Source organism: Diceros bicornis (genome assembly GCF_020826845.1).
Source record: "Diceros bicornis minor isolate mBicDic1 chromosome 12 unlocalized genomic scaffold, mDicBic1.mat.cur SUPER_12_unloc_1, whole genome shotgun sequence".
Taxonomy (NCBI): Eukaryota; Metazoa; Chordata; class Mammalia; order Perissodactyla; family Rhinocerotidae; genus Diceros; species Diceros bicornis.
In genome coordinates, this window is record NW_026690864.1 from 75,623 (window position 1) to 147,711 (window position 72,089).

Here is a 72,089-nt window from a genome sequence, read left to right on the forward strand (position 1 = left end):
CACCCAAAATAAAACTGATTCTCTGTTCTGAATATTAAGGGAGAAGGTGAACAGTGGAAACTACCCGTGCTCTCGCCCTACACTAACCTTCAAGTTGAAGGGGAGGAGATGAGCTTTTCAGATAAATCAATCATGTATTTACCTACCACAGGCTCTCTTTTCTTGTTGTTTATTCATCCACAGAGAACAAGTAGTCTTGCTTCCAAACCAGAATGTATGAGACGTCCACTGCCCTCTGTTCCCAGCAGAGTAACCAGAACCAATTTGTTGGCTTTTATTTGCCTGGCCCTTGTAAGTAGATCTGAGAACATTCTTTCTATGTCCTTCATAGAGTGGGTCTGGGAGGGTCTGAGGTTGTAGAGAATTGTAGGCAAGTAGCAGGCTCCTGAAAAACTGAGTCAAATTTGAATCTCTGTAATTCGAAGAAGGAGAGTGACATCAGCATCATGGTGGAATAAGACACCTTCTGTTTTTCTACTCCTGCACTAACAATGCTTTGGCATCCATCCATAGACAAAAGTGCCTTTGTGGGAGAAGTGGGATCCAGCACCATATGCCAAGGGACCCAGAAGGAGTCTCACCCACCCATGCATCTGGTAATAGGCAGACAGACCTCGGTCCCAGCTCTGGACCCTGCAGTGGCCTGTAAACCAGCTCAAGCTCCTTTCAGCTGCTGCATGGAAACCCCTGAAAACACTGTCTTAGATCATGACACACAGAGGAGAGGGCCTTTGTGGAAGTCCAGGTTTCAAGAAGAGAAGTTCCAGCCCTCTGTTGGAGCACAAAAATATGAGTGTGGATGGGTTGAAGAGTTTGGGGGCATTGGCAGCTAGGTACACTTAGAGGGCTTTAAAGGATGTGGATCCTGTAATTGCACTGAGCACTCCATCAAGAAGTCTCCCATGACTTGTGGGGTATGCCTCACCCATGGATCTCCCCAGCTGGCCTTTAGGCACCCCCAGTGCTCTGCGTGCCTCACATACACACACCTCCACCCTAGGGCTTCTTCCCTGTGTATGCTCCCAACAGTGGTGGTTAGAGTGAATTTTGGAGGACAGCTAGTGAGCACGTGCAGAAACTTAGTCCAAATCCGCAGGCCAGAGAGAGACCACAAACTTGAGGTTTCACACAACCTCTGGAATACAAAAGGGAGGCTGTCAGCGCCCAGCCTATTACATCACAGCATCAAGAGAATGCATACAAGCTGGAGAATTCTGCCATTAATGAACAAATTAAAAATGCTGAGATTATACTGGTATAGCACATTAAAATGCAAATGTATTATTGAAACATACATTAAGTTTAAAAATTGACATTTCAAATGTTGGAAAAATTAAGTTTGAGAAACCTTGTAGGTGGTCAGTAAACATCTGTCCCTCCCTCCCTCGCCAGAGCAGCTGTATGTATATGTATAGATACACACACACACACACACATATATATACCCCCTATAAGTTATATATATAGAGAGACGCATATGTGCATGTGTGTCCACAAACACTCATACATATATATAATGCATGTACCTATGTATATCATATACATCTATGTATACATGATAGAATACTCACATGCACATGTGTGTATCTCTACAATTTCACCTTCAATAAGGTAAATTTCCGGTTTGTATTGACTCTAAATATCTCTGCTTTTTAACTTGTTAGGTCTGTTTCGGTTTGTTTTCCCCAAACTTTCTGGTTAGTCCTCTGGGCACTTCTCAATTGGATAACTGTTATGGTTTTCATTCGTTGTTGTGCTTTCATTTTCTCTTTTTAATAAACATATTTGTTGGAATATGACATACAATCAGAATAGAGCACAAATCCAAGTGTAAAGATTGATAAGTTATCAAAAAGTGTACACATGTGTTAACACCACCCAGGCCAACAAACAGAACATGACCAGTTCTATTTACAGTAGATTATACATGATGTATATAATAGATAATAACCACAGTTACCCAGATTATTATTTCTCCTTTTTCAGGAAGTAGCACACTGAATGGCAATGCATAAAGGAAATTTGGTCATGATGTGGCCTCCTTCAAAAATATAGCTGGATTTGGAAGGTTAATTTTTTTTAGGAATACATGAGTTTAGTTCCAGAAAAAAAGAGGCTTGTAAATTTCCTTTCCTGTAATGACCTTGTAAGATTTTTGTAGCAACGTTAAGCTATTCTCATAAAATGAATCAAAAAGTTTTTCCCACTTTTCCTGTTCTGTGGAAGAGCTAGACTCAATGTGTATTATTTCTCTCCTGAATGTTTGGTGGAATTTGCCAGCAGAGGTGTTGGCCACGATGAAATGTGGGAATGTTTTAAACTATGGATTCAGTTTCTTCTTTAGATATGGGACTATTCAGATTTCTCATTTCTTCTTGAGACAGTTTTGGTAACTTTCATTTTCCTGGCAATTTGTGAATTTCATCTAATTTTCAAATGAATTGACATGTTATTTATGATGACACGTGTGTTGTCAGGGAAGGTCTGGGGTGACTCTCCTGGGGGCAGATGTCAAGCTCAGCTCATGTGTCCCCGAAGCTTCAGGCACCTGGATGCTGGAGGGAGAGCTTGTTCTCATTGCAGGACGAGAGGCTGAATGCTTTTCTTCTCGCCTTCTGCTCTCCATTCACACCAGCTCAGGAAACCTTGTTCCTGGGCAAGTTGGCGTGCATGCAACACCCCATGTAAATTCTTCCAGGCCTGGTGGATATTTGGAATTTTTTTCTCAGATGTCCTCTTGAAACCACATGGCCACTTTTGTATAATATTTTCTCTTTATGTTATATTTTAGTCAGTTTTTGTAATCACATTTTCAATTTTTACACCATACAAGGCTGTCTCTTAGACTCCTAAGTGTTTTCAGTTTTAACTCCTTCATACTTCTCCCGGATGTGCCTGCCTTACGGTGATTCCTCCTTCATGGGAGCTCTGAAGCTCATCCTAGCTGCCTGGTTGTTGATGGTGGCAGATACACAGGTTTGATGGGGCCGAAGGTTAGGCAGTTTGATTGCCTGCCTTCTGCTGCACCATTCTCAACCCACAGACGCCATGCTTCTCTGCTTGTCCCAGAGCCTTCAGGTGTAATTACTCTTCCTCCCCAGCGCTACCTCCAATCTCATGTTGATATTATTGCTGTTCTCTGAAGCATTTGATGATGTGTTCAAATGAACAAGCATTTTGGATCCTGAACCAAAGAACCATTTACAAACCGCACTCTGAATGTGATCTGCTTTTCCATTCATTAAACTTTTCTCATAAACTTAGTCACTTTTCTCCATGTGTGTGGAATTCACTAAGGATGTTCCAGAGCCCCGGTGATGTTACTTGATTTAGCTATAAATTCTAAGGCTTCAGGAGAGCTGTTGCCACAGATGGAGTGAGTTGGCTGGGCATTCTTCCTTAATTAAGTGATTGCATTGGATTTGAAGATAGTTGTGGTTTGAGTCTTTTCCCTAAGGAGCCCCATCCCTCTCAGCAGGTTTCAGTACAAGAACTAGCAGTATGTTCTGGCCTTGGTTTTTGCCATTGAGGAAATCAACAGAAACTCCCATCTTTTACCCAACATATCTCTGGGAGTTGATCTCTATAATGTCCTGCACAATGAACAGAAGGCACTGGAGAGTTCCCTCATTTGGGTCTCAGGGCTGCGCAAAGACAACCCAAATTACACCTGTGGGAGAGAGAACAAGTCTCTAGCAGTCCTTACTGAAACAACATGTGCAATTTCTGCCTAGATTGGAACACTGCTGGAACTGTACAAATTTCCACAGGTAAGCCTGTGTGGTATGGGGAGACATAAAATCATGTCTACTTTGATGCCATTCTCAGGTGCCTGAAAAGGAAGAAAGGAGGAGACTGTGTTTATGCATCTCTCACAGGATGTAATCTCCAAGGATGAGGGTATAGAGTCTTAGTGAGGTATGCACATTTCCTTTATTTGGCAGCCCTAAGCACTATGATTTCATCCGTGTCCAATGATAACAAGGTTCCAGGGACCATCTGCTCTTGGCCAGGTTGGGTCCCAATCCTGAGTCAAGTCATTTGCATGAACAACATTTGCAGTGATGCAAATGAACTGCATCAGAGGAGGCAATGTCAGGTGTAAGGTGCAAGTGTCAGAAAGGGCCCATGTCACTAAGGGCTCAGACAAGAACACTCCAGCATCACAGCCTCCAAAGTGCAAGATAGGGAGGGACAGCCTCACACACCCAGGGCCCAGGGCAGCCACAGGACATTCTATGTGTGACCCATGCAGGGCTGCACACCAATCATGAGTGCAGAAACACCACAAGCCCATGAGGCCCTGCCTGGGGAAGCAAAAGTCATGCTGAATTTATAAGATTCCAAATCGGTAACTCAAGATCAATGCAGAAATAAAGTTGCATTTTTGATTTTCTAAAAATTGACCTCCTTTCCTTTTCCTCAGTTCTTTTAACCATGCTCATTCCGGGATCAATATGTTGTGATGATCCACTTCTGCACCCTCAACATTGGTTTCCTCCATTATTAATGCCGTTGTGAGAAATTCCTCCCTTTCCTCACCCTAAAGCAGAGGATACTAGCTGGAAGGAATCTTTGTATTCACCATCACCCCAAACATCTATGACTTTGACAAAGGTCACACACACCTCTATGGCCCTGGAGCAAAGGGGATTTTAGGGCAGTGAAACCATAGTTCTATATGAATCTGTAATGGCGGATACATATTACTATGTATTTGTCAAAACCCATAGAATGTACAACACAAAGAGTGACCCTAATTCATTCCCTTTTAAGCCTTGGTATTCATTTGTTGCAATTTTTCTCTTTTTTTGAACATTATTACTAGGATTTTATTGAGTATATTTGTCATTTATTAGAATCTAATTTAGTTTTATTTATCCTTTCGATGTTTGTCTTTTAGTTTGTGAAGCCTTCCTCTAATATTTATCATTTTGTGTCGTCTATTTTCTTTGTGTTTAATTTTCTGCTCTTTTTCTAGCTTGTGATGAATGCTTAGAACTTAGAAATTCAACTTTTCTATATTATACACAATAATATATAAATATATATAATCTAGGATTATACATTTCTCTCTAAGGATAGTTTTAATTCCACCCCAAAAGATTTGATGAATAGTATTTTTAATTGGAAATACATTCTAATTTCCATCGTAGTTTACTCATTAATCATGGGTTGTTTACAAATGTATTTATTAATCTCCAAGCATGTAGGAATTGACGTTAGCAATAAGAATTAAGAAGTTAAGCTCAGGGCATCCTCTGATAGCAGATGTAGTTCCAATTTTGAATAATAAGTAATAGCAATCCCAATGCGTTACTTCTGCACAGATCTTGAGTTCACAAAGTCCTGTATTCCATTTTAATGTATTTTACAAAAGAATTAGTCCAAAAAAGACTGAGGGGAAAAAGCTGGTTTTTCATCAGAGCTATAGAGTACTGCTTTAGGGTTTAAAAAGACCTCTGCAAGTCTTGGGTGTCATAATCCTGATTATTAATGAGGAAACTGAAACTCACATAAAGTAGATTACTTACCCAACATCACATAGCCAGGAGGTGGCAGCACCAGGCACAGGATGCTCTGGACCTTCAGGCCTGCCTGCCAACCCTGCAATGGTCCAGCCTCTTCCTCGGGGTCCCCATCACCTCCCGGTTCCTCAAGCTATAAATGAGAGGATTGAGCATAGGAGTAAGGTCCGTGTAGAGGATAGAGACCACCTTGTCATGGCAGGGGGCCCGGTAGCGCCTAGGCCACAGGTAGATGAACATGGCTGCCCCATAGAAGAGGGAGACAGCTGTCAGGTGGGAGGTACAGGTGGCCAGAGCCTTTTCACCATCCTGAGCAGAGTGCATCTGGAAAACAGCCCTCAGGATGCGAGCATAGGAGGCCAAGATGATGGAGAAGGGAAGGAACAGCATGAAGACACAGCAAGAAAATATCACATTCTCAAAAAGGGATGTGTCTATACAGGCCAGCTTCAAAAAAGATAGCATCTCACAAAAGAAGTGGTCCACCTCCCTCAAACCACAGTAGGGAAAGGTCATTACTACTACCGTCTGGATCAAACTGTCTATTATCCCAAAGGCCCAGGAGCTCCCAGCAATCCCAAACAGATTCTCTGACTCATGAGGATGGGATAGTGAAGTGGGTGGCTAATGGCCACACAGCGATCATAAGCCACGAGTCCCAGCAAGAGCACCTCCGATCCCACGAGACAGACAAAGAAGCCAATTTGTATACCACAACCCACAAAGGAGATGGACTTCCTGCCAGACAGGAAGTTGACTGCCATCTTTGGCGCATTGGTACAGACCAACATGAGGTCCATGAGGAAGAACTGAGGAAGAAGTACATGGGTGTATGAAGTCAAGCATCTGTGTAGATAAGGAAGATGAGGAGGACATTCCCACAGAGGGCCACTGTGAAGACTATCATGATTGCTGAGAAAAGTACAAGGTCAGTTGGACTGTGGGAAAAGATGCCCAATGGGACAAAGTCATCTGTGGATGATTGGTTCAACCACGTCTCCGTGGCTCAGTTGATGTTTCCGGTAACCTGTGAACATGGACAAAAAATATTGGTTGGACTGACATTTCTTTAACCTCTGCATTCCACATCTTCAGCTAGCTGTTTTGTTTGTAACTCATGAGGCCTCAGCAACAAAAGCTTTGGGACATAGAAGAGGACACTCCTTCATATCTCTATGACACAGCAATAGGAGTTCTCCCAGCTCATGGAATTGGACCACATATCTGGACTGGTGTGTATCCTTATCTAGATGAGTAGAAACTGAGTTATTTTATGTGTCATGGGACCTTTGGAGAATCCCCTTTAGCAGGCAAAGTCTTGGCTTTACTGTATGATACAGAGTCTACTGTCTGAGACCACATGGACTTGGTAAACTATCTCTAAGAGGGCTTAGGCCATTTCACTCCCATGAGATAATTTATGTGTTACAGAAAGGGAAGGGAATCAAGCATAATTTTCTCTTTAGTCTGTATATCTTTCTGTATGTGCTGAGAGTTTATCATGCTGGCCACTCTGTTATGTTTGTAATATCAATTATGGAAGTGCTCTCTAGTGCCCCATATGAGAAGGAAGAGCTGCAGTTGGATGCCATTGTTGTCAATATTGGGTTGACAAAAAGTCACAATCCAATGGGGAGCAACAGTGACTTGGTTCCCAAACCTCTTAAGAACAGTGAGGTCTTTAATTGTGCTGAGACTTTTAAATAACTCCAGGATCAAGGCTTCAGTATAAGTGGGCTGGAATCAAGTACAGTTAATACCTACTTACAAAGTTACTTTTAGTAGAAATCAAAGAGCCTTCTTTATAAAAACCTTCTGACTGAAAACTTGCACCTGGCTTTCTGAACCTTTTACTCACTGCCTTATAAAAGTTTCAATCAATTTATTTGGAGCGTGTCACTGAAAAGGGATTTTCCTTGATCTTTGGTCAAGAATTTTTTCTAAATATGTTACTATGGAATGAAACAGGAGGCATGGCCTGATTTTAGACGGACAAAGCTAAATCGAGGAATAAAAGTCATGCATATTAAAAAAGATAAAACTCCCTTGATGATATGATAGTTGCAGTATCTGAACCCAAGGCAAATAACAGAATAAATAATTATAAACAACTGAGTGGAAAACACTGCCATTATTTAGGCACAACTCTTTTATTGTTGTCCTCACACTCACCCAGTGAACCTTGTTTTCACTGTCTAAGGCCTTTACGGTTTTTATAGGATTCTCTCTCTTCTTTCTCATCAGCCTCCTTCTAATTTCACTTGTCTCATGATCCATCCAGGGCTGAACTATCAGGCATTTTCATGGTTCTGAAGGTAGCACAGCAGTGAATATTTTTTCCTTAAGTTTGTATGAGCTATCTACTGCTGTGGAACAAATAGCTCCAAAATTTAGCAGCTTGGAATAAAACAGGGAACATTTGTTATCTCACAGTTTCTGTGCATCAGGAATGTGGGTGCAGCTTAGTTGTTTGCCTCTGGTGTTATGTCTCTCAGGAGGTTACCGTCAGCTGTTGGCCAGATGATAGTCCTCTCAGGGCTGGACTGGAGGAGGCTCCACTCCAAGATCACTCGTGCGGCTGTTGGCAGACTCAGGCCCTCTTCAAAGGCCCCTCACAGCATGGCAGTTGACTTCTCCCAGGGTGAGTGATGGAAGAGAGAGGGAGAGCAAAAGCACCCCACACAGAAGCTGTGGTCTTATAACCTGGAATTGGAAGTGACACTCTGTGAGCTCTGCTGAGTTCTAGTCTTTAGAAGTGAGTCACTAAATCCAGCCCATGCTCACTGGGAAGGGAGCCCACGAGGGCATGAATACCAGGAAATGAGGACCAATGGGACCATCTTAGAGGCTGTCTGCACAGCCTTTCATGTTCTAGTCTCATACCCTGATTGCTGATATAAATAAATGGGACTCAGATAATTTTAACAAGTGATCTTGTCATGTAAGAAAGGTGGTGCCATGCAAGTTGCCTAGAAAACAAAGAATCAAAGATTTTGAGTTTGTCAGTCTGTTTCTCATCTGCCTGGTCTAGTGACAGGCAATACACAATCAGTAAAAATAATGTTTGACTTTTGCATCGCACAGTGCTCATACCTATTCCTCATTTGACCTCATAGTGATCCTGCAATGAAGGTACAGTGATTATTAAATTAGCCCCTCTTTTACAAATGAGGAAGTTGAGGCTCTGAGGAGCTGGCTGGATTGTCCAAGGTTACATGGTGAGTAAGTATGGGCCCCTTCCCAAAACTTGAGAAGGGGCCTTTGGAATGTAAGTTCCAGATAATTTATACCTGGCTGTTTGAGGGAAAAATATCTTTAGAAGGGCAAGCTACCTTATCTTGGAGAAATTCTCAGATAGGAAATTACAGTTCCCTTTCTGTAATTCTTAGCTCTCTCAGCAGGCTTCTGATCCATAATCTGTACTCTTAAACATTAGAGATCCTTTTACTGAAGGGCAGTACTGGTTTCCTTTCGGATATAACTCTCATCACTGTTAAATTAATTAAACAAGGAGGCCAATAGGCTGAGTGGCTTTAATGCCTTACCATCCTACCAAGCAAACCCAAACCTAAGCCTGTAAATGTCTCAAGACAAAGATATCAAAACCTAAGGACAATCAACCAAAAATAGCCAACTAGGATTTCCAATAAGTCAAATGCTTAAGTATAGCCAATCAGATAACTTCCTTGCTTTTCTTCTGCCTTTTCTCTATAAAAGTCTTTCCCTTGGTTCCTGTCAGTGGAGCACTCCTAAGCACTTCCAGTTTGATGCTGCACAATTGGAATTGCTTTTTGCTCAAATAAACTCTTAAAATTTTTAATGTGCCTCAGTGTATCTTTTAACATCACAGATGAATACATGATCATTTATGGTTAAGTTTCTGTTTTTTGTGTTGGTTAGTAGAAGTGGAATTCGTAATCATAGATGAAAATCACAATTACATTTCTGGCCCTGTGAAACTCAGGGAAAGATCTCAGGGTGATGACCATGAGGCTGAGGTGGAGGAGTCAGAGAATCTTTCTGTCCTCCTGTCTCTCCAAATGAGACCAAAATCCCCATTGGATCCCAGACACCCCTCCCAAGCCTCAGCCCCAACTCCAACTTCCAATTGCCTGCCTGAATATATGCAATCACATTTCTTGCTGACACCTCAAACAGAAAACAATTTAAGCTTTAATTCTTACCTGCATGTCCCAGAAAAACAATATTTCCTATTCCCATCTTATTTCTTTAAAATGATACCTATTGCCCCATTCAAGCTCAATAAGATCCATGCTGGCTACCCCATGTACCCCAAATCAAACACTCTCCTGGTCCTGTTGGTTTGTCTTAACACAGACTCTTGCTTCTTACAACCAGCCCTCTGTTTTCATCCTTGGTGTCACCGCTATGTTCAGAGCATCACCGTTGCCAGCATGCATGTAATGGCCCTGACTGTGCCTCTCCTTGCGTACTGCAGTGTACTGCAGTGTGTACTGAGAGCCACTCTGTGGGTCCCTTCACAGGTCAGACTTTGAGCCCACGTCCACCTCTAACGGATTGAAGTTCCCATGTGGTCCCGCTCTCCCTTTTCAGCTTTTCATCCCCAACTCCCTCTAAACAAGCCCTATATTCCAAATGATCTGACACCTGCAGCTGCCAAATACAGCTTTTGTTTGACCTTTTTGGTTTGCTCATGCTGTTCCATTCACGTGGCATATCCTCCTCCAAAGTCCTCTAGTCCTCTGATCGGGTAAAACTTGATTGCATACAACCAAGAAACAGCTTTACTTTTAGCTAGGACCACTATAGAATCTCCTTCCCTACCTATTTGGTTTTTTTTTTACTTAAAGACACTTTATGTATATTTTAATATCTGATAAGTCTACTCGTCCTTCATAGTTTTTCTTTTTTAGTATTATTTTATTGAGGTCATATTGGTTATAACATTGTGTAAATTTCAAGTGTACATCATCATTATATTTCAGTTTCTGGGTAGACTGCATTGTGCTTACCACCAAGAGTCTAGTTCTTAATTCGTCACCATACATATGTGCCCCTTTACCTCTTTCACCCTCACCCCACCCCCTTCTCCTCTGGTAACCATGAATATGTTCTCCTTATCTATGTGATTGACTATCTTCCACGTATGAGTGAAATTATATGGTATTTGTCTTTCTCTGTCTGACTTATTTTGCCTAGCATAATACCCTCAAGGTCCATCCATGTTGCCACAAAAGGCACGATTTTGTCTTTTTTTATGACTTTTTTTATGACTTTAGTATTCCATTGTGTATATATACCACATCTTCTTTATCCATTCATCGGTAGATGGGCACTTAAGTTGCTTCCAAGTCTTGCTATTGTGAATAATGCTGCAATGAACACAAGGGTGCATGTATCTTTACGTATTGGTGTTTTCAAGTTCTTTGGATAAATACCCAGCAGTGGAATAGCTGGATCATATGGTAGTTCTATCCTTGATTTTTTGAGGAATCTCCATACTGGTTTCCATAGTGGCTGCACCAGTTTGCACTCCCACCAGTATGACAGTTCCCTTCTCTCCACATCCTCTCCAACACATGTTGATTCCTGTCTTGTTAATTATAGCCATTCTGACGGGCATGAGGTGATATCTCATTGTAGTTTTGATTTGCATTTCCCTGATAGTTAATGATTTTGAACATCTTTTCATGTGCCTGTTGGCCATCTGTATATCTTCTTTGGAGAAATGTCTGTTCAGGTCTTTTGCCCATTTTTTAATCGGGTTGTTAGTTTTTTTGTTGTTGAGATGCATCAGTTCTTTGTATATTTTGGAGATTAAGCCCTTATCAGATAAATGGTTTGCAAATATCTTCTCCCAATTGTTAGGTTGTCTTTTCGTTTTGTTGATGGCTTCCTTTGCTGTGCAGAAGCTTTTTAGTTTGATGTAGTCCCATTTGTTTACTTTTTCTATTGTTTCTCTTGCCCGGTCAGACATGGTGCTTGAAAATATGTTGCTAAGACCAATGTCGAAAAGCGTACTGCCTATGTTTTCTTCTAGAAGTTTCATAGTTTCAGGTCTTACATTCAAGTCTTTAATCCATTTTGAGTTAATTTTTGTGTATGGTGTAAGGTAAGGGTCTACTTTCATTTTTTTGCATGTGGCTGTCCAGTTTTTCCAACACCATTTGTTGAAGACACTTTCTTTTCTCCATTGTATGTTCTTGGCTCCTTTGTCCAAGATTAGCTGTCCATAGATGTGTGGGTTTATTTCTGGGCTTTGGATTCTATTCCGTTAATCTGTGTGTCTGTTTTTGTGCCAGTACCATGCTGTTTTGGTTGCTATAGCTTTGTAGTATATTTTGAAATCAGGGAGTGTGATACCTCCAGCTTTGTTCTTTTTTCACAGGATTCCTTTACTTATTTGGGGTCTTTTTTTGTTCCAAATAAATTTTAGGATTCTTTGTTCTATTTCTGTGAAAAATGTTGTTGGAACTTTGATAGGGATTGCATTGAATCTATAGATGGCTTTAGGAAGTATGGACATCTTAACTATGTTAATTCTTCCAATTCAAGAACACGGAATATCTTTCCATTTCTTTGTGTCTTCTTCAATTTCTTTCAGCAATGTTTTATAGTTTTCCGTGTACAGCTCTTTCACCTCTTTGGTTAAGTTTATTCTTAGGTATTTTATTCTTTTTGTTGCAATTGTAAATGGGATGGTATTCTTAATTTCTCTTTCTTCTACTTCGTTACTAGTGTATAGAAATGCAACTGATTTTTGTACATTGATTTTGTATCCTGCAAATTTACCATATTTGTTTATTACTTCTAAAAGTTTTCTGGTGGATTCTTTAGGGTTTTCTATATATAAAATCATGTCATCTGCAAATAGTGACAGTTTCACTTCTTCCTTTCCAATTTGGATCCTTTTTATTTCTTTCTCTTGCCTGATTGCTCTGGCTAGGACTTCCAGTACTATGTTAAATAAGAGTGGTGACAGTGGGCATCCTTGTCTGGTTCCTGTTCTTAGAGGAATAGCTTTCAGTTTTTCACCATTGAGGATGATATTAGCTGTGGGTTTCTCATATATGGTCTTTATTATGTTGAGGTACTTTCCTTCTATACCCATTTTATTCAGAGTTTTTATCATAAATGGGTGCTGTATCTTGTCAAATGCTTTCTCTGCATCTAGTGAGATGATCGTGTGATTTTTACTCTTCATTTTATTGCATAAGCCTCTTTGGATTGTTGATTTCAGGTTCGTTGGATAGATTCCCAGTAATGGGATGGCTGGGTCATAGGGCATCTCTATTTTTAATTCTTTGAGGAATCTCCATACCGTTTTCCATAGAGGCTGCACCAGTTGGCATTCCCACCAGCTGTGTATGAGGGTTCCTGTTTCTCCACATCCTCTACAGCACTTGTTGTTTTTTGTCTTGGTGATTATAGCCATTCTAACAGGCATGAGGTGATATCTTAGTGTTGCTTTGATTTGCATTTCCCTGATGATTAGTGATGTTGAACATCTTTTCATGTGCCTATTGGTCATCTGTATATCTTCTTTGGAGAAGTGTCTGTTCATTTCCTCTGCCCATTTTTTGATTGGGTTGTTTGCTTTTTGTTGTTCAGTTGTGTGCGTTCTTTATATATTGTGGAGATCAACCCCTTGTCAGATGTATGTTTTGCAAATATTCTCTCCCAGCTGCTGGGTTGTCTGTTCATCTTGATTCTGGTTTCGTTTGTCTTGTAGAAGCTCTTTAATCTGATAAAGTCCCACTTGCTTATTTTTTCTTTAGTTTCCCTAGTCTGGGTAGGCATTTCATCAGAAAAGATTCCTTTATGACCAATGTCAAATAGTGTGTTGCCTATATTTTCTTCTATGAGTTTTATTGTTTCAGGTCTCACCTTCAGGTCTTTGATCCATTTTGAGTTAATTTTTGTGAATGATGATAGCAGATGGTCCACTTTCATTCTTTTGCATGTGGCTGTCCAGTTTTCCTAACACCATTTATTGAAGAGATTTTCCTTTCTCCATTGCATTTTCTTAGCACCTTTGTCGAAAATTAGCTGTCCATATATGTGTGGTTTTATTTCTGGGCTTTCAATTCTGTTCCATTGATCTGTGTGTCTGTTTTTGTACCAGTACCATGCTGTTTTGATTACTATTGCTTTGTAGTATGTTTTGAAGTCAGGGATTGTGATGCCTCCTGCTTTGTTCTTTTTTCTTAGGATTTCTTTAGCTATTCGGGGTCTTTTGTTGCCCCATATAAATTTTATTATTTCTTTTTCTATTTCTGTGAAGAATGTCATTGGGATTCTGATTGGGATTGCACTGAATCTGTAGATTGCTTTAGGTAATATAGACATTTTAACTATGTTTATTCTTCCAATCCATGTGCATGGGATATCTTTCCATTTCTTTATGTCATCATAGATTTCTTTCAGTAATGTCTTGTAGTTCTCATTGTATAGGTCCTTCACCTCCTTGGTAAGATTTATTCCTAGGTGTTTTATTCTTTGTGATGCAATTGTAAATGGTATTATCTTTTTGAGCTCTCCTTCTGTTAGTTCATTATTAGCATACAGAAATGTAACTGATTTTTGTAGATTGATTTCATACCCTGTGACTTTGCTGTAGTTGTTGATTATTTCTAGTAGTTTTCCAACGGATTATTTAGGGTTTTCTATATATAAAATCAAGTCATCTGCAAATAGTGAGAGTTTCACTTCTTCGTTGCCTATTTGGATTCCTTTTATTCCTTTTTCTTGCCTAACTGCTCTGGCCAAAACCTCCAGTACTATGTTGAACAGGAGTGGTGAGAGTGGGCAGCCCTGCCTCATTCCTGTTCTCAGAGGAAGGGCTTTCAGTCTTTCCACATTGAGTATGATGTTGGCTGTGGGTTTGTCATAAATATCCTTTATTATGTTGAGGTACTTTCCTTCTATACCCATTTGGTTGAGAGTTTTTATCATAAAAGGATGTTGTATCTTGTCAAATGCCTTCTCTGTGTCTATAGAGATGACCGTGTGGTTTTTATTCTTTTTTCTGTTGATGTGATATATCACGTTGATTGATTTGCAGATGTTGAACCATCCCTGTGTCCCTGGTATAAATCCCACTTGATCGTGGTGTATGATCTTTCTAATGTATTGCTGTATTCGGTTTGCCGATATTTTGTTGAGTATTTTTGCATCTATGTTCAACAGTGATATTGGCCTGTAATTTTCTTTCTTTGTATTGTCTTTGTTTGGCTTTGGTATCAGGGTGATGTTGGCCTCATAGAATGATTTAGGAAGTGTTCCATCTTCCTCTATTTTTTGGAATAGTTTGAGAAGGATGGGTATCAAATCTTCTTTGAATGTTTGACAAAATTCACCAGAGAGGCCATCTGGTCCTGGACTTTTATTTTTTGGGAGGTTTTTGATTACTATTTCAATCTTTTTACTTGTGATTTGTCTATTCAGATTCTCCATTTCTTCTTGGTTCAGTTTTGGGGGGTTGTATGAGTCTAAGAATTTATCCATTTCTTCTAGATTGTCCAATTTGTTGGCATATAATTTCTCATAGTATTCTCTTACAATCCTCTGTATTTCCGTGGTATCCATTGTAATTTCTCCTCTTTCATTTCTAATTTTATTTACTTGAGCCTTTTCTCTTTTTTTCTTAGTAAGCCTGCCTAAGGGTTTGTTGATTTTGTTTATCTTCTCAAAGAACCAACTATTTGTTTCATTAATCCTTTCTACTGTTTTCTTGGTCTCAATTTCATTTATTTCTGCTCTGATTTTTATTATTTCTCTTCTTCTGCTGACTTTGGGCTTTGTTTGTTCTTCTTTTTCTAGTTCTGTTAGGTGTAATTTAAGGTTGCCTATTTGGGATTTTTCTTGTTTGTTAAGGTGGGCTTGTATCACTATGAGTTTCCCTCTCAGGACCGCTTTTGCTGCATCCCATATGGTTTGGTATGGCATATTTTCATTTTTGATTGTTTCCCGATAGTTTTTGATTTCTCCTTTAATTTCATCAATGATCCATTGGTTTTTCAGTAGCGTCTTGTTTAATCTCCACATTTTTGTCACATTCCCAGTTTTTTTTCATGGTTCATTTCCAGTTTCATAGCATTATGGTCTGAAAAGATGCTTGTTATGATTTCAATCTTCTTAAATTCATTGAGGCTTGCTTTGTTTCCCAACATATGTTCTATCCTTGAGAATGTTCCATGCACGCTTGAGAAGAACGTGTAGTCAGCTGTTTTTGGATGGAGTGCTCTGTATATGTCTACTAGGTCCATCTCATCCAGTTTTTCATTTAAGTGTACTATTTCTTTATTGACTTTTTGTCTGGATGATCTATCCATTGATGTAAGTGGGGTATTAAGATCCCCTACTATTATTGTGTTGTTGTTAATGTCTCCTTTTAGGTTTGTTAATAGTTACTTTATGTATATTGGTGCTCCTATGTTGGGTGCATATATATTTATAAGTGATATGTCTTCTTGGTGGAGTGCCCCTTTTATTATTATACATTTCCCTTCTTTGTCTCTCTTAACCTGTTTTATCTTGAAGTCTACTTTGTCTGATATGAGTATGGCAACACCTGCTTTCTTTTGTTTGCCATTAGCTTCAAATATCGTCTTCCGTCCTTTCACTCTGAGCCTGTGCTTGGCTTTAGTTCTGAGATGTGTTTTCTGGAGGCAGCATATTGTTGGGTCTTGCTTTTTAATCCATCCTGCCACTCTGTATCTTTTGATTGGAGAGTTCAATCCATTTACATTTAGGGTAATTATTGATATATGAAGGCTTAATGTTGCTGTTTTGTCACTTATTTTCTGGTTCTTTTGTGTTTCCTTTGTTTCTTGTCCCATTTGTTTTGGACTGCCAATTCAGTTTGGTTGTTCTGTCTTATGACTCTTCTAGTTTTCTCTTTGTTTATCATTTGTGATTTTGTTTTGATTATTTGTTTAGTGGTTACCTTGAGGTTTGTGTAAAAAATCTTGTGTATCAGATATTCCATTATCTGATGGCCTCCTATTTCCTTATACTAAGTCAATTCAATCACTTTCCTCTTCTCCTTCTAAGTCGTTCTTGTTATACCTTATTTTATCTTGTGTTGTGGCTGTGTGTTTACAGTGATGAGGTTAAATTTATTTTTGGTGAATTCCTTCCTTTGACCTTGATTTTAGTATTTAAATAGTTGCTAACCTATTCCGGTAAAGATCTACTATTTTTCTGAGTTTGTTTACCTATTTTTCTCCTTGCTCCAAGCTTTGTATTCCCTTTCTCTTCTTTTGTTAAGGCCTGAGGGCCTTTTTGAGTATTTCTTGTAGTGGGGGTCTCGTGGCCATGAACTCCCTTAGCTTTTGTTTATCTGGGAGAGTTACTATTTCTCCATCATATTTGAAGGATATTTTTTCTGGATAGAGTATTCTTGGCTGAAAGTTTTTGTCTTTCAGTATTTTGAATATATCATTCCAGTCTCTCCTAGCCTGTAAAGTTTTTGTTGAGAAATCCACTGAGAGCCCGATAAGAGTTTCTTTGTACGTTATTTTTTGTTTTTGTCTAGCTGCCCTTAATATTGTTTCTTTGTCATTGACTCTGGCTAGGCTTACCACTAGGTGTTGTGGAGAGGGCCTTTGTCTGTTAATATATTTAGGTGACCTGTTGGCTTCGCTTACTGGTATTTCCTGCTCCTTCCCCAGATTTGGGATATTCTCAGCTATTATTTCCTTGAATAGGCTCTCTGTTCCTCTTTCCCTCTCTTCTCCCTCAGAAATACCTATAATTCTTATGTTACATTTCCTAATAGAGTCAGATATTTCTCGGAGACTTTCTTCATTTCTTTTTAGTCTTAGTTCTCTCTCCTCTTCCATCTGGACCATATCTGTATTCCTATCCTCTAAAATGCTAATTCTTTCCTCCATATTGTCAGCTCTGTTCTTTAAAGATTCCAGATTCTCCTTTATCTACTCCATTGTGTTCTTCATCTCCATCAGCAGTGATTGGTTTTTCTTTATGATTTCAATCTCTTTTGTGAAGAAACTCCTAATCTCACTGAATTGTTTGTCTGTGTTGTCTCATATTTCGTTGAGTGTTTTTATGATAGCTATTTTGAAATCTCTGTCGTTTAGATTATGGATTTCTATGTCTTCAGGGTTGGTTTCTGGGTGTTTGTCATTTTCCTTCTGGTCTGGTGATTTCATATATCTTTGCACTGTGGGTCCTGTGTTGGCTTTGTTTTTCCTCATCCTGGAAATCTCTGGTTGCAATTTCCACCTGCCACCACTGTGTGGTGGTAAAAGGCTGTGTAATCTAAGCCTCCTGCACTCTGCCTTGGTTTTTCTGCTGAGATCCACGGGTCAGATTGCTTGGTCTAGTCTGCCGCTGATCGCTTGGTCTGGTCTGGTCAGCTGAGCTGCAGGTTCCAGTTTGCGGGGAGGGGGTGGCTCTCTCTTTTGCCCTCTGGGTCCCTGGTGTGGGGGGCTTCTCTTTTGCCCCTCATTATCCGCTCTCTGGGGTGCTCAGATGTTGATGGTAGCCCTGTGACTCTTTTGAGTCCTCTCTCCCCACTTCCTCCAGGGGCCCAGCACGTTCCACTCTCAGATGTGCTGTAGTGTGGATCTTTCTGATCTAGCTTTTCACTGTCTTGGATTCCGTTGTTGGTCTGTGACTGTTCCTTTTGTTGTATCTTATTGGGGGAAGAGTTCATGGGAAAACTCACTCCGCCATGATGCTGACGTCACTCTCCTAGCCTCTGTATTTTTTACCATTGATCTATTTGTCTATTTCTTTGCCAATACCATGCTGTCTTGATTACTGTAGCTTTATAGTAAGTCTTGAAGTCAGGAAGTGTCAGTCCTCCAACTTTGTTCTTCTTCAATACTGTGTTGGCTATTCTGATTCTTTTGCCTCTTTTCCAGGTAAACTTAGAATTAGTTTTGTTGATATTCGCAAAAATAACTTGGTGGGATTTTGATTGGGATTGCATTGAATCTATAGATCAAAGTAGGAAGAACTGACATTTTAACAATATTGAGTCTTCCTATCCATGGACATGGAATATCTCTCCATTTATTGAGAATTTCTTTGATTTCTTTCTTCAGATTTCTTCATATAGATCTTGTACCTATTTTGTTAGATTTATTCCTAAGTACTTCATTTTGTGCGGCGCTAATGTAAATGGTACTGTGTTGTTTTTAGTTTCAAATCCCAATTGTTCATTGCTGGTATATAGGAAAGCAATAGGCTTGTGTATGTTCACCTTGTATCCTGTAACCTTACTATAATCACTTCTTAGTTCCAGGAGTTTTTGTCAATTCTTTGGGATTTTCTACACAGATAAACATGTCATCTGTGAACACGAACATTTTTATGTCTTCCTTCTCAATCTGTATGCCTTTTTTTAAATAATTTTATTTATTTTTCCCCCAAAGCCACAGTAGATAGTTGTATGTCACAGCTGCATGTCCTTCTAGTTGCTGTATGTGGGACACGGCCTCAGCATGGCCGGAGAAGCGGTGAGTCATTACACACCCGGGATCCGAACCCGGGCCGCCAGCAGCGGAGCGCGCGAACTTAACCGCTAAGCCATGGGGCCGGCCCTCTGTATGCCTTTTATTTCTTTTTTCTTATCTTGTACTAGATAATTGCACTGGATACAGAATTTTAGGTTGACGATTTTTTTTCTTTCAACACTTTAAATATTTCACTTCATTCAATTCTTGCTTGCACGGAATTCTGATGAAATTCTTATCATTGTTCTTCTATAGGTAAGGTGTTTTTATCCTCTGCCTTCTTTCAAGATTTTTCTTTTTGTCTTTGTTTTCTGCAATTTGAATATGGTATGCCTAGGTGTAGATTTTTAGTTTTTTATCTTGCTTAGTGTTCTCTAAGCTTCCTGGATTTATGGTTTGCTCTCTGTTATTAATGTGGGGAAATTCTTAGTCATTATTACTTTAAATATTTTTTCTGTTCCTTTCTCTCTTTCTCTTCCTTTTGGTATTCTTATTATGTATATATTGTATCTTTTGTAATTGTCCTACAGTTCTTGAATGTTCTATTCTGTTTTGTTTTGTTTTCACTTTTTTCTCTTTGTATTTCAGTTTGGGAAGTTTCTATTGACATATCCTGAAGCTCAGAGATTTTTTCCTCAGCCATATCCAGTCTACTGGTCAGCCTAGCAAAGGCATTCTGCATTTCTGTTAAAGTGTTTTTGATTTCTAGTATTTCTTTTTGTTTCCTAGTATTTCTTTTTGATTCTTTCTTAGAGTTTCAATCTCTCTCTTACATTATCCATTGGTATTGCAATGTTGTCCACTTTTTCCTTTAGAACCCTTAGCCTATTAATCATAGTTATTTTAAATTCCCTGTCTAATCATTCCAAAATCATTGCCATATTTGAATTTGGTTCTGCTGCTTTCTTTTTCCCTTCACACTGTTTTTCCTTGCCTTTTAGCGTGCCTTGTAATTTTGGTTGAAAACTGGACATAACGCATTAGGTATTAGGAACCAAGGTAAACTGGCTGTGATTAAGTGTGATGATTTATGTTGACCTGGCTAGGAGTTACACTGTGTTTGCTGTGGCTGTAGCTCTCTGAGAGCTCAGGTTCCTCTCGTGTCCTTGTTTTTATCTACCCCAGAAAGTCCTTCATAAATAGAGTTTGAGCCTTGCAGTCTTTTCAACTGCAATCTGCTGTTATTGTGCAGGGGTCCTGTTGCTGTGTGGTGAGGTGTTGGGAGGGGGAGTGGCCTATGGTTCTATGATTAGGTCTCAGTCTTCTTATGGGCCAGTGCCCCTGAGATATGACCTTCACAAATGATTCTCAGCTTTTTTCCTGCCTTACCTATGACAGGAAGGCTAGAGGCAGCTGGAGTTGGCTAATCGTTCTTCCTCAGGTCAGAGGAAATAGTTTACCTTGAGTGCTGGTCTTTGTTACAGAGAACTGGAGGAAGAACAGGGTGCTCCAACATATTTCAAAATGGTGGCGTTTCCTCTGTCCCTGCTCATAGCAGGAGGGGATTTTCCTCCAGTCTTCACAGTGAGAACTCAGTGAGGCTCCTGAAGGTAAAACTCAAGAAAGTGTAGGGGTCCCCTGGAGTTTGGAACTCTCCAGCTAGTCCACAATCTGCCTCCAGCAGTTGAAAAACTACAGTTTGTGTTCCTGCTGGTACTGGGTCCACCAGCGGACTTCTCCACTTGGGCTCTGCTCCTGGTAACCTGTGATTCTCTGTATCCACCTCTCTCCAGTGTTCAGGGTAGTTGTCTGCCCTGTGACCTCAATTCTCTGACAGATCTAAGAGGAGATATTGTTTTTTAGTTTATTCGGTTGTTTTCTGTTGTAAGGATGGGAGTGATGCGTCTAAGCTTTTCATGTTGCAGAGCAGAAACCTGAAGTCTAGGTTACCTTTCTACTGTGCCTGAGGTTCTCTCTCATGCTGCCAACAAAGAGACCTAATTCCACTTAAATGACCCATTTCCTTGCATTGACTTGATTTTTTTCATGCTATTGGTCTCTTCTCTTGCTTCTTTGACCTACTGAAAGCAACTTGTCCAGCAAGAAGGTGACAGTTGAAATCGTGGTCAGTACCTGGCCCCACAATGAGGTTGTAAGCTTCCAGGTTACTAGAAGGCAGATGACAGCTGGGCCCCAGCTTGCGTGGGGCTTATCTTGCCAAAACCAGCTCCAGGCTGAGCAAAGACTCCGCCCAGTGCCCCCATCCTGCCCAGGTCACCTGCTGCTTCTCTGTTTCCCAGTCCTAGGGCTCTCGCTGACTGTTCTTCTATAAATCCACCCTCCAAGGGAGGTTTGGAGAGCATCCCAGGGAGGCAGCAGCAGTGAGAGATACACAGAGCCCCAGAAATGACATGGTTTTGGACCTTGGTCTGCAAAGTCTTCTCCAAATTGTTGCTGGGAAAGAGGAAGACTGTAAGAGTTCCTTGGCCTCATGTGGACTGTGGCAGCCAGTACACAGGGGTCCGGTGGCTGGAAGAAGAGTCCCCCAAGTCTTATCAGCGTGGGGGGGGGTTCCAGGACTGAGTTCCAGGCCAGGACTTTGGAAGTAGGCATCACCACCAGACACGACATGGCCTGAAGTCAGTCCAGAGTTGCTAGTGGAAGAGCCCAGGAAGGAAGCAAGTGGAGTGTTGGGAGTAGGGCGAAGGCTGGGCCCAGGGCCACAGATGCCAAACCAGAGATGCCCATGGTGGAGGAATGCTGGGAGAACACCAGCATCATTAAGTTTGCAATAATTCTTTTACATAATTTTTGAAAATACTTTAACCTTTAAGAATCAAAATGGCTACATTTGGAACACTATGTATCAGTCAGTTTTTTGAGGTTAGAAACTGGTAGGCCATGGTCTTCAAGACAAAAAGCAAGCATTGCTGTCCTTTGAAACAGCTGGTGAATCTCGCGCTGCTGTGTGTGCATGAAAGAACCTTTTATACTTGTATTTTTTGTGTTGAATATCTATTTTTAATTTGCATAATTATGTTTTGATTCTTCATGCTTTCTCATTTTATAGAATTAATTTGCATTGACCATAAGCTATAAATAAAAGAAATAAATGTGTGAAATAAGTGGCAAAAGAGGAGCGGATTTCCTTTGATGAATGGGGGCGGGGTGGGAAGAAAACTGTAGATGGGGTGGATGTGAGGGTCTCCCAGCCTTGGGAATGTAATGCTCATGAGAGGCAAGTTCCTGCCCTCCACGGAGAGAAGGGGGGTACTGCCACTCCCTTAAGCCAACCCTAAAAGAACATTAGGTAACTTTGGGGGATACCTGCAAGAAGAGCTTGGCATCTTATTTGATAAGACTGTTGATCTGCCCAAAGGAAAACTGGGGGTTTAGCCCTTGGAGAGAATCTGCCCAGCCCCCCAACAAGGCACACACAACAAGGTGTGAGTTTCCTGTGGGTCAAAGAACATCTGGAAAGCTGGCCATATTGAGCCATTTTGCTGCATCCTTTCTTTTTTTTTTTTTTAAAGATTTTATTTATTCATTTTTTCCCCCCAAAGCCCCAGTAGATAGTTGTATGTCATAGGTTCACATCCTTCTAGTTGTTGTACGTGGGACTCGGCCTCGGGTTGGACGGAGAAGTGGTGCCTTGGGGCGTGCCCGGGATCCGAACCCGGGCCGCCAGCATCAGAGCGCGCGCACTTAACCGCTAAGCCACTGAGCCGGCCCTGCTGCATCCTTTCTAAGCACGCTGTCTGCTCGGTGACAGGTCCAGCATCACAGGAGCATTGGGGTGTCCTGGAATGAAAAGGCAGAGCAGAGGTTAGGGGTTCAGCCAAACCTGCAGGAACTGAGGAATGGGGAGGACCCAGAGGAGGCTGTGGCTGCACGATGTTTCCCTCATCTCTCTCTCTTGCCTCTGGTGCTGAGGGAACAGCAAGAGCCTGTCAGAGGGAGGAAGGAGAGGTTTCTGGAGGCAGAACAATCCCTCCCCATTGCAGGCCCCCAACCTGTCAGGGGTCAGAACTGGATGTGAGTTCAGTGTTTGCAAACTGGACAGATCATTTAACAATTAAATTTATATGAACACTGTGGGCCCTGCCCAAGATGCTACTGAGGGACAAGAAAGAAGGATGCCACAGAGGCAAGCAAAGGTAGTGATGTGAAAACGCTAAAAGACATAAAAACATGTCACGTCACTACTTCGTAGGAAGACTGTTAAATCAGAAGGTTTCAACTGTACATTTTAAAAAGATTTTTTTGTGATTGTTTCCCATCGACATGAGGCAGAAAGAAAAGAAGCACTGACTTACTTTTTTAATTACAAAAGCAATACATGATCCCTGTAAAAATTTATGTACACCACAAAAATTTACAGTGCCACAGTACCCCATACTTTATTTATCTGGTTTCCTAGTAGCATGTAGGTGGTTTCCAACCTTACACTGCTGCAGTGAGCAGCCTCAGTAACTTTAAGTACTGGTGTGAATATTTCTGTAGAACAGATTCCGGGATGTGGAACTGTTGGGTCAGGAATGTTCACATTTATAAATTGGTTGACAGTACCAAAATTGACCTCAATATGGCTGCACCAATTTAGAAGCCTGGCAAAAATGTGTGGGAGTGCCTAATTCATGGGAATGTTTGTCTTCTCATGTAAGATTCCTGTGTGGCCAATGATGACTTGACTTGCACCTGCAGTGGAGGTTGAGGTCCTCTCTCAGCCTTTGTGAGTTAGTGTCCCCAGGCTGCCTCAAGCAGGAGAAGCCTCACAAGCAGACTCCTCACAGGTGTGTTTGTTCACTGGACTGGGATCCACCCATAAGTGCTGGGTTCACTGGTTCCCAGTCTTGAGGGATAACGGCATGGAAAATGTGAACAGTAGGGAGGACTAAATATATCATGCCCTGTTTTTAGAAACTTGCAAAAGGGTCATGGGACATGGGCTGGAAGGAGATGGGTGTCTACTCTGAATGTTCTGGCCACCTGAATGGCCTCCAGCACAGTCTTTGTGGCTCACAAAACATGTAGCTGAATGTCTAAGATCCCTTCCAATTTAAGGCCAGGCTTCCCATCATTTAAAATGTGCTGATGGAGCTACTGGTCATTTAAAAATGATTTAATGTTGCCTTTTGTATCAGCTATATGTTTTCTTTTCTCTTTTTCTTTTCCTTTCTTTCTTCTTCTTTTTTTTTTTGTGAGGAAGATCAGCCCTGAGCTAACATCCATGCCAATCCTCCTCTTTTTGCTGAGGAAGACCGGTTCTGAGCTAACATCTATTGCCAATCCTCCTCCTTCCCCCCACCGCAAAGCTCCAGTAGATAGTTGTATGTCGTAGTTGTACATCCTGCTAGTTGTTGTATGTGGGACGCCACCTCAGCATGGCCGGACAAGCGGTGAGTCGGTGTGCGCCCGGGATCCGAACCGGGGCCACCAGTAGCGGAGCACACGCACTTAACTGCTAAGCCCCGGGGCCAGCCCCTGCTTTTCTTATTTAATGCACAAAAATGATCTCAAAGGAATAGATAATGGTCGCATACAGTCAAGGAACATATCTTTAATGTTATCACAAAAACATTTGTGAGTAGGATCCCAAAATATTTGCAAACTAATGCAAATCATTACAGAAAATGAAACTTCATTTTTCTGAATATCATACACAATATGTTAATAAGGCTATAATTTTATCATAACAGGTGGCCAAGCATACTTTCCTAAGTTCAAAAATGCATTTATTTGATTTGTTAGAGAAACAAATCACAATAGATGGCCCAATGCCCTGTTTGGAATTGTATAAAACGAGTCCTGTGCGGGAGCTGGTGTCTTCCGAGAGCCAACCATGTGCATCTCCTTCCAACTCCACTAGCAATGTCACATTGGCAGCCAGAGGTCAGCCACGGTGGGACTACTTACACCATGGAAATCAGCAAATGCTACAGACTTTTTTCCCCAGACAGCCAGTTATTAAACATTTTCCAGACACCACTGCATTCCTTTATCATTCTCTTTATATATTACTATATTTTGGAATGAACCATTTGAGAATAAGTTACAAACATCAGGTCCCATTACTCCTTAATACTTTTTTTGTGTGTGTGTGAGGAAGATCAGTCCTGAGATAACATCTGTTGCCAATCCTCCTGTTTTTGCTGAGGAAGATTGCCCCGGGCTAACATCTGTGCCCATCCTCCTCCACTTTATATGGGACGCCAACACAGCATGGCTTGACAAGCAGTGCGCCAGTGCGCGCCCAGGATCCTAACCTGCAAACCTCGGGCCACCGAAGCGGAGCGTGCGCACTTAACCATTGCACCACCGGGCCAGCCCATTACTCCTGAAGAGTGTATTTCTTAAAACAAGGGCATTCTCATACATCAAAATCAGGAAGTTAACATTTGTCCAATATTACTATCTGATCCACAGCCATTTTTTAAAATGTCTCTTTTTCTCCAAATAATGTCTTCTATAGGTCTAGGGTCCCACCCAGGGTCACCTGTTGTGTTTACCATCACCTGTTGTGTTTACTCTTTCGTCTCCTTCAATCTGAAATAATTCCTTAACCTTGCCTTTATTTTCTATGACCTTGACATTTTTGAAGAGTATCAGTCAGTTTGTCTGATGTTTCCTCATGATTTATGAATGTTGGGGGCAGGAACACCTCAAAAGTGATGCTGCTGTGTTTTTTTCACCGCATTGTATCAGGAGGCACATAGTGTAAATTTATGTCATATCTGGTAATGTTAACTTTCGTCACTTGGTTAATATGGTGTCTGCCAGACTCCTCCACTATAAAGTTGATTGATAAGTGTTTTGTACTTCTAAATTAATAAGTAAGTAATTAGTATTTTGTGGGGAAATATTTCAGACCTCTATTGTAGGGTAGAGCTTTCTCTTCTCCTTCATTTATTCATTCATTTATTTATGTATATCAGTGTAGATATAGATACTCTTGGATTCCTATTTTCCTTAATCTGTAACCACCATTAATTATTTGATGTTCAAATTTGGCCAGTGGGAGTCCTTTAAAGCTGACTTTTCTGTACAATTGGCATCTCCCCATCATTCCTTGAACATTTCCTTACTTTCTGGTAGAGGATGTTGGAGACTCATTCCGGTATGTTCTTTTCAACACCACCAAGCTATTAACTCAATTCTGACACCATCTACCTAGAGATAGTGTCAGATCTGACAGGTGAAGGGCTCAGTCCTACAAGATTGCCCCCACTTCACACACCAACTGCAAGTCCAGGTTGTTACCTGTGCTTTTGACCAATGCACGATAAATCAGAGGTTTCCACAATCCACTCCTTGGGTTCAATTAATTTGCTAGAGCAGCTCACAGAACTCATAAAAACAGATTACTTACTAGAGTACTGGTTTATTATAAAAGGATATAACTCAGGAACAGCCAGATGGAAGAGATGCATAGGGCCAGGCATGTGGGATGGGGTGCAGAGCTTCCCTACTCTCTCCAAATGCCACTCTCCCTGCATCTCCAAGTGGTCACCAACCTGGAAGCTCCTCTAACCCACTCCTTTTGGGTTTTACGGAGGCCTTATTACATAGGCATGATTGATTAAATCATTGGCTATCAGAGATTGAACTCCATCTCCAGCCCCTCACCCCTCCAGGGGAGGGGAGTGGGGCTAAATTACAACCCTCTAATCACATAGTTGCTTCCCCTGGCAACCAGCCCCATCCTTAGGGACTTTTCAGAAGTTATGGCATAATTTAAACTCGGGTGTGGTTGAAAGGGGCTTGTTATGAATATGAAAAGACACCCTTATCACATAGGAAATTCCAAGGGTTTTGGGAGCTCTGTTCCAGAACTTAGGTTGAAGATTAAATATATATTTCTTATTATAAATGAGAATATCACACCCATCTTTTCTCTGACCCAGCCCTGGAGTCCTTCATTTCTGTAAGGAGCCTTGGTTCCTTTCAGTGGAAAATAATACTAAAAACCAAGTTCTGGGTGCTAGGAGTGCTCATTGGTACAGGAGTATTGTTTCTTAAGCTCTCAAAGCAGCTAGAGCTAGGAATCATCTGTATGCACACATATCCAACTCCCTATCTATCTATTTATCTATCATGCACCATCTATCTACCTATCCATCAATCATCTATCTATCATGCGTGTGTTCCATCTATCTATACAAAGTAAAAACCACAAGGTCACAGAGTTCTTCTTTCATTCTCTCCTTTCCCCTGTCTGTATTTTTTGTAATTTCCTTTCTCTGACAGAGAAACTTGACTCTCAGCACGCTTGGTGAATTTTCTCATTTGCTTGTTGAGCAATTCTTGTCATTCTTTACTTTAATGTTCAGATTGCCCCACAATTGATGAGTTGGAGCCTCTTCAGCCCAGCCTCTCTGTCCTCTTGCTAGACCCCATCAGTTATGAGCACATCTGTACTTTCTGGCACAAGATGCTCCAGATGCACACCGTGCTTTCTCTGCCCCAGCCCCGGGATCAGCTTTCTCCAAGTTCATTTTAGTGGGGACTGACATTTAAGACTAGGATCTGAGCCCTAGATGAACTCACTGCTTAAGAAGTGACATTGCTTCTAGATGTTTGTAGAGCTAGAAAATATATACAAAAAATATACAAATTAACTGATACCTCTAATCCAATCCAATCAGGTTTCTCCCTTTTCCCCCCATTCCAGTTTCCTTCTCCATCTTCCACAGGAACACCCCGGCTCCTGGCAACATCAATCTATTTTCACTCTATTGTTCATTCCTACCATACACACAAACAAGCCTTGGAACTGCCTCTTTTTCTTAAAGAAGGTCACACACACACACACACACACACACACACACACACACACCCCTCTATGTGTGGGTGAGTGGCTATGTGCATGTGTGTAGCCAGGCCCTCCCTGGTTGTCCCAGCCCCTCGCTGGCTCTCTCTCTCCTTTCGTACCAGGAGGTAAATTTCTGATATCTCCTTCCACAGTGTCCTCTGGGCTGACCACTTTGTTTCTAGATAACAACCCCTTGACCCAGCCCACCACGTATCCCTCATGACGGTCCTCTGCCAGTTCTTGGCTTCATATTTCTTACTCCCTTCAGGACACACAGGGAACCAGCCCTCACATGTGCCACTCACCCAGTGCTCTGAGACCCCCTGCTCCCTCCGGCCCCCTGGACTCCGTCCATCTTCTGCAACCCAGTCTGTGTCCTCTCCTTAAGGCTCCTCAGGAGACATGCCTCCTCCCCAGGCACAGTCGGTGGGCCTCGCTGCTGACTCAGGACCTCCAGCGCTGCTCCCCACCACTGTCCTGAGGCGGGAAAGCTCAGAAGACTGCCGCAGAAGGCGAGGTCTCCTGAGCCTCCAGCAGCCGAGGTCTGCGGTGGCTGGACACCGACACCATCCTGGGCTCCAGTAATAGCCCCTGGGGCCTGCTGTCCTTGCCAGGGCTGCTGGTTTTGTTTTATTCATTTTTATTATGAAAAGCATGTGGTGGTTGGGATTTTTGGAGGGAGGTGCACATTAGCACCCATTTTTCTAATCTGACTACCATGTTGCATTGATGTTAACTTTTTCACCTATTCATATGAAGTTTTGACAAAGATTCCTTGACAAAAATCAGGTGCCTTTGAGCCCTCTTCTTCACTACCATCAACCTTGGCCTATAAAGACTGCAGTTTCCCAGCACAAATGATTTCTTTTACCACCCTGCCTAAGAGACTTGAACAAACTCTGGCATCATTTCTAACAACTCAAGGCTGTGTCCCTGGGATGACCCATTCTCCTTTGAAGTTCCTACCTGGGAAAACTCAGAGCTCACAAAGGAATTTACCATCTGTGTCAGCCAACACTTGACGATAGGGTCCCTGTCTCCCAGTCTCTCTAGGAGAGTGGGAGCCAGTGTCCACAAGCAGTTAGCAAACCCAGATAGCCTAGTCATATGGACCAATCCTCCTTCCTGCTTTTTGTAAATTTCCACTTCCCTGCTTTCTCTCCCCACTCCCTCATCCTCCCTTTAAAACATGTAGTTACCTCTGCACTAGTTGAATTTGGGCTGAACTTACACTAGACTCTCTTCTGTCAACTTAAAAAGGAAATTTGCCTGTTATTTTATCTCAAAATGAATTTATTTGGGAATAGCCAAAAGAATTGCAATTTGGAATCTGCATGCTATGGCAAACCGTAGGCAAATCCAGAAAACACAAAAGGCGAGCTCCTTTTATAGAGAAAATGGGGGCAGTAGGGAGGGGCTATTGTAAAGGAAAGTCCATTAGGGGAGAGTAACAGTTCAAGGCAGCAATGGCTTCTCATTGGCTGAGCTGTGGCATTTCTCATTGGCTGGGCTGTTGCCAGGTGGGGAGAGAAATGTTCCTCCAATAGTAAAGTAGTTTTACTTGCTGTCCAATATGCAAACATCTCTTCCTGTTTGGTTTAATTGAGGATGTGTGATAGGGTGTGAGAGCTCCCCCTACAGGCCTTAACACCAATTGTGTTAAGATTTCTACTATTAATTTCCACACTTCCATACTGCAATAGTTATTACTGAATAAAATCTGTCTTGGTTGCTTGGGCTTCTTATGAACCCATGCAGAAGCTCCCTGATGGGCATCTGAAACCATCAATTCATGGCCTAAAATGAAAATACCCACTACCTGAGAACCTAGAACTTGCCCTTTCAAAGCCGCCTTTCCCTCTATCCCCTCAGTCTAGCCACGCTGCCGTCTCTTACCATAAATCCTCCCTCTGGACCCCCAGGACATTCGGCTTACCTCAGAGTGCTCCTTGGACCCTCAGACTAGCTGAATAACCCATACCTTTGCAGGCCTCTTAGAGCCAATGCTCCATGCCACTGTTATCAAAAGGAGAAAACATCACAGTGGAAGGCCCAACTCCTACATTATACAGACAGGAAACTCAGCCACACAGGCACATCCCCAATTCTGTGCACAGAGGATTCAAAAGAGCATAATATCTGTAGTACATCTTTCTGGAGCATCAATTTTACTATAAGATTTGGAAGAAACAAAGCTATTTAGAGTTCTAGGCAGCTCCCACAAATCCATCAGTGTCGGCTACAAGATCAAAACTGTCCTCAGATAGCAGAGTGGAAACTGGCACCAGCAGCTGAAATGGGAAAAATGGCTCTCAAGAAGAATAGATGATCCACCCATGCCCTTGAATTCTCCTGAAACCTCTTTTTTGAGCTGTAGGAAGATTACTGTACCCTATGATAGACTACCAGAAATGCTTGTGACTCCTACTCTTCAGCAACCAAACGCTCTTTTGGACTCTTGAAGCTTGGAGGCTGAACACAGCAGAAACCTGCTCCTGCACATGGAGCTGCTGTGAATGCAGAACCAGAGTCAGCTGTTGAAAGTCCTTGGTGAAGCTAACTCCCTTCCAGCTCTTCCCTAAGGCCGAGGAGTAATGAGTCCTTCCCCTATGGGGTCATTACACTGTGTCCTCTCAGTTGCCTAGCAGGAAACCCTGAACCATCTCCTCTCACCCATAAACACGGAAGAAAAGAGGGACAAGAGTAGAAGGGAGAAGGAAAAACAACTTAGTCTCTGAAGTTTTGCCCAGGTGAGGGTGGAGGGACTGGCCTGCACCTAGGTCCAATGGACCTCTCCTCTTATCTTCCAGGTGGATCCTGGCCATCCTTTAAGCTCAGCAGTTATTTTGGACACAATGCTTTTGAAGGCCATAGAGGTGCCAGATAGCATCTTAGTCTGAAAACCATGGAGAGAATGTCACAGTATTTGTACACCTCCATCCTCCACTGTACAAAGTCCTCTCAGCTGGGCTTGCCATGCACAAACAGCAGCATATATTTCTTGCACTGCTTCTACCCACACTATTTGTGTCCCACACCTGGTCGACTTCCTGCACCATGTTGTTGGGCTCCATGGAGCTTATGATATTCATGCTCCACAAAGTACAGGAAGCATGGCTTGAATTCCCCACACTGTTTCTTGTCTTAGCTGACCACCACTGGATGTTTGATAGCTTCACTCTCTTTGAGCTTCCTGCCTGGTCTTTCCGGCTGACCTGAAACACAGATGTCTTCCTATGAAGGCCACTGATTTTCTGAAAAGTGATGCTGATGAACTTCAGCCCTGACTCCTGGCCCTCCCCAGGCTGTTGATTTTCTGTGTTGCTTCTCTTATAGTAGCCAGCCCTGGTGGGCTAGTGGTTAAGATTTGGTGCACCACCATGGCTCATGTTTGTTTCCCAGTCAGGGAACCCAGCACCCATCTGTCAATTGTCATACTGTGGTGGCTGGGTGTTGCTGCAATCCTGAAAGCTATGCCACCAGTATTTCAAATATCAACAGGGTCACGCATGATGGACAGGCTTCAGCAAAGCTTCTAGATGAAGAGAAACTAGGAAGAAGGGCCTGGCCACCCACCTCTGAAAAAATTGGCCATGAAAACCCTATGAACAGCAGTGGAGCATTGACTGATATAGCTCCAGAAGGCAAGAGTAGGGTGTAAAAAGACCAGGCAGGGTTCTGCTCTGCTGTACACAGGGTTACTAGGAGTCGGAATCCATTCAACATCACTAACAAACTCTTATAGTAGGAATTAAAGGTGGAAATGGCTTAAACTCTCTGCTTTGGATTTGCAGACACCCTATGCTGTGGCTTGCAGGATGGGAAGGACTGCAGCTGTTGGCTGGCCCAGCTGATGGCAGGGGTTTTATGGTGATGGTGTAGCCCTCCAGCTCTAGTCTTTTGTAGCTCAGGAGCAGATAAGTGGCCATCACTTCATCATACTTCTGGCCCATCAATGAGTCCTGGATCTCATCTCATGTGTAGCCCATAGACACCATTGTGGAAATTAATTAATGGAAACCTCATTACAATGGAGTCAGGAGGTCAAAAGGGGGAGCTCTCACACCCTATGTTGATAGCAGAGCCCAATAGGAAGAAAAGAAACTTCCTTTCTTGACTGGCAAGAAGCTCAGCCAGTGAGACTGTCACAACTCAGCCACTACACTTCACACTCCCAGTCTCCTCCAATGGACTCTTTGTTTACAATAGACCTCCCAACTTCTTCTTCCCCTCTATACAAGTTTCTCCTCCCTTTGCTGCTGGAGTCTTGAACATGGCTTGCCATGGTTGCAGACCTCAAATTGTAATTCTTTGCTGATTGCGAATAAACTCATTTTTGCTGGAGACATAACTGGCTGCCTCTTTGGATAAGGTCAATGCCATCAACTCAGCCAGGGGTCCCTATAGTCAGGAGGTGGCTTGATATGAGGCTTCAGTTCCTCTTCATGGTCCCTATTCATCTGCGGGTCCTTCGCAATTTCTGCTAAAGTGCCTCTCTCACTAGGGTTGAGGATCAGGAATTTCTTGAGCAGATTTTCACATTCCATGAATATGAAGAAACAAATATGGTATATTCTGTTCAGTACCCATTAGTGCAGCTCCCTGAAGTTCTGTCCATTGAAAGGTAGGGACCCAGTGAACGTGTAAGAAGATGACTGCGGACTTCACACATCCATCATTCTAGGGCAGCACGAGGGGGACTGCCACAGAAGGAATCCAGTTTGTTCCAAAGGTAAACTCATTGCTTAAGCCAAGGTCTGGCATTTTTATGATCAGGTCAGCATCGAAAAGCAGGTTCTCTGCCATTAGGTCCCTGTGGGCAATGCCGTTCTGGTGGTAGTACTGCACAGAAGACATTATCTGCCAGAATTTGCCTCAGGCCTCTTTCTCTTTCATGTCATCGTGGTCCAATAGATGATGGAACACCTCTCCTTTGCTAATGTACTCCATGACCAGGTATAGCGATTCCACTGAATCAATCACTTCGCATAGTTTTGCCATGTTGAGGTGATTCACAGAACAGTCTCTGGAGGCTGAAAGAGCTCTACTAACTCTAGTTGATAACCTTCATGGCCACCTCTGTCTCAGTCAGGATGTATGTGCTGGGCCAACTTCACTTTAGCAAAGCTGCACTGGCCAATGTCTTGAGGCACCAGTAACTGTCCATATGGGTCTCCTTATCAGCAGAGATGGCCTTGAGGCCTTGCAGCATGGTGACCTACTGCTAGCACTACTCACAATATTAACTAACAATACTAACAAACTATATAAAAAAAGAGAAAAAGAATAAAGAAAAATAAACAAATGAAAAAAAAAGAACAGAGGAAATAAGCCAACTATGATCAAAGTCCCTGAGGTCACCAAAAACCACTGTCCTGGGCTAAAAGAACCAAAAATGTAGGCCTAGCCAGGGACTTACATACGGGCTTGGGATTCCCTCACAATGGGTCTTTATGAGCTCAGAACAAGAAATGGACCTATCATGACTAGGCATTATTAGCAGTGGTTTTCTCACTTTTTGTCTCAAGATCTCTTTTTTAAAAACATAAAGGGACCCCTAAAGAGCTTGTTGTTTATGTGGGTTGTAGAGATTAATATTTACCTTATTAGAAATTATAACCTGTGGGATGCTTCATTAGCCTTTTCATTTCAAGTTTGAAAATCTACAGTAATTTCTGGCTTTAAAAGAGCTCCTAATGCATGCACTTAAAATAATTCAATTCCTTTTTCTTTAAACTCTGAGCAGTGTCAAAATGATACCACAATTTTACTGGCTTCACAATACCATTGACAGAGACTCTCTCCTTGACTAAACTCTAGTCAGGCTCCTCTAAGCCCTCGAGGCCTCAACCTTGGCATCTGTCAGTGTCCGGCCTGAATTGTCCAGTTGTAGCAAGAATCTTGCCAAATCAGTTTAGAGAGAACCCCACACCCTTGATATCTGATCAAACTCCTCATCCCAATCCTTGGTATCTGATCACCCTGGTCTGCCTCCAGCAGGAATCCTGTTGGGTCTCTTTAACCAGAACCCCTTATCCCTGATGTTTCCTCTTAGTAATTTCCTTCCAGTGTCCCGACCCTGCTCCTTGGCTATAAATCCCCATTTGCCTATCTTTTATTTGGAATGGAGCCCAGTGCTAAACTGAGGTCTCTTTTCCTGTATTGCAATAGTTCCTGAATAAAATCTATATTTACCATTTAAAAGACATAATAAATAAAATCTGTCTTTACCATCTTAACTAGTGTCCAGCTTTGTTTATCTTTGACAGTTTCTTGTTCACGACTTTAATCCTCATTTACTTTGAATGGCACAGGATGGCATCCTGCAGTTTAGATAAGCTGAAGTTATTTGTTCTGATGTTTGAAGCTAAAGGGATTTTTTAAATTATTATTTGATGTGGGCTAACACTAGTTGAATCTCTGAAACTGTTTAACATTTCCTTATTTTAGTTGTCATATACAATGAACTGCAACTCAGCTGATCACTGCTTTTTTAAATTAAACTTTTCATTTTGAAATAATTGTAAACTTAAGCTGCTTTTTTAAAAGGTATTTTTTATTTTGAAATAAGTGTTAACTCATAGGAAGTTGCAAAAATAGTACAGACTCTTGAGTGCCCTTCAAGCAGCTTGTCCAGTGGTGACATCACAACTACAGTACAATGAAAAGCCAGAGACTGACACTGGGACAATACTGTTCCTAGATTACAGGCCTGATTCTCTCACCAGTTTCTACATGCAGTCATTTGTGTTGTGTGCGCATGTGCAGCCGCAGGCAACTTATTCCAATTGTAGATGTGCACAAGCACCGCAACAATCAAGACACTGTTCCATCACCTGCCTGTTGCCCCGTTATTGTCATCCCTCCCTCCCCTTCCCCAAGCCTGGCAACCACTTATCTATTCTCCATCTCTATAATTTTGTTATTTTGAGAATGTTATGTAAGGGAAATCATACAGTGTAATTTCATTTTGAAACTGGCTTTTTTTCACTCAATGTAATGTCCTTAAGATCCATCCAAAGTGTTGCGTGTATCAGTAGGTTGTTCCTATTTATTACTTAGTATATCCCAGCTATAGCTGCTTTTAGACACAATGGTACAGCATTGGTGGTGGTGGTGGGGGACTGGATAAGGTTCTGTGGATTTGCACTCCTGGCCACCTTGTAACTCCCTGGGCAAGGCCAGAAAGTTTTGAACAGTGACAGCTGATGGGCTGGGCACCTCCCCCCACATAGGGCCCTCTTGAGATGCTACATTAAGGAGCACATCCCTCTTCCCCTCTTCAAAGTGTCCACACTCAGGTACACAGGTGTCCTCAGACTTGACTGTGAAAGAAAATCATTAAGTAAACAGTAGTATATCAAGCACAGAGCTGTGGTAAAAAATGTGAATGTTCATATCATTAAGTGAAATAAGCTAGTCTAGAAAGGCTACATACTGTATGATCACAACTATATGACATTCTGGAAAAGACAAAACTATGGAGACAGTAAAAAGATCAGTTGCCAAGGGTTAGAGGGGAAAGAGGGATGAGTAGGCGGAACAGAAGATTTTTAGGGCAGTGAAACTATTCTCTGTGATACTATAATGATGGACACATGTTATTATACATTTGTCAAAACCCATAGAATGTACAACACTAAGAGTAAACCTACACAGAGAGAGAGAAGTCAAGATGGTGGCATGAGCAGACTCTGAAACCACCTCCTCCCACGGACACAGCCAATTTACAACTACTTGCAGAAAAATTACCCCTGAGAGAGAACTGAAAATTAGATAAGAGGAACTCCTGCAACAAACCACAATCCTGACTGAGGTGGAAGAGGTAGAAATTCCATTCTGGAGAGAAAAAACGCCACCTTCACAAGCTGCAGCACTTCATGGCCGCCGGGGAGCAGCCCCAAAGTTACCGTATATGGACCCCATGGTAATCACAAACCAGAAACCTATAATAAATACACAAAAAACTATGAGAAAGGAACCCAAACATAACACTAAAGAAAGCCATCAAACCACAAAGGAAGAGAGCAAGAGAAGAAGAAAGGAACAGAGAAGGACTACTAAAACAAAGAAAAAAGTTAAAAAATGGCGGTAAGTACATACTTATCAATAGCTACTTTAAACATCAATGGACTAAATGCTCCAATTAAAAGGCATAGGGTGGCTGACTGGATAAAACAACAAGACCCATATATATGCTGCATACAAGAGACACACTTCAGACCTAAAGACACTCACAAACTGAAAGTGAAGGGATGGAAAAAGATACTCCACGCAAATGGCAATGAAAACAAAGCTGGGGTAGCAATAATCATATCAGACAAAATAGACTTTAAAACAAAAACTGTAAAAAGAGACAAAGAAGGGCGTTACATAATGATCAAGGGAACAATCAAACAAGAGGATATAACACTTGTAAATATCTATGCACCAAACGTAGGAGCACCTAAATATATAAAGCAATTATTAACAGACATAAAAAGAGAAATAGACAGTAACACAATAATAATAGGGGACTTTAACACTCCACTTACACCAATGGACAGATCATCCAAATAGAAGATCAATAAGGAAATATTGGCCTTAGGACACACTAGAACAGATGGACCTAGTAGATATATACAGAACATTCCATCCAAAAACCAAAGAATACACATTCTTTTCAAATGCGCATGGAACATTCTCCAGGATTGATCACATATTAGACCACAAAACAAGTCTCCATAAATTTAAGAAGATTGAAATAATACCAAGCATCTTTTGACCACAATGGTATGAAACTAGAAATCAGCTGTAGGAAGAAATTCAGAAAAGCCACAAATAGGTGGAGATTAAACAAAATGCTACTGAACAACGAATGGGTCAACGAAGAAATCAAAGGGGAAATCAAAAAATACCTGGAGACAAATGAAAATGAAAATACGACATGCCAGAATTTATGGGATACAGAAAAAGCGGTTCTAAGAGGGAAGTTTATAGCAATACAGGCCTATCTCAACAAACAAAAAAAATCTCAAACAAACAATCTAAGAGTGCACCTAAAGGAACTGGAAAAAGAAGAACAAAGCCCCAAATCAGTAGAAGAAGGGAAATAACTGACATCACTTCTCACAAGTCTTTCTTAAGCACCTTTATGTTCCTGGGTCTGTGCTAGGAATTAGGAATATGGTGGTGAATGAGGTCTGTGCTAGGAATTAGGAATTAGGGAATTAGGTCCCTACCATCCTGGAGCTTGTGGTCTAATGCCTTCCCTATCAACTGAAGATCTACTCCTTGGCCTGACTTCATGTTCTCCATGGATAAAAGCTTTGGGGCTTTTAAGTCTGTATTTGAAACTGGGCATGAACTTCTGGGACCAGTTATCCCCCGTCACCCAGGATATTGACTGAGGATGCTTGCATTTTTTTTTGTTGGTGAAAGATAGTTTTACTATATTTGTTAGAATTTAAGGATAATTGTACTGCTGCTCCTAAAGTCACACCTGCTCATCTATAGAAGTGTGGGCCTCAGTTCCATGGTGAGGCTTCTTGTCCCATGCAGAGTCCCCTACATCATATGTCTTTTCTCCATGTATAGGAAATCAAGTTGATAAACCTAGTCTGCTTTCCGAATTGGAGCAAGAAGATAAAGCGAGGACAGAGGAAAGAGGAATTCTCCCAGGCACCTGTCCAGGTGAGCACTAGGTATATATGAGTCTTTGTCAGGAACCTCTCTGGCCTGTGGCTTGACAGTTTGGAGTATTACATTAGGAAATGTCCATCAGAGACAGTTGTAAAATGCCCTTTTTTTTCCGACAAGAAGGCCAAAAACGTTTAGTATGAGCCTCCTCGTGGACCTCCTTTTCTTTTTCTCTAACTTTCTGTTCATTATCTCATACTTTACTTTGGCCTCAGAGGGGGGAAAAAGATCTCTCTCTTCCTTCTTAAATTTAAGTCTCATATGAGCTCTTTGTCTAGTTCCTTCTCACTTTACATTCCTGACAATTCCTTCTTTCCATCAGCATCAATCTCAATCTTTCTAGAGTCTTTAATACAAACCTAAAATTTTCACACTCGTGTCCCTTTCATTGTAAACCTCCTGAAAATCTCTAACTCCTTCGGGTCTACCTTCACTAATGTGTGCATTTTACCTTTTCTTTACTTCATCAACTTAAATTTCTTTTCAATTTGTTTCGGATTTGGAGACTCTACTTAAAGTCCAAGGGTTAACTTCTAAGCAGCATGTTTTTAGAGAAGAACAATCTAAAGGTTTAAAAATGGTAAGATTTCTGATTTTCCACAGTAGGAAAATACCATAAATTAGAAAAGCCACAAAGTTACCAAGGGATTCATTTTCCCAAGAAAAAGTTGGTCCCTCTGGAGAGATACCCTGAAACTCTTGTGAATTTGGAGAGAAGCATAAGTTATCTCCAAAATTTTTTCTTCCCTGAGTGTTCACACAAGTAAATGTTTCCATAAATGTGACTCAGATATTGAGTGTTTCAAACATAAATTTGTCTTAAACTTATCAGAAGATGCTCTGTGAATCTGATAAGGACTTATGGCAAAGCATCCATCTTTTTTAACTTCTGAGAACTCAAACCAGCAGAAATCATATACAGGCACTCAAAGTGGCAAAAACACCAATTATAATGATGTTATACATAGCAGAATTCCTGGAAGAAAAATTCCTATGATAGCATTGAATATTAAAAATATTATAAATTATAGTTAGCATTCATTTCTTAATCAACAGGAGAGAAGTCATCTTGGAGTGAAACTCAACAAGTGTAATCAGTGTTTTAAAGTCTTCAGCACAAAATCTAATCTTACTCAGCACAAGAGAATTCATACTGGAGAAAAACCCTATGATTGCAATCAATGTGGCAAATCCTTCAGCAGCAGTTCTTACCTCACTGTTCATAAGATAATACATAATGGGGAGAAACCCTATGAATGCAGTGACTGTGCGAAAGCCTTCAGTAATCCCTCATCCCTTAGACTTCATGTGAGAATTCACACTGGAGAAAAGCCCTATGAATGAAACCAGTGTTTTCACATCTTCCGCACTAGATGTATCCTCAAAAGGCACAGGAGAGTTCATACTGGGGAGAATCGTTACAAATGTAATCACTGTGGAAAGGCTTCAGCACGAGCTCCTCCCTTACTGTCCACAATAGAATGCATACAGGGAGAAACCTTATGAATGTCATGATTGTTGTAGAGCCTTTAGGAAGAGCTCACATCTGACACAGCATGTGAGAACTCATACTGGAGAAAAACCCTATGAGTGTAATGAGCGTGGGATATCCTGCAGCAGTAGCTTTTCTCTTACTGTGCACAAGAGAATACATAACGGAGAGAAAGCCTACGAGGGCAGTGACTGTGGGAAAGCTTTTAATAATCTCTCATCTGTTAAGAAACTTGTGAGAACTCACACTGGAGAAAAACCATAGGAATGCAATCACTGTGGGAAATCTTTCACCACTAACTCTTACCTTTCTGTGCATAAGAGAATTCATAATAGGTAGATATGAATATAATAACTGTGGGAAAGCATTCATTGATCTTCCATCCCTCGGGCATCTTCGGGACTCACATTGCATGTATAAATTATTTGTCGTGTAATAAATTATCCCTAAAATTTAGTGGTTCAAAACAACAAGCATTTATTATCTCTCAATTTCTGTAGGTCAAGAGTTCAGGAATGGATTAACTATGTAGTTCTAGCTCAGGATCTCTCATGAGAAACAAGATGTCAACCAGAACTGCAGTCATCTAAAGTCTTTGGGACTGAAGGGTCCACTTCCAAGGTAGCTTACTCATATCCCTTGCAAATTAGTGCCAGTTGTTGGCAGGAGTCCTTCAGTTTCTCCTTATGTAGGTCTCTCCATGGTGCTGAGTATCATCACAATATGGAAGCAGGTTCCCTCCAAAGGAGGTGATCCAAAAGAGCCCATGCAGAAGCCATAAGTCTTTTATGACCTAGCCTCAGAAGGCCATATTCTCTCTTCATCTGGATTGTGTTGGTCACCCAGACTGATCCTGCCACACAGTGGGAGGGAACTACACAGGATATGAATACCAGGAGACAGAGATCACTGGGAATCCTCTTGGAGTCTGGCCTTCAGTGAAGAAAAGCCTTCAGCACACCCTCATCCTTCTAATCTGACAATATGGAGTAGCATTCAATAACCCACACGTTAACTCACTCTGGAGAGAAGCCTTCTAAGTGTACTCTATGTGGTAAAACCTTCAACACAAACTCTGACTCTACTGTGTGCCAGAAGATGACCTACTGGGGAGAAACCTAAAGAATGCAATAGCTGTAGGAAAGCCTTCAGTGATAGCCTTCGGGAGTCACGTCACAATTTACACTAAGGGAAAACTCTATGAATATCATCAAAATGGAAAACCCTTCAGAGGACCCTCATCCCTAAAGACACACATGAGAAATACACTGCAGAGGAACACTCTGTATATAAGGAATGGCAAACACTGGCACTCTCCCCTCTAGTCTACGCTGCTCTGTGCTTGGGGAGGTTGATGGACTATATCAAAGAGCTCATTTGCTTTAGGCTTCTGTTTGGGTTGGTCAGCGGGGAGCCCAGATAGGAGATCAGAGGAATGGAGGAGAGTGAGTCCATGCCGTGACTATATCCCTGCAGGAGAACTGGGGTCCAGATGTTACCCTTGAGCTCTTCTCAGCCCCTGTGGTGCAGCTGTCTCCCCTCTGCCCACGATGACCCCAGACTCACCCCCCTCCCCTCACCTTTTCTTCCTTGCTCTTCCAGTGACTGAATATGCAGTATCCCTCTTTGGTTTCCCTACACCCTAGTCCTGTTAACATGAATCATTCTGGCCTAGTGACACATCAGTGCATGGAGAGCATAATGGAAAGTCTGTACCATTTCCTACAGGGCCCCCAAATAATCAGGATTCATCACATCACTGACCTCACCTTCCACCACTCCCCTATTTGCTCCACCCACTGTAGCCATACTGGTCTTGCTGTAGCTCCCTCACCCCAGCACAATTCAATGTCAGGGTCTCTGTACTGCCTAGACTGATATCCCCCAATGTAGCCACATGGCTCACTCTCAGTTCACTTAGGTCTCTGCTCAAGTGTCCCCTGAACAGAGAGGCTTTCATTCTCACTCCAGATAAATGAGCAAGTCTCCAATTCCCACATTTCTTATCATTATTGGGAGATATTCGTCTCAATAGCACATATCACCATCCAATTAACTCTATATATACTTATTTATTTGACTAATATTTATTCCATTCCAACCCCCACTAGGTTGTAAGCACCATGATGGCAACGACTGTGTGTGTGATCCATTACTGTAGATCTTGTGCCACAAATCATACCCGGTACTCAGGCAGTGCTCTGTAGCATAGAGTTTAAGAGTATGGACTCTGGAGAGAGACCATTTGCGTTCAAGTCTAGACTCTACCACTTAATAACCTGCTCACCTCAGGCAAGTAACATGTTTTGTGCTCCAGTTTCTTCATCTGTAAAATGGGAACATGAGAGTGCCTACTTCGTAGACTTGTATTAAGGATTCAATTGGTTGATATATGTAAAGCACTTATGAAACTTCCTGGTATATAGGAAAGACTGTATATGTATTTCATCTTCTATTGTGAATTAATTAAAATTTTTTGTAGGAATATGCCAAGCAAAAGAAGCCAGACAGAAAGGAGTAAATACTATATGATTCTATTTATATAGGTTTCTAGAACAGGCAGAAAATAATCTCTGTTGGGGGAAAAAATCAGAACAGTGGTTGCATCAAAGTGTGAGGTAAGGGAGGTGAGGCAGTAGCTGGGCTTGACTGGGAAGGGACAAGAAGGAACTTTATGGGGTGAGAAAAATGTTCTATATCTTGATAGAGGAATAGGTTACACAGGTGTATGCATTTATCAAAATGCATTAAACTGTACACTTAAGATCTGTACGTTAAACTGCATGTAAATTATACCTTAATTTGCATCAAACTCATTTTGCTAAGCGAAAGAGACAGAAAGCCATATGTTGCATGCTTCCATCGTATGACATTCTGGAAAAGGCAAAACTGTAGGCAAGGACAACAAATCAGTGGTAGCCAGGAATCATTCTGACAGTACTGCGGCGGAGAATAAATGATTCTATGCATTTGTCAAAGCCCACAAAACCGTGTAGCACAGAGTGTATGTAATACGTGCAAGTTTAAAAAAAATCAACCCATGTGACTGAGTATCCCAGGATGGAATGCAAACTGTGACAAATGAATCTAACATTATTATAAATTTATGATATCATCATACTGAAGGGGGTTGGGGGGCAGAAGCTAACTTGAGTAACTTTGGAAAATGGGTGTTTTGACTAGAAACTGTAAGGCTAAATATAATAGGAACTGCACACTGTACGTAAACACTGTATTCTAGTTGGTAAATTTGTTTCTTCTGTGAGAATAGCCTAGCAATTCTGCACCTGCTTTACCCATATGCTGAGGGTGAAGAGTATGGATGGTAGGTAGAGGATGGTGGGAACCAGGTTTCTCTGTTGGAGATAGAAATTATAAAGGAGCAAGAAAGGAAGGTTAGGATGAATCCTGTAGTTCAGGATTATAGCTGGAGACATCAGTACAAACTCAAGTTTACCTTAATATGTATACAGATGGACAGATACAGAAAGAACTACAGATATGCCGATAGACGTGCTTTACTATATATACATATGTTACTAGCTCTGTCTGCTTTGTCTGCTGAGAGGGCCTAGAAGTAGTGACACCTGAGTAGCAATGAGCATACCCCGCACCCAAATCTGCTTTCTAATACCCTTTTCTCCAATAAAAGGAACCAGAGCTCTTTGGAGAAATGAGTGACTCGAGGGCAAAAGAATGGGAATGTGTAAAAAGGACACAGAAGCCAACTCGAAAGAAAGCTCACAAGGGGCAAAGCTAGAACAATTTGAGCAACAAAATAAATTTATTGGATTATAGCCCAAAGTATAAAATACATATACATAAGTCCATGCTTATATAAATGAATGAGTGACTAAACGGGGGAGAAATGACTTCTCTACAGAAGAATTCCATTATAATATATGTAGATACTCCCTCCCAGCAGGAGATGGAACTTAATTCCCACTCCCTCCACCCCCTTGAGAGTGAGCCAGACACAGTCACTTGCTTCCAAAGAATACAGCATGGAAAGGGAAAAACAAACAGTAACTTTACAGTGGAGAAACCTGGCAAATACTACCTTGGCCAAGTGATGGACGTTATCATCAACAGTAATGTCACGTGGATATTATGCTCCCCATACGATGTGACTGGAAGAACACTTCATCTCTGTGATATTCGTGCTAAAAACTGATAACCCTAGTTGATCCTAACAAAAATATCAGACTAATCCAAACTGGGGGACATTCTACAGGACACCTAGCCAGTACTTCTGATGACTGTTAAGGAAATCAAACAAAGGCTAAGAACCTCTCACAGAACAGAGGACACTGGAGAGAGCTGACAATTAAACATAACATGGTACCCTGGGTTGAATCCTGGAATAGAAAGAGAGCATTAATGGAAAAGTCAATGAAATCCAAGTGAAGTTTGAAATTTATTTTTTTTTTTTGGTGAGAAAGATTAGCCCTGAGCTAACATCTGCTGCCAATCCTCCTCTTTTTGCTGAAGAAGACTGGCCCTGGGCTAACATCTGTGCCCATCTTCCTCCATTTTCTGTGGGACACTTGCCACAGCACGGCTTGATAAGTGGTGCATACGTCTGCGCCCAGGATCCGAACCTGCGAACCCTGGGCCGCGGAAGGAGAGCACGTGAACTTAACCACTACACCACCAGGCTGGCCCCAATAGCTTTTTTTTTTTTTATTTTTTTTAATGGTTATAAATCTGGTTTCTCCTTCTAGAGAATGGGACTCATAATACTGTGAACATCACAGGAGTTTTGTGAGGATGAACTGTGATAAATTCACATAATGCACCATGTACTGTGCACCATGCCTGGCTCAGTCAGAGTTAAGAGCTCAATGATTATTGGTTGCATTATTGTTTCTAGAGCAATGAAATGTACCCAGCCTCTTGATGGCAGGGCCTATGACACCGTTCTTTGGGAGTTCCCAGAAAATAAAAACGATGTATAACAACATCAGTAACAAAAAAAGCGGCAAGGTGCTGAATGAACCGCTTCATATATATGCGTATGAATTTCATATGAATACGAATTACTGGAGAATCTTGTTAAAATGAAGATTCTGATTCAGAAGGTCTGGGGTAGGGGCCAAGGTTTTACATTTTGAACAAGCTCCCAAGTGACGCCAATGCTGCTGGTCCAAGGACTGAAATTTGGGCTGCAACTTTTCTATTTCTGCATGTTTTTAAATTTTCCTTAAAAAAATACAAAAAAGTTTTCTCCATCTATTCTTTATCTCTTCACCACAAAAAATACTCTTATTTTTAAACCCAACTATATCATATGTAACCCATCAGTCGTCAAGATCTTAAATAAGCAACTATTTCAACAGTACAGTCTTCCCCGCTTATACGCAGTTTTGCCTTCCACAGTTTCAGTTACCTGCAGTCAACTGTGGTCTGAAAATATTAAATAGAAAATTCCCAACTTCGTAAGTTTTAAATTTCGTGCTGTTCTGAGTAGCATGATGAAATCTCGCTCCATCCCACCTGGGACGTGAATCATCCCTTTGTCCAGCGTATCCACGCTGCATAAGCTACCTGCCCATTAGTCACTTAGTAGCTATCTCAGTTATCAGATTGACTATCGCAGTATCACAGTGCTTGTGTTCTAACAACCATGGACATCATCTGCTTATGACATCCAACCATCAACATCATCATGGCTCAATGATCCTCCTCATGTATTGTCAGAAGGTCAATATTAACCTAGCGCTACATCACAATGCCTAGATCATTCACCTCACTTCATCTCAACATGTAGGCATTGTATCATCTCACATCCTCACAAGAGGAAGGGTGAGTACAGTACAATAAGGTATCTTGAGAGAGAGAGAGACCACATTCACAGAACTATTTTTACAGTATACGGTTATAACGGTTCTATTTTATTATTGTTGTTGTTAATCTCTTACTGTGCCTAATTTATAAATTAGACTTTATCACAGGTATGAATGCATAGGAAAGAATATAGTATATACAGGGTTCTGTATTATCCGCAGTTTCAGGCATCCACTTGGGGTCTTGTAACACATCCCTCGTGGATAAGGGGAGGCTACTGTACAAAAAAGGGGTAACTACACATTAATGTTTGCCCCCACATGATCTCATACCTATGTAGATAAAAGTAATGTCTTGCAAAGTCAAGTCATATACAATTCTCTTAGCCTTATCAGTTAAAAAAGCCTAAATACTTTACAGTAACCTAGATTAACCACAATCCTAGGAAATTGTGTGACAATTTTAATTTGGTAAATTCTATTTGGAAACAGAGTATCCTATTACTAAGGCTCCTGCTTAACGATTTATTGAGTTTTCAAAGGATAAGAAGCGATCTTAGATGATCTTAGATTTAGTAGCATACACAGGATATTTGAGAGAAAAAACAGGAAACGATGAAGAAAGCACATACTGAACCGAGAAATAGGGAATAACAAAAAATGAGATGTAAAAGAGTCATACTTTCCTGCAATTAATGACATCACAGAAAATTTTAAAAACTAGTTTCCTTAACTCAATGATTTCTAGCTATTCTGGCTTTGTGATTTCACACTTTCCCATCCTCCTTAAAATGTTTCTTAACACAAACTTTGGAAATTTAAAAAATGACATTTTTTTAAAAACTCTGAGATAACTGCAAAATAAGCTCAGCAAACACCATTTTAACTGGTATTGACTTTAAAAATTGTTCAAATTTATTTAGTGAAAGAAACTAACTGATTTTGATGGCAAGAAATCTTTCTGGTATGTGTATACATAAATACAATGTTTCCAAACACAGTATACCATAGTGGAATTCAACAGGACACTAACAGATCCATGGTGCAGACTGTGCCCTGTGTTCAAATTAACTCTGAATCGGTTTTCCTTAAATGTCACAGGTCATTGAGGCTCCAGGGCTTCTCAAAGCCTCTAAAAAGCCTTTTAAACTCTGAATTTCTAAAAAGGAGGTTTTCATTGAGAACATTTCCAGTGATCATAGTCCCTATTCACTGCCTACCCACAACACTTTACAAAATGAGATCCAAAGATTCTTGAACCATAAAATGATAATTAAAATATTTTCTATAAGCCAAGGAAATTGAAGGGTTACAGTCAACAAAGCTCCATTGCCAGCTAGAGACTAATTCTAAATGGTTGAGACCATTACAGCACATCACTAACCACCTGCCTCACCCTGTAAGAATTTTTCAAGAGCATAATAGACAGAGACTAATTAAAGTGATTCAAATAAATTCTCAAATTTACATGGACAAACATTTTATTAAAAATTTAATCTACAGGCAAGCAGAGAAATTCTTCTGAGTATTAAGCATGTATCAATCATCCAAAAATGAGCAAAATATGATAATATATTTCTGGTCTTTACCCATAAATCTAGTCCTGGAGTAAATCATCATTCGAGATAATTTTAAAATAAAAAATATCTACCCAGGATTTGAAAAATTTGGTTGCAAATAACAACACATCCACACAGTGAGGAACTGACGCTCTGAAATCTTCCCATAGTATCTTCAGAAAGCTTAACTTCAGTTACATAATAAACTTTGTGCTGAGCTGAAACTGATGTACAGGTGCATCCTGACCCAGATTTCTTAGTAAATAAGTTTCAAAACTGTCCGTTATAGCACAGCCCAAGAGACATTTTCCTATGTATTCTTCTTCCCTTCAGTCAATGGTTATAGAGAGCTTTCTACACGGAAAGAATCAAAAAACCATTTTTTTAGTAGAAAGCTAATTATACCAACCAAAAATGCTAAATGACTTCTTAAGTCTATTTCATTTCATAAACTTCATTTTCATAAAGGAAAAAAGAAACGCTAAAGCAAAAATACATTTAAAAATTCTAGCCAATAAAAATCAAATTTTACTTTAAAAACTATTTACAGTGTATATTAATTTTAAAAGGAGAGCATATTTCTATTCTCATCACTCTATATTAACATTCATAGTTACTGAAACTTTTGTTGTTTGAAAGAAAATCCCTATGTCTGTAAAGTTCACCTCCTCACTCTTTTAACTAACTAGGCACAATCTCCCTTCTCTGTACTGCCTTGTTATAAAAGCTTTGGGGAGGGGGTCTCAGGGTTAGTAACAATGACAGTAGAGCAAAGGAAAAGGATAGCATAACAGCAGTAAGGAAGAAAATGAAAGCAAAATAGAAGCAGGTCTTCCTCCTCCTGATAAACAAACACCAAGGCAGTTGAAAGAATTAGATAACTCGACAATCATACTTCTCAGAAGCACATACCTTGTATGGTAGAAATGGTGACTCAGAATAATTACAGAATATGCTTTGCAATTATTTTAAATGAGTATGCATTATAAAAGACTCCTGTAAGTAAATCCGCTTTCACAGGGTTTAACTTTTTTCAACTATACCATCTAATTTGACTTACTACTCACCTTTGCTTTAGATACGGCAGTAAAATATATAAAAGATTACTCGAACAGGTAAGCGGTCGGAATATAACAGCACGCGATCTCTCCGCATACTCAACAAGAGGATTTACTCTCAAGAGGCTTACTTCCTGTTTTCCAGGTAGTTTTGTTCCTGTGTCTCCTCTAGGTATTTCTACCTATCAACCATTTCATTGCTCACTAATGAATAAGACAATGCGGGACAATGTGACTCTCCTATTCACTTACTATAGTCAATATACCTGTAGAGATCTGAATCAAAACTGAGATTCAAAAGTCTTCTAATTTACCTCTCAACTCTGGAGATTCATAAAGTTTTAGATAACAGAGTTTGACTAGAATCACCAGAAACTCTGTTATCTAAAATTTTATTACACGTTGTAAAAGTGATAGGATGAAACTTCAAAATCATTTAGTTCAACTCTTAATTACTTTACAGTTGAGAAATCATTCAGAGAACTAGTTAGATGGTGTCAACTCAGGTTTTGTAACTCCAGACCAACACTTGTTCTGCTAAATCATGCTGCTTTCTGTAACTACGCCTTCTTCTCTATGATGTTCTTGTTATCCAAACAGTGCACCTGTGAAAGCTGATAAACTCAAGTATTCCTAGAATGACCAGAAAATCCCAAGTCTCAGGTCAAATACATATACCACTGCTTCATTTTCTACCCCAACATTTTTTCTGAAACCCTCCTAACTGCCAAAACTTTCCTGTTTCTTGTCCATCACATTTCTCTATCACTATAATTAATGTTTTAGTTATCTAGTACCCTATGTTACATAAAACATAATGCTAATCATAATAAGCAAATATTGAGCGCTCATTATATCAGGAACTATATTAAGACCTTTAGATGTAGCATCTCACTTAATCCTCAACTTCAAATAAGATAACTAATACCGTAATCCCCATTTCAAAACTGCAAAAATCAAAGCCTCAGAAGTTAATTTTTTCTTTTTCTCTCTCTCTTTTGCTGAGGAAGATTGGCCCTGAGCTAAGATGTGTTGCCAATCTTCCTCTTTTGGCTTGAGGAAGATTCACCCTGAGCTAACATCTGTGCCAGTCTTCCTCTATTTTGTATGTGGGTCGCCGCCACAGCATGGCCACCAATGAGTGATGTAGGTCGGTGCCCAGGAACTGAACCCGGGCCACTGAAGCAGACCACACCAAACTTAACCACTAGGTCATTGGGCTGGCCCCAGAGGTTAAATAATTTGTCCTAATTCACAGAGCTAACCAGAAGTAGAACGGGGATAAGTAACCAGGCAGTCTCACTCCAATGTCCATATTCCTGATCTCTACATACGATAAGTATATATAACTACATGGACTTTATTATTAATATGCAGATAACTCAAAATTTGGGGGCTACAGAAGAATTTAAAGAGTCTTTGTATTTGAAGAGGCTTCTTTCACATTAAAATAGCTTAATATGGCTTATTCCCATAAACTATATCTTCCTTCAAAAGACATGGCTCAAGTAAGAACTCTTAACTCACTCATATATAATTAAAACTCAAATTAAAGAAAATAGGAGGAAAAAAGAGTTGCAACAATACTTTAACAAATATCCAGATCAGCATTGTCCAAAAGAACTTTTTGTAGTGATAGTAATGTTTTCTATCTGCACCGTCCATCATGGTAGCCACTAGCCACATGTGACTATTCAGCATTTGAAATGTGTCTAGTGTGACTGAGTAACTGAATTTTGAATATTGTGTAATTTTAATTAATTTACATTTAAACAGCCACATGTGGCTAGTGGCTACTATATTGGACAGCACAGGTAGAAGATAAAATGCCAGAAAAAGATGAGGAAAGAAATTCTTATTGCCTTTATTTAGAGAGTGCACTAACAGTCAAATCAATTTAAATCTCTTTTCCTACTTGTTCTAGCTTCAGTTATTAACCCAAACAATATATACCTCCAAGGAGACTTAAGTAACCCAAACTTCTATACTTAAATTCTTTTTTGTGTATCTCAAAGGAAAAAAATAACTAAAACCTGTATTATCAACAAAGCTCCTTATAGTAGAAACTTTTTACTGTTTGGATACCTAAGAGGAAGAATTTGAACCTGAAAACTGCCATCTACTAAGAAAACTAAAAAGAGTCACACAAGTTTTCCATTCTCTTCATAATAAATACTTGATAATAAAGTGCTTACCTTGATTCTCCACTACTGTTTCTAACACTTTCTTCACCACTGTGTCCATTCATTGTAAATATCAAGTTTTAAAATAAAATATAAATCTTCCCAGTTTAAAAGATGAATATAAATACTGACTCCTCCTTGAATACCAAAAATTCACAGACGAATTTTCTTCAACATTCACAGGTTTCCTGGGACCCTTTTTGATTCACCTAAAGAAAACATATTAAGAAAATAAGAAAACTTCCTGTAGAGAAAAAGATAAGTCTATTTAGAACTTATACAAATCTACCTAGGCCAATCAGAAATACCTAGGCTTCCATTAACTACATTCCTGACTACTTACTAGAATTTACAGCACACCAGTGCTTATTTTTGACAGAAGAAATCAGAATATCTGCTGAGTGATAAAACTTTTAGACTAACTGCAGCTGTGTAGCGATACATATATACACATTATGGATAACTAGCTAACTAAAGAAAAATGGTAATATATAACATATATATACCTTCCAAGAATAGAAAACGGAGTCTTATTAGATACTTTGTCAAACCAAGTAAGGGGGGAAAAGGTTACCTTTAATCAAACACTAATTCATATCACCAAGAACTTCATACACTTGAATGAGACAAAGTTTTGAAAATGCTCACATAAGAACAGAAGAATAAAAGAGTATCATACAATCTTCGCAAAAACTGTACAGGTCAAAATAAATGTGTACTTTCAGAGGAAAGCCGACAGTGGAATGATAAAATTTAAATAATATTTATCCAGGTTGGACTTGCCGAGATTCCATTAAAAAAAAAAAAAGGTAATGGAATATACACTATGATTTTTTAAGTAACGGGTTTGGGGCAGAAATCACGGACCAAGACACAGCATTCCCACCTTTTAAGATTTCAGCACAACACTGGAGAGTCACCTACAAGCCATCCACGAATAAACAAAGGAGATCTCTGGCAGGGGAGGGAGAGGAAGAAGCGGGGGAAGGAGACGTCAGATCCTCTGACCTCAGCAAAGAGAATTCAGTCCCAAGATGATCTCCATTCCACAAAAAAAGAGGAGGAAAACAGGCTGTTGCCAACTTAATCACAGCAAACTCTACATCTAGATCGAGATTTTAATTCTCCAGAGACTAAGGTCCAGTAGACTCTTTGCAAGAACTGGTTATCCAAAAAGTAACTGTTCCACACAACATTTATTCATCATGTTAAATATTAATTCCAACCCGTCAAAGAGCTTTACTGTTCAACAAGTCTTAAAAATCTAGGGACTCTAACAAACCGCCTCTTTCCCGAAAGTCTCTCTGCGTTGAGAAAGTTCACTCCTCTGTTCGTTCTTTCCTTTCCACCTTCCTTTCGCTCCTCAAAACGGCTTTCTCTGGACATTCTAACTTCCTTTTCCCCCCTCATCTGCCTTCCCCGAGTCAGTCCTCTTTCTGAGGCCCTGCTCACAGCCCTGAGTTCTGCAGCTCCAGGCGCACGCAGCTCTCTCCAGCCTTTCCCGCGTCTCAACAATGAAGTCAAACCTCCCCAACCCTCCTCCCCTGTGCCCGGTCCTTCAACAGCTGCTCTGCTCCTGCTGAGTTTCCCAAGCGGGGCTCGAAAGGAGGCTGGAAGCCTTCCTCCTCCCTCCTCCGTCCACCGCAGCTTCGCTCCAGTCAGTCTCCCGGCCGGACGTACACTCCCACCCCCGTCCCTCCCAGGGCCTCCCTCCCGGTCCCCGAGTCTCTCTTCCCGCCTCACACTTCCCGCCGCCCCGCTCCGCGCCCTCCCGGGCTCGCCTGGGCCGCCGCCCCTCCCCCTCGCCGCCGCCCCCCACGTGCCGGGAGGCCGGGTCGCGGCGGGGGCGACGCGCCGGCCAAGCGCTCGCCGCTCGTGCTCCGCGGCTCTGCCCTCGCGGCCCCGCCGCGCCCACGCCGAGGAGGCCCGGGCTCCGCCGCCCGCCGGCGCTAGGACGCGCTCCGCGGAGCCGCCTGCGCTCGCCACTCACGCGCCCCCCGCGCGCCGAGCCCGGCCGCCGCCGCCGCCCTCGCAGAGCCGCCCCGGCCTTCGCCCGGAGCCCCCGCCCCCGCCCCCGCCCGGCCGGCTCCCGGCCTCCCCGCCACGTCCTGACCCGCCCGCCGCCCCCTTTCTTACCGGCCGTGCAGGCTTCGCGGGGGCGGAGGGAGCCCACTCAGGTCTCCGCCGCCGGGTGAGTCCTCGGGCTCCGGGCGTCTCGGGGTAAGCAGGAGTCCGGGAGGGGGAGGGGGAGGGGGAAGCCCCGGCCCGCGGCTCCCACGCGCGACCCCCTGCGGAGCGGTTCCAACAATCTATTCATGATGGAAGCACCAACGGCGAGGGCAGCTAAGACGAGAAAGGACGAGCCGTTGTCGTCGCCGCAATCACGTGCGCGCTCCCGCCGCTTATCGGCTCCCAGCAGCCGCCAGAACGCCGAGAGGGCAAGCGCCGCCGCCGCCGCCGCCGCCGCCGCCGCCGCCGCGCGACGTAAGCTCCCTGCTCGCTCCCCTTCCCCACTGGGCGCGAGGAGGGATTTGTTGATGCAATTGGATTCAAGGTCAGGTGGAGGAGGGAAGCTGTGCATACAATGGAATGGGATGGAGCTGATTGATGACATCCATTTGAAAGGTAATATGTTTGGAGATGAGTAGGTGTGGAGATCATTGGTGTAGGACTTACTGAGTTTCTGATGCCTTTGAGTCATCCAAGAGGCTTTTGGATAGAAGTCTAGAGCTGAGAAGTAAGATCTAGACTGAAAACTAACTGTTAAGTATGTAGGGAGAAATTAAAGTCTTGAGTATACATGAAATAGACTTAGCAGACAACCTAGGAGTGTGCAATGAAGAGTTTAAATTAATTTTTGCCTAGGTAGAGGAAGATGAGCTGGCTAAGGAGTTGCAGATATCAGATGGGTGTTGTGCAATGGAAGACAAAGGCATAAATGATTCAAGGAAGGAGTGGTGAGTAGTGTCCAATGCTGTTGAGAAGTCATGTGAAATAAGGCCTGAATAATATCCATTAGATTTAGTAACATAATGGTCATTTACCTTAGCAAGAACTATTTTGTTGGAATAATAGGACCAGAAGCCAGATTGGAGTGGGATGTGATAAATGAAGAAATGGAATCAGTGAGTCTAAATTTCTCTCTCAGACAGTTTGACTTTGACTTGAGAGTGAATATGAATTGTTCTGTTTGTTTTTTGGGGGGGCTTGTGGATTTTTGTTTGTTTAGGTGACAGATTTATGGTGTTTCAAAGACTGGGAAATATCCCTTTGAAAGAGAGGTTGAATATATTAGAGTTAGCTGTAAGAATTAACACGTATACCTTTTTTTTCCAATCGGGAACTGAACACTAGATATCACTGTTTATAATTATGGGCTATAGACACTTAATTGGTGTAGCTTGAGAATTTCTGTGAGTCTTTTACTCCCCAGATACATGCCTCATGCTCTACTAATGTTTGAAAAGTCTTGGTAGAAATCTATTTGAAAGCATATATTCCTGGGAAGAGTAATATGTTAAGAAGGTAGTTCTCAGCTGTGCCGAAGTTTAGAATTACCTAAGGAGCTTTAAAATAAAAATGCTCAAGGGGCCGGCCTGGTGGTGTAATGGTTAAGTTCGCGCAGTCTGCCTTGGCGGCCTGGGGTTCGCAGGTTCAGGTCCTGGCTGCGGACCTATGCACTGCTCATCAAGTCATGCTGTGGTGGCAAACTGTGTACAAAAATAGGGGAAGATGGGCGCAGCTGTTACCTCACGGCTAATCTTCCTTAGCAAAAAGAGGAAGATTGGCAGCAGATGTTAGCTCAGAGCTAATCTTCTTCACCAAAAAAAAGAAAAAGAAAAATGCTCAAGACTTACCTTAAGAGATTTCATTCCATTGTTCTAAGGTGGGGCCTTGGCATATGCGTTCTTTCAAAGCTCCCCTTTTAAAAAGATGATTCTAATGTGCCATTAGTATTGAAAAACTATGGACATCATTGTATTAACACTGCATTCACTCATGACATTTGGTTTAGATGAAGTGTGGAGAGGCCAGAATATTTATTTAGAAAATAGTGGTTATTAACAGGGCAGTGGTGGGTGGAGATTTTGCACCTCAGGGGATATTTGGCAAGAATCTGGAAACATTTGTGGTTGTCACAATGAATTGGGTGGGGGCTGCTACTGACATGTATTGGGCAGAGGCCGGGGATACTGCTAAAGATCCTACAATGCACTGGACAGCCCCCCACAACAGAGAATTATCTGGCCCAAAATGACAATAATGCCATTGTTGAGAAACCTGGCTATAAAGGATGGCAAACTAGGTAGTATCTTTTAGTGAAATCTCAGTGGGTGGGGGTTGTGGTTTGGTAAGGGTGCTAATGAATGAGGAGGATCTATTCTATGTAACAACTTAGCCTAAAACTAAGCCTTGCTTGTAACCAGCAACAAAAGAGCCTCAAATAAAGATGGAGCTTGCTGACAGAAGAAACAGCTTTCATAGCTGAAAAGTGTTTGCCTCTGGAAACAGGGACCAGAGATGGAGAGAAGAGAGATGGAGAGAAGAGAGACAAGGCACAGGACTTTTTAACTGTTAGCCTTTCAAAACTATTTGATTTCTTAATGAACTTTAATTATTTAGACTTTTTCAAAACGAACCTAATGGAGATTAGAATTTTAAATTGAGTCCATTTTAAAAAATTATTTCTTTAATTACTGTTTTAATACAAGCAACTTAAAAATTAAAACATGTGGTGTTCTAGATGTAAAGAATGGTAATAGAGGAGTGGGATACATAGATAGATTTAAAAGGAAAGGCAGGTTCTTAAAGGACAAGACGTTTGAAGTTAAGTTTTTGTTGTTTTAAGTGACTAATGGCTAGTATCTTTAAATGTAGGTACTATGAAAGTATTGAACAACCAAAAAAGTACTGGATGCTTGTTTTTTAAGATAGGTTTCTTAAAATAAAATAGACCTTTTATACATAAGGTTATCATAGCCCATTTCCAAGTGATAAGAATATCAATTTTTTCTTTTTCTTAGATTGATATTGATAGTACGCTTTCTCTGAATAATATTATGGCCCTGTGTTCCACTTGTAAAATATTTCCCTGTTTCAATGTGAAGCAAATTTATTACTCCCGAATAGATTTTCACAGTCCTCTTATGTTCACTCTGCATAAAATTCCAGATAAATGTTTGATACTTTGCTCTTCTTACTACAGATTTCATTTGGCATCTTTTCTCATCCAGATTTCAAATGTCATCTGACATATATTTTAGTAGAGTGCTTCAGTATCTTCCACAACCACTTAATTTTTATACAGGATAAATAGTTGGAGACACATTGAGTACTTTTCTCACTATACAAAAATGCCCATGTGAGGGAAAGTGGTGGCTGAAACCCAGCTTGTGTCCACTCGCTGTGTAGTCTGCTAGGAAGAAAGGGCACATATTGTAATTCACACAAAGTTTCTATATGTATTAGTGGTGACCAAGGTTGGAGAGGAAAATAACAACAACAATAGGGGAAGGTCGTAGAATATGTGATCAATTTCAACTAAGATTTTTGGAGCACCCACTGAGTGTTAGGCACTGAGATCACAGAAATGAGGAAATCAATGGGCCTACAATGAGCACGCTGACCATAGGCCTGTTTACACAGAACTACCCCAGTTTGTATGTGTTTTCCCATTGTCCCATCTGGTTAGTGTCCCCTTTCATTCTCAAATGTGTACCAGTTTGGACAGCAAATTATGTAGTCACCCTAAAAAGAAGGAAAAATTCATTCTAGTCTGAGTGGCAAGGTCATGGGTAAGTGAAAGAGCATGATCTCCTCTGGTTCGGCATGACAGGAGGGTTGGTGGGGGAAATGGCACGAGGTAGATATATGACTGAAAAGATAGGGAGTCTGAGGTGGTGAAGGGCCTTATACACCACTTTTAAGGAGTTTTTATTTGTCTTGAAGGCAGTGGGGACTGATGGTGGTTTGGGAGCAGGGAAATGATAAGATCAGATCTGTTTAACGTTGACAAGAACAAAAGAGCAAAAGTACATTTCTCTACCATCGCCGCCCCCCCGCCCCAGTAGACACATACAAACACACAGGGCTGGGGAGAAGGAGAGGAGAATCTTGTCCTTTCTGAGTGTAAACACTTACAACTGAGCTCCATTTAATCTTAAATCCACTATAACTCCTTAGAATGAATGACCGACCCTCCCCATTCCATCTCTAAAACACACTGCTGTTGTTGGTATGCGGAATCTCTAACAGCTTACAGCTGGCAAGCTACTCTAGTGCAACATACATTTTTGCTCCTGTGAGTTGAATTGTATATTTTAAGAGATTATGTGTTTGTTCTTAAGCCTGTTAATTCTAGTTGTACTTGTTATTGCAATTATGTAATTGAAAAAAATTATGTAAATTGATGAACTAAGAAGGTAAACAGTTTTTTCTGTGAAAATTTTGTGGAATGCTTTTGAAAAACTGAAAGATAACTAGCTAAAAATATTCAGATAAATGAGGTGTGGATGAGACAACTGTAAAAAAAAAAAAAAAAAGAAAGAAAAAAACAAAGAAAGAAAGAAGGAGAGCCAGCCCTGATGGTCTAGTGGTTAAAGTTCAGTGCGCTCCCCTTCGACAGCCTGGGTTCAGTTCCCGGGGGTGGAATCAGACCACTTGTCTGTCAGTAGCCACGCTGTGGTGGTGGCTTACACAGAAAAACTAGAAGGACTTACCACTACAGTATACAACTATGTACTGGGGCTTTGGGAGAGGGGGAAAAAAAAAGAGGATTGGCGACAGATGTTAGCTCAGGATGAATCTTTCCCAGCAAAAAAAAAAAAAGAAAGAAAAGAAAGAAAGAAAATAGCATAAACATCCAGAAGGTTCTGTGCTCAGTTTGCTTTACCCCAAATTGTGAGACTGAAGCCATAGTAATATGCTCTACTAAAGAGACAGGTTGAGTCTGACACCTGCAATCAGGGCTATTACTTGGTTGGGCTTGCAGTAGTCTAGGGTCATTCTCCAGAATTCATCCAGTTTTTGCAGGGGGCAGAGAGGTGAATTAAATGGAGATATGATAGGGACCATGTATTAGGGTTCTCCAGAGAAACAGAACCAATAGGGTATATATAAAAAGAAATTTATTACAAGGAACTGGCTCCTGCAGTTATAGAGACTGAGAAGTCCAAAGATCTATGGTCAGTAAGCTGGAGACCCAGGAGAGCCTATGGTATAGTTTCAGTCCCAGTCTAAAGACTTGAGAACCAGGAGAGCTGATGGTATAAGTTCCGGTCCACGTCAGAGTCCAAAGGCAGAAGACTGATGTCCCCGCTTGAAGACAAGAGGAGAAAGCAAATTCTCCCTTACTCAGCCTTTTTGTTCTATTCAGGCCTTCAACAGAGTGGATGAGGCCCACCCACCTTGGGGAGGACAGTCTGCTCAGTCTACCAATTCAAATATTAATCTCATCCAGAAACTCTCTCACAGACACACCCAAAGTGTTTAACCAAATGTCCAGGCACCCTGTGGCCCAGTCAAGTTGACACAGAAAATTAACCATCACAGACCTCCACCCAGGCATTCTTGTGATCCTTAAGAGTGGCGCTAATCTCTGCCATGCACACCCAAAATATGATACATTGTTTTTGGTTTATTTTGGCTGAAGCAGGCTGGGTATCAATTTCCAAGACTTCTACTTGGCCTTCCCCACTGTAACAGCTCTTACTTCAGGAGCTAAAACCCAAAGTGGGGATTACTCCAACTGCCAAGTATGTTACTCACAGTTGTAACCTTCAGGGACTGAGGAAATGACCACTAGGTGTTTCCATGGACCCAGTGTACCTACTCTGAGCCAGGATTTGGCCATTTATTGCCTGGCTTCTGTATGTTCCTACTCTTAATGAGGAGACCAAGATGATAATCTGGGTCTCTAAGTATCAATGTCAACTCAGATCCTGTGTCTAATTTTTTCCTGAAATGTCTAGATATTCCCCCTTTCTCAGTGTGCAGTCACCTGAGAAAATGGTGTAGGTCCCTTTGAGGAAGGACTAGAAGAATTATTACAGTATATACTTGCCATAGAGTTGTGGGGTCCTTTCCTCCAGGACTTGGCCACCTTTATAGTCTGTAGGTTCTGGGTCTGAAAATTGACTCAGATCTGGAAACTGGACAAGAGATCGTGACACTTTTTATTGTAGTGACCACCCTCATCCACTCTTGCTTTCTTTGATTACGTATATTAGGTAGTACCTTTATTCCCTGCCCATTTATTTTTCCCCTAGGAGAACTGGGTTCTATAAAACATCTCCACAACTCTTTCTAGGTCAAGCTCCCTTGGCTATCACTCTGATTTTGCCAGTCATTCTGATAGTTGTGACTACTCTGACTTCTGGCATTAAGTTCTGCCTCCTGGATCTACTATGCTTCTGGGCCCCATCATTCCCATTGCTATTAATAAGCCAAGCTCTGTGATAGCATCTCCTACTGTGAGCCCTGGCCCTCAGAGGTGAACTGTCACTGAACTTCGTGGTGAGGGTGGTGTCTCTTTTACCAGGATGTCTCTCTTACTGAAGGCCTTGGTGAATGATGTATCCTCTGGCCCCTCCCATAATCTTCCCTAAGGGCTTCTGGCCTCACATAATATATGCACTCCAGCCTGCCCACTCCCCTTGAGGTTTTTAATCCCGCCCTCCACTGACTGCCATGGCAATTTAAGCATTTCAAGATCTCTCAGCACAGGCTATTACTTTCTCCAGACTTCTAGGAACCATCCTAACGGGGAGTTTGCGCCTGGGGCCTGCCATGGTGTTACACCCCATATCTCAAGAGTGCCTCCAAGTCAATAAGCTCACCATTATCCAATCTTATATGCTAGGTCTCTTGACTAGGCACCCTCAAAATCCAGTCCTAAAAACTTCCCTTTTTCCTGCCAATATATGTTGACTCATTCTGGCAGCTTCTTTGGGGTATAGATCAGGCCTAGCACATTCCCATGTAGATTATGCTGTGACTTAACCCTAGTTATTGGCGTGACTGCCATGAGAGGAGGTGGGATAAGTTTCTGAGAGGGCTCTCTGTTGCTTTATTCAGAAGCACTCGCTGCAGTGGCTTTCTGTGTGGGAGGAGTGTTAGCTTTTAGTAAGAAAGGTGGGCAACCTTTGTAGGCTCTCAGTGTTCAGAGGGGTCTCAGGAGCCAGAATCTTTGCGGGCATCCATCCAGCTGTCCCCATCCCATGCGTCGGTGTCCCAAGTTTTCCAACAAGTTACCTATCTTTGGCTTCAATTTTTTTTTTTTTTTTGTGAGGGAGATCGGCCCTGAGCTAACATCCGTGCTAATCCTCGTTTTTGCTGGGGAAGACCAGCTCTGAGCTAACATCTATTGCCAATCCTCCTCCTTTTTTTCCCTTCCTCAAAGCCCCAGTAGATAGTTGTATGTCATAGTTGCACATCCTTCTAGTTGCTGTATGTGGGACGCGGCCTCAGCATGGCCGGAGAAGCGGTGCATCGGTGCGCGCCCTGGATCCGAACCCGGGCCGCCCGTAGCGGAGCGCGCACACTTAACCACTAAGCCACCAGGCCGGCCTGGCTGCAATTGTTTTTGAAGCTTCTTGATAATGAAGTTCTGAGTCTGGTAGTCAAGCTTTTTCAGTTTCCCAGGACAGGAGTTAAGGGCGTCTATGGCAGCTGCTCAGCAAGCCATCTGGCCTGCTTTAGTAGCTTCACAGCTAGTGAAGTAGAGAGTTTCCACTTGTTTGTTAACTGCTCTCAGGTTTAACCGTCTAACCTAATGGCCAGCCAATCATAGCTTGTATCCATTGTTCATACACGTACACACACTTTTGAACTGCCTGTATTTTGCCCCACATAGGGCATTCCTCTGCATCAGAATAATCTCCCAAGTCACAATTGGTGAAAGTTTTAGTAACCGGGCCCCCACATTCTACCAGGGACTATCCATGCCCCAAATGCCACACGTGATGAGGTTCATTGACAGTGGGACAGTTCTGATCTAGTTCTCCAAACCCTATCTCACTTCCTGCTTTCTCAGCATATTCCATTTTCCTCATTGTCTAAATTTGTCTCTGGTCAGGAACCAAGAATTATTCCAACAGTACCTGGTTTTTCTGGCAAAAGTAAGGAATGTTCACGTTATAATTTGAAAACTCTGACTTCTACTACATGAAAATCAAATTGAACAGAAACCTGGCACATAGTAGGCGTTCAATAAATAGTTGTCCCTTGTGACTATGATAAAAAACACTGAATTATATACTTTAAAAGAGTGAAGTTTATGGTAAGTGAGTTATATCTCAATTAAAAAAAAGTTGTTGAATGAATGAAATAGTTGTATTTTGAGTGTAGAAGTATGGGAATTCATGTTGCAATTTTAAAATGCTGTTTTCTGATGCTCAGAATAAAACAACAACAACCACCAAAGATATAGAATAAAAACAAAGGAAATTTAAATCAAATACCTAATAGCACCATTAGTTGTCAAGAGACATTAAAGATATTTGGGATACGTCATTGAACTTTGAGATTTGGGCAAGCATATAATAGAAATTTTCTTGTTGCTTTTTTGGAGGCAAAATAATAACTAGATTAGCTCTGCTGCTTTATGGCATTTAAAAATGTTTTTATTCTTTTAAGCACCACACTTACGTTTAATGACATGAATTGATGATGCCTCATATGTTGCATATTATTTCCTTGGGTCAATTTCTTAATGCAGTGATAGCCATGGGCTTTCTCATAACTGTAAAAATGTGCAATGTTTGATCAAACTCACATGAATGTGTTATTTTAACATATTTCCTCCTTTCTGAGTAAATGGATATTTGTTGGACAGGGTGGTAGGAATCTTATCAGTTAGTTTAAAATAAAAACCCTTTGTATTTGGTTTATTTCTTCTCCTCACCATAAATTAACAGGAGAGGGCAGTCATAGACTACTTTCAGGAATTCTATAGCTTATATATATTTCAGAGGCAAAATCCTGTAATTCTACTTTAAAAACACTTCCTTCAGTAACATGTGCTACATGCTGTTTGAACTCATTGCTGACGAACCATTTATCCCTCTGATATGTCCCTTAGAGCATGAAGGGTCCTTAGTAATTGTCTAACCTCCTCATTTTACAGATAAGAAAATGAAAACCTGAAGAGCTTACATGATGTATCCAAGATTACCTAGCCACTTGATGGCAGAGTCTGTTTAATTTTGTCCTTAGCCCCGCCACTCCACCCCAACCAACCATTTCTTTAATATATCTGTGAAATGGACACGTTATAAACTTCGTAGTGGATTCAGAAGAGAGCTGAAGAAATTTAGGCTTGAATAAGGTCAGGTTTACCCCCTCAGAATTACTTAATACAAAAACAATTCAAAAATCATTAATTTACATTTATTCACAGATAAATATGATACATTCTCCTGATTCCATTACCTAGTTTTAATTAACTATTTTTCTATTAATATGTTAATATTTATATACATCTGAATTCTTTACAAAGAGGACTTGAGACAACCCAGAAATATATAAGCATAAAACTCTTAGGTTTGCCTTGTACGATAGTATTAAGTTTGGATGACCTATAAAAATAATTACTTACGGGGGCCGGCCCCGTGGCATAGCAGTTAAGTGCGTGTGCTCTGCTGCTGGCGGCCCAGGTTCGGATCCCGGGCGCGCACTGACGCACAGCTTGTCAGGCCATGCTGTGGTGGCGTCCCATATAAGGTGGAGGGAGATGGGCACGGATGTTAGCCCAAGGCCAGTCTTCCTCAGCAAAAAAAAAAAGAGGAGGATTGGCATGGATGTTAGCTCAGGGCTGATCTTCCTCACAAAAAAAAAAATATTACTTACAGCACATTATAGAGACATCTATATGTCTGTTAAAATTATTCTTAGCAAGAACTTTGATACGCTTTTAAAATTTCTGGCAAAAATTGTATTTGTTATTATTTAGCTCTAAATAATATGGTGTAGTTCCTGTTCTAGTGCTGCAATATGAGGAAACTGTAAAGATCAGAAGCATAGGAGACACATTTTTATTGACTGTTTCTCTCAGGGAAGAGACGAGCTCCCTCAACCTTGTTTTTCCCACCCAAGTTTATGCTCTCTGCCTCTAGGATATGAGTTGGAAAATTGTTCTTACTAGCAGCTTCAGCAACAACAGCAGGTGCAGTCAGTAAGTTTACCAATATATTTGTTCTATCACCAGAATACCTCTGTCATCAGTAATCATTTTTTTATAATAGGCTACTGAAAAACCAGAGAATCACCAAATACACACACACACACACACACACACATACACACCCCCATATAAAGATATAAATGAGAATCTGTAGGGGATGCTGTGCAGTGACACCCAGATTCCAGCCTCTTAAGGACTGAGACATTTGTGCCCACATCTGCCTAGAGTGTGGGCTGCTGACTGCTCATAGCTACATTCTTCTCTGGAAATTATCTTGACTTAAAGAAGCTACCACCTTCAAATTTACACCCCTTGTGTCCATGTTGGGATACAAAGGTTTGGTACCCTTGCCTTAATTCAGAGCTTCTCTGAAGGGGCTTCAGAGCTCCCATGGGTCACTGAGGCCTCTGTTCCGACTACACCACAGTTCAACTTCTCCCTCTATCCAATCCTACTTCTCTTAACTCTCACACAATTTGTTCCAAAGAGTATCCTCCTGCCCCCTAACAAACCTCCTACATGCGGATCTCAGAATCTCAGAGTGTCTGCTGGATCCCAGCTTATATGTGTATATGGAAATAGGGGAGAGAAAGGAAGAAATTTGAAAGAGCTCATTAATTTTGGCTATCACATGTGGCATAATCATGGAGAAAGGACAAGAAAACAAGGCTTAAATGTCAAATTCATCTTCTTGGAAAATACCACCAATCCTATTTTATCTGTTTTCCTCTCACTTCTTCCATTTACCCCTAAATTTTAGACTACCTCATCATTTACTCTCTTTTCTCTATATGAGTCCATAAGCAATCTTTGCATTCAAGTTAGTCCTATGAAATTAATTAGCACTTATACACAAATGGATTCCTGAATCTTTAGCTCCATCTCTAACCTCTTTTCTGAGATCTAGATGAGAATTTCCAAACGTCTTTTTGACCTCTCAACTTGACTTTTCTGCAGAAACTTCAAATTTATTGTGTCCAAAACTAAACTCATAAAGGTAATGAGTTTATGGGGGAACAACACCACTCCCCATAGAGTCTCTATCTCTTTTTAATACAGTCACTGTATTCCCAGTTCCCCCAAATAAATGACCTTAGTCATTGTTTTTCTTCCTTCATATCATACTAACAGTTGATCACTAAGTCTTGAAAGTTCTAATCAGAAATGTGTCTAAAATCTATTTTTTCCTCTGCTTTATTCAGGCCCTCACTTTTTTCCTTTTTTCGCGCAAAAGCCCACCTACATATCCAGTTTTATTTCTCTAACCATCTTCCCATTTTCTCTTTCAACATGGCACCTCTTCATCATCTAACTCACCCTGTGTCACTTACCTGTTGGCCTATAAAAGAAACCACCCACTGGTGTTTGCAGAAACCGGTCTGGTCCCCACTTCTCTGTTTCTGTCCATTTCTTATACATACCCTGAGTCCTCATTCCATCTCTTCAGATTACTAAAAACTTGACTTTTATATGTAAGTTCTGGCTCTTAAATCTTGAATCTTGGGATTCTGACCTGGCTTTCTCTATTCTGGACCTCTGCTGGTAATGCGGTCACCGTAGCCATTCTAATGCTCAATGGTCTGCAGCCCAGGCAGCCTAACACCCAATCCCTATGTGGGGACAATGGACATTTTGCTGCAACTGTTCATTCTAGGAACATACTTTTCTTAAAGATATATGCAAAAATACACTTCAAACAGCAGTTTTTTCAACAAATATTTTTTGAGTGTACCTTATATGCTAGATGTTGTTCTGGCTACTAATGACATAGCTGTCAACAAAAATCCTTACTTTCTAATGGGATAAGTGCATCTGTTAAAGGCCAGAGATAAGGGAGGGGACTGCTGACCACAATATTTATGCTTACCTACCTGGCAGAACTCGTTTGTTAAAGAGAGAAACTGCTTGTCCTGCAGGTACCAGCATCTCCTGCCACAGCTGTTTCAGGGATCTGCAAGCCATCATTGCTTTATCTCCTCAAACATGTCTTGGGGTCAATAAGAAAAATTGCCTTTGTTCCTTAAGCAACTGCAAATCTATATGGAAGCCCAAGACTTATGATTGACATGTTTAATAGGGTGATATTTACAATATTACACTGATACAACTTAGAGCTTCTTTGCAGCCTTCCTTGCCGTGGTCTTGAGGCTCATTACACAAGGGAGCCAGAGGCTATTACACGAAAGAAGCTACACCAAAAAGGACTTTGATGAGCTTTAGACTCCAAAGCTGACTTTCCTGACCTCTCTAGGAAGGTAATTGTCCTGCAAACATGGAGAGTGAAAAGCTTTTCCTAAACTCCTTTTACTTGCATTTAACATAGCAAAAGTGAGCCCTGATAGCTTCCCGGCTTTCAAAGCACCACTAACCACAGTAGGAAACATTGTGTGGTGACCCACTTCACATGTATGGATAATATTCAGCATATGTATTTTATACCTGAAGCAAACACAAAAAATTTACTCGTATTACTTGCAATGCATTTTGATATGCTCTATCCGCTACAATTGCATTTCTTTTTAATACTCTATTCACAACACACTAAACTGTCATCTAAGTTTTAAAAAAATTACTAGCCTAGGGTTTTCAAAAGGGAGGATTGAATGAGACAGAAAAAGGAGAGAGGTTAAGTCGGCTTCTCAAGGGGGTGGGCGGGGGTCGGGGGCAGTGCTTAGGGAGAGGATCTGAAGGATCAGTCTTCAAATTCTTGGTGTTGAGTAGAATTGATCAGAGGCAAAATATCTTTTATTGGAGAATGGGATTGTATTAATGTAGGTTATAAAAAGCAGACTGTATGAAGTCACTGAATTCAGGGGAAAGTATAAGGTCACCAAGATATTGTGAGAAATACAGATGAGGCAACTGCAGAATGTTTACATTCTTAAGCCGATAAGCATAGGATGAGCTAAAGCCACAGTGGAGTTTGACCAAAGGACAGGCTATCGCTGACATTACACTGTACAGGCCTCACGCCTGATGGCTTGAGCAATGGAATCCCTCCTTATCATAATGCTATTTTAATAAGAAAATGAAGTAACTGTTAAACAGTGGTAGAGCAACCTGTGATCTAGTTAGTGTCACCTTGAGGAAAAACTGGGGAGCAGTTAGGGAGAGGGATCTTGTGCAAGAAAGATGAGAACATAAAAATGATAAACTTGGGTTAGGCATAAAAATGTACAGACTTGCAGACTTCGAAGATACTTGGGTACCTTAGACCTGTTATAGATAACTGACAAGGTTGTGTTCACTATAGGTGATAGAGGTTTGTGTCTCCACACCGCCGTGTCAGTTTGTCCGATCCTACATCTTTGAGGTGACAAGTAGATTAGGCTGAGGTTTTCCTGGGTTGGATGAAATGTAGGTTTTTTTCTTCCTTACTTCCCAAAAGGGTAGGGGCTCACAAGGAAGATCAGATAGGTTGTAGAAAATGAAAAGACCTCATTGTCATTATATATCTGAGAAGAGTGAGTAACCCTATCCATATGATCTTTGCTCAGATGTTACCTTTCAGCAGGCCTATCCTGACCACTCTGCTTATAACTGTACCCCAACCACTCCTTATTCTCCTATTCTGCTTTCATTTTCTATATAGCTTTTCTTACAAATGAATAAGTGCGTATGTGTGTGTGTGTATGAATGGTATAATGAATCCCCATGTTCCCATCACTAAGCTTCAATAATTATCAATATTTTACCAATCTTATTTAATCTATACCCCCATTACTTTTTTTTCTGGTGTATTTTAAAGAAAGTCTCAGACATTATGACATTTCTTCCTTGCTGTGTGTTTTCCTTATTTTGTTTAATGTCTGCCTTACCCTACTAGAATGTGAGATAGATGAGGGCAGTGATTTCTATCTGCTGCACTCACAGTAACATTCCCAGCACCTAAAAAGGTTCCTGGCACGTAATAGGTGCTCAATAAATATTTTTTGAATGCATGAATATGGAATCTAAAAAAGTGACATTTTTAGTTTCTTGCTAACTATGCATAGATAAATGGTGAATTTTATTTAGATAACCTGGCAGTCCCCATTGAGGAATTATGTGGGGGTTTCTGGCCATCTTCTAGGCTATGTCTGAAGTGTCCAACCTACCCTAACAAAATAATTTAGCACTTCTGTTTTGGAGAGTGTAGATGTAGAATTTTGGTTCTTCTAGCAGCAACTGGGCTGAAACTAGCCCACATTTATGGCTTAAACCAAGAGGAGCTCAAGAGAGCACTGACTGGGAAGCTGGCCCAGACTGCGAGTCCACTAGTTGGCCATAATTGGCAATAACTGAGACAATTAGGCAGAAACAACAAGTGGAGATTATGCCTTTTAGTGTCTGGTAGTGAGCCAGGCAGAGCCCCAGTCAGGTCCTAAACTAGACAAAAATACCCTGCCCCATGATTCAAATGAGGAAATACAAACATGAGTCTTCATTGTGCCCTCATACTCATGTTGCTCTTAGAAATTTCACGTACTCCCTCTTCCAACACAATGCCCTACGCTATAGCACCGCCTAGTTACTTACTTCTTTGGGATCAGAAAATCCTGGAAGACTTGCTTCATTCACCCTGACTCCCAGCCCCTCTGAGAAACTATCACCCTAGATTTCATAAGATATTTGCATCTTTCCAAAGATTATATCACAGTCTTGGTAGATGCACTCGCCAAAATGGCAGACTTCGTTCTCTTGACTGAATCTCCAATTCCCTTGGTCATTGTCATATGATTTAATAAGAAAAACTACCTAACACTGATATCCTACCATTGAGCCCTTTTTTCCTCATGCCTTCCAGCAGTCACTGCTCAGAGTTATCCATCTCCATATCCACTTGTCCATCACCCACCATCTTAGACCAATTACTGCACCAACCATGTTCTAGAAGATCATTTCCATTGTTACATAGTATAGAGATGCAAGTCATAATCCATCACAGTGGAATTTTCCAGGAGTGTATAGCTCTACCCATTGAGCTCATCACAGCATTCATTGCCATCACAGCTTCCATCCTTGCTGTCCTGTTTCCTGCCCCTCTAAGAACAAACCTCTGATTGATAGCTGGAGGAGCTGCCCAAGAAAACCTACATGATGCCCTCTGTTCTTGTACACTTGGGGTTTTAGCTTAGCCAGTACGTTCTTTTTTCTTAAGGTAAAGGCGTTAGCTTTTTTTAGGGCATTGCCCCTCTTCCATTGTCAAGCCACGTTGCTAGATTGGGACTGATCCCACCAGCTTGGATCCAGGAGTGATTATTTGATCCAGTCAGAGAACCACATTAGCCTCGCCACAGTGCTTGGGTCATGGATAACTACACAATAGAAGACAGGAATATCAAAGGCACAAAACTCATTTCTGAGCTATATGTTGGAATGATTGGGGATAGGAAATCTCTCTTTACAACAGATTTAAACTTAATAGTAAAAATCTTGAGGGCCGGCCCGTGGCTTAGTGGTTGGGTGCGCGCGCTCCGCTGCTGGTGGCTCGGGTTCGGATCCCGGGCGCGCACCAACGCACCGCTTCTCCGGCCATGCTGAGGCTGCGTCCCACATACAGCAACTAGAAGGATGTGCAACTATGACATACAACTATCTACTGGGGCTTTTGGGGAAAAATAAATAAATAAATAAAATTATAAAAAAAAAAATCTTGAGCTGCTGGTAGCAGTTTTGCTACCATATGTGGAGATCCTGTCTAAGGAGATCCTGAGACTGAAGTTAATGCAGAGGAAAATAGAATCAAGATATGGCTAGATAATATTAATTGAGCTTACTATGTGTTAATTAACCACACAATTAATCATTTAGTCCTACAATAACCCTTAGAGGCAGGGTTGACATTTATCATCCCCAATCTAAAGATGAGGTAAATAAGGCTAAATGTCTTGCCCAAAGTTTCAAAGTTAATGTTAAAGCTGAGAGTTGAAACTATGCGGTCTGGATCTAGAACCTGTGTTCATTACCACTATTGTACACTGCCTCAATATGTGCTTTTGCTAATATACACAGACTTCAGAGACAGAGAGAAAGATTGAGAGAGAGAGAGAGACTGAGACCCAATGATTTGTCTTTGATTCCCTGGATCTAGTCATGCCTGAAATCATGAACTTCTTGATTTTTTTCAATTAACCAAACAAATTTCTCTCCCCTTCCTGTCTTTTTTCAGAAGCAGATTTGACTCTTAAAACAGGAAAAACTGAATAATATACTCTAATATGCGAGAAACAATATAAAGTATGTAGAAATCTATATACCAAACGTCAAGGCAGACAGACCACATGGGAAACACCGGATGGCTCGTCCTATATTATAGGCATTAGCACTTGTACCTGTTTGAGAACAGTTCATAAAGTTCTTCAAGATCAGTCATTGAATTGGTATTATTCATTCATTGAATTTGGTGCTCCTGTCTGTATTTACCGCTGCTCGTTTCCGCTGTCTTTTATTCCTTCGTGCCAAGCCTGGCTGACATACACACTGCTCTTCGTCCAGGCCCTACGTCTTCAGGTGGGGAAACAGAGTACATAGTGAAAGCAGTGCCCTGGCAATCTGGTGTGCTGCAACCCAGCCTCTCATAGCAAGCCCCTAAATGCATGCCAGCTGTTTCTTAGGTCATTCCAAAGAAACTTAGACTGAGTCCTGTTTGGCAGGGAAGACCTGAGTAAGAGGTAGTGTCCGTCTCGATTCCGTAGCCTTAAGTCATCCCAACACACCCACATACCGTGAACCTAACGGTTCATGATCTGTCTCTGCTCGCTTGTTTCCTTTCTGTGCCTGCTTTGATCCTGTCCTTAATTGATTCCCGATTGTTAGAGACACCTCTTATTTATCATCCCACATCTATAGGCTAATATTTCTTAATTAGTATTACAAAAAACACTAGTATTACACTAACTAGAAAGGAAAATATTGGCAAATATTGACATAGTGGACAATATTAAAATTAAGAACTTCTGTTCATTGCAAGATACCATTAAGACAGTGAAAAGGCAAGCAACCGACAGGAAAAGACGTTTGCAATGTGTATAACAAAGAAACCCTACAAATTAATGACAGATAACAATAGAAGAATGGATAAGAAACGAATAGGTATATCATAAAATACGATATACAAATGATAGATAAATATATTAAAAGATACTCAACATCATTAGTCAACAGAGAAATGAAAGTTAAAGAACGGGGGCCGGCCTGGTGGTGCAAGTGGTTAAGTGCGCGCGCTCCGCTGCGGCAGCCTGGGGTTCGGCGGTTCAGATCTTGGGTGCGCACCGATGCACCGCTTGGCAACCCATGCTGTGGCGGCGTCCCATATAAAGTGGAGGAAGATGGGCATGGATGTTAGCTCACGGCCAGTCTTCCACAGCAAAAAGAGGAGGATTGGCAGATGTTAGCTCAGGGCCCATCTTCCTCACAAAAAAAAATAAATGAATAAAAGAAAGTTAAACTACAGTGATTAAACGTTACCCAGTGATCAGGATGGTTTAAGTTAAAAATATCAATATCAAAAGTTGATGTGTATTTGGATACTAACTGTTGATGTTGATCTGCAACTCTCATATGCATTTGGTAGGAGTATAATTGATACAACAACTTTGGAAAAATGATATTATCTACTAAATCATATACACACTCAGTGAACAGCAATTTCAGTCTCAGGTATACACCCAACAGAAATACAGACATGCACATCAAAACTGCACTGGAAATTCATAACAGTATTGTTTATTACGGCTACAAACTGGAAACAACCCAGATAGATATAGAATGGATAAATAAAAAGAAAATGGGGTATATACATATGGTGGAACACTATTCAGCCTTAATAAAGAAGGAAATCTTGCAATATGTGACAACATGGATGGAACTTGGGGACATTATGCTAAGTGAAATAAACCAGATACAGAAAGACAAGTATTACATGATTCTACTTACATGACATATCGAAAATAGTTAAATGCATCAAGTCAAAAACTGGAATGATGGTTTACCAGAGACTGGCTGGAGAGGGAAATGGGGAATTATTAATCAACAGGCATCAAGTTTCAGATAAGTAAGGTGAATAAGCTCTGGAGATCTGCTGTATAACATTGTATCTTTAGTCAATTATAGTGTATTGTACATTTAAAGTTTGTTAAGAAGATAGATTTGTGTTAAGTATTATCACCACAGTAAAATAATAATTAAAACAATAAATAAATAATGAGTGGCATATTCATGAAATAGAGTACCATTCAGCAGTGAAAGTGAACATAATCTATAGCTACATACACAGTAGGGATGAATCTCAGAAATATAATATTGACTGAAAGAAACCAGACGTCCAATAATACAGCTGCATGATTCCACTAATATAAACATCAGAAACTAAATTGTAGAAGTTAGAATAGTGGATACCTTTGAGGAAGAGAGCGGATAGCTCCATCTTGCTCCAGAACACCTCTGGTAACATACAAATTGTCATGGCTAACTGCTTGGTAATTCCACTCTCTACCACAAGTCCTGCTCCAAACCACTGGTAGGTTCTCTAATCTGTCTACCTGATCCACCAACGGAAGTGGTGGTGGAACTATGCTCTAATAGTTGACAACTCAATTTTCCCAAATGCCCCATGTATATGAGTGTCTATCTGTTCATACTGTTCCCTCTTCCTATCATAGAATTCCCCCCTCCCTCTCAGCTGAGAAACTAATACTCTTGATTCAAAACATAGATAGCACCACCTGAGGCAAGAGACAGAGGCAGAAAGTTTTTGTAGTCAGACCCGTCTTTGACTCTTGACTTGCTACTTTGAAGCTGTATGCCCTTGGTCATAACTATTTAGCCTCAGTTTCTCATCTATGAAATGAGAATAATGATGTCTAGCTCACAGGCTGTTTGAGGGAAATATGTAAGATGATATGATAAGAATTCGTTGCACGTTATTTTTCTTGGCTTTCTTTTTCCCTTACAGTATTACTTGCTTTCTGCTATGCACTCCTCTGGCACCTCTGTGAAATAATTTTGGAGCCATTCATAAAAAAGAATTATCTAGTATAGACATACTTGGTTTTAAGAGCCAGGGTTACAAAAATGAGTTAGATATGATTGGCAGACAAAGAAATTACTACTTTGGCCAACAATGGCAAGTTATTGAATAAGAAAATGATCTAATGGAATAATTTTGGGAAAAATAATAAGGCCATTATGTACAGAAGAGACTGGAGATTTTAGAGAGAGAGATCAATTAGGAATCTATGGTAGTCATGCTGATCTAAAGGCATCAGTACCTAGCCCACGAGGATGTGTCAATGGAAAGAGGAAAAACAGAATAATACATGAGACACTAAGAAGGAAGAAGCATTAGAAAATTTTTTCTAATGGATATTCTATGTAAAAAGATAATATAATGGGAAGCTATTTTGATGCCACACAGTTAGAAATAGTATTTGTTTATTCTGAAAACAAAGACCCAATATTTTATCAGGCTAACGGTATGTGCTTCCAACTGGGTTAAAGATTTTCAAACATTCAAAAAAGAAAACAAACCCCCACACTATAATAAAATAAAATTCATCAAATGGATTTCTAGATAATAACATTAAACATGAGTTTTATGAAACATCCTGATTGTAATTTTTAAAAGATGATGAGAATTCAGTCACTGTCCTGTCAGAATAAGGAAATCTATCTTGGAAGGAAGAAAATAAAATATGCTGGAAAACATCAAATGGCAATTGTTACTACAAAGCAGGAAGGCTAAAAATGTTTCAATTATTAGGGACCTATTTTGATGCTCCACGGCTTGTGAAGGAATTACTGACTCTGTAATGGGACATAAATCTGGAAAATATACACAAGATGAAATTTGTTGCTATTGTTATGAGCTGTTTAAATGACAAAGTTTTACTTTGACATTTGAATAAAACATCTAATATACCATTTGCTTAATATATACTTTGTTGCATACTAACTACTGTATTAAACTTTTACTGTAGCAATGGAATATAAGGTATAAAGACATTTTTGCACAATGGGAGTGAACAAATGAGTCCCTGAAGGTGAAATATGAACTGCTTGGAAAAAGAAGAATAGAACATATTCGCAGAATGCCCTAAGGTGGTCTGGGAATATTTACCCCCAAATAATATTTCATCAAGCAGGTCACATAATAGTGCTGCTGATGTTAAGCACTGAACTAAGATTCCTAAATAGAGACTAAATGTTTGTGATATAGAAAATAAATTACATATTTACAATAGTAGATAAATAGCCAGTATTGAAAAAATGCTTTTGGAAGAATCTTGGCTTGCCAAAGATCAAAACTGATTCGAGAGTTTTCATCAGTGGCAGATATGTGGGAGTTTGTTTTGAAGTAACAGAGTAATCATAATGGGGAAGATGCATTCAGGAGAAAGAAAAAACAAAAAAAACTTCCAAGG

The 72,089-nt window shown here is 40.9% G+C and overlaps 2 pseudogenes; both read right to left on the reverse strand.

Annotated features, from left to right (window-relative positions):
• Positions 1 to 5,517: 5,517 nt before the first annotated feature.
• On the reverse strand, positions 5,518 to 30,823 carry LOC131401584 (olfactory receptor 2V2-like; annotated as a pseudogene).
• A 1,036-nt stretch (positions 30,824 to 31,859) lies between these two features.
• LOC131401605 (serine/threonine-protein kinase MARK2-like) lies at positions 31,860 to 49,552 on the reverse strand (annotated as a pseudogene).
• Positions 49,553 to 72,089: the final 22,537 nt, after the last annotated feature.